The 72089-nt window shown below is 34.6% G+C and overlaps 3 protein-coding genes across 6 annotated transcripts in view; all 3 read left to right on the plus strand.

The window, feature by feature from the left end:
* The first annotated feature begins 845 nt into the window (after positions 1–845).
* Positions 846–18916, plus strand: LOC106068815 (jmjC domain-containing protein 8-like). 3 transcript variants are annotated; one of them, XM_013228295.2, is made up of 10 exons: positions 846–976; positions 7463–7558; positions 7775–7823; positions 10400–10496; positions 11784–11852; positions 12655–12774; positions 12904–12971; positions 13117–13251; positions 13552–13666; positions 13989–14122. In XM_013228295.2, the coding sequence occupies exons 1-10, from the start codon at positions 864–866 to the stop codon at positions 13991–13993; spliced, it is 867 nt and encodes a 288-aa protein (XP_013083749.2). In that variant the 5' UTR covers positions 846–863; the 3' UTR covers positions 13994–14122. The 3 variants fall into 3 exon arrangements, with proteins under 3 accessions (XP_013083749.2, XP_013083750.2, XP_055876660.1); XM_013228296.2 differs by lacking the exons at positions 13552–13666; positions 13989–14122 and adding an exon at positions 17665–18916; XM_056020685.1 differs by lacking the exon at positions 13989–14122 and having other exon boundaries at positions 13552–13674.
* Positions 18917–22963: 4047 nt separating this feature from the next.
* On the plus strand, positions 22964–37301 carry LOC106068811 (extracellular serine/threonine protein kinase FAM20C-like). The gene is made up of 11 exons (XM_056020686.1): positions 22964–23185; positions 23374–23553; positions 24599–24825; positions 25712–25833; positions 25952–26030; positions 27457–27546; positions 30812–30924; positions 31924–32090; positions 32485–32605; positions 35476–35557; positions 36574–37301. The coding sequence occupies exons 1-11, from the start codon at positions 23171–23173 to the stop codon at positions 36866–36868; spliced, it is 1491 nt and encodes a 496-aa protein (XP_055876661.1). The 5' UTR covers positions 22964–23170; the 3' UTR covers positions 36869–37301.
* Positions 37302–46409: 9108 nt separating this feature from the next.
* The window catches only part of LOC106068814 (extracellular serine/threonine protein CG31145-like), a 27453-nt gene continuing 1773 nt past the window's right edge, over positions 46410–72089 (plus strand). The window contains exons 1-10 of one of the 2 annotated variants that reach the window (XM_056020687.1): positions 46410–46513; positions 55762–56009; positions 56522–56730; positions 56980–57101; positions 59665–59743; positions 60747–60839; positions 67095–67207; positions 68164–68342; positions 70231–70345; positions 71122–71203. In XM_056020687.1, the coding sequence (XP_055876662.1) occupies positions 55827–56009; positions 56522–56730; positions 56980–57101; positions 59665–59743; positions 60747–60839; positions 67095–67207; positions 68164–68342; positions 70231–70345; positions 71122–71203 (1175 nt within the window). In that variant the 5' untranslated portion in view covers positions 46410–46513; positions 55762–55826. Of the gene's footprint in view, positions 46514–51306; positions 51409–55761; positions 56010–56521; positions 56731–56979; positions 57102–59664; positions 59744–60746; positions 60840–67094; positions 67208–68163; positions 68343–70230; positions 70346–71121; positions 71204–72089 lie in introns of those variants that run through there. The other variant, XM_056020688.1, reaches the window with a different exon arrangement.

Genomic DNA, 72089 nt, shown 5'->3' on the forward strand with positions numbered 1-72089 from the left:
ATGGGAGCGTTCCAATATTACATAATGCCAAAAAATGATAACTTTTATACATTAATATTTTTGTGAAAACCCGCTGTAAGCCCTTCCAATAAAAGTCAGACCCGCGAAAGTCAAGGAACAACTGTACCTGTTATTTCATTTGAATATTTTTTTTTTACGTAATAAACTCACCCCCCCCCCTTTTGTTCTGTTCGATACGTAGGTCTAATTGTCTTACGTTCCCTATAGGTTATGTAGTCAGTCTGAAGAAATTCGAACTTTCTGATTCGAGAAAGACGAGAAAAATCGCGTCTGCAGAGACGCATTAAAATTTCTTTTGAGTCGGTCGAGATCTTGTTTCAGACGTACGCCTTTCGCGAAAATACCCCCATACCGTACGTGTTTTCAGGTTGAAAACCTCTTTCTTTAATTTTATTCTAAAGCAAACTACAGTCACCAAATTCTATGAGCTTATAGCTTAGGTAGTTGCACCAAAAAATTAAATTGATCCTATACCAACAAATGTGTAATAGAATGAAAGAGGATGAAAAATGCTTTCCAACAACATCAAATTTATTATGCTAGCATTATTGGTTCAAGAGTTATTGTGATTTTAAGTTTGCCCGAAGCGTCCTGACATCCTATGGACTTTATATACAGAAATATAATAAAAAGTGAAGCAAATTTTTTTTAATGTGAATATTTCAAAAACTATCATAAGTTGTTAGACACAGAATCTAGATCTACATACAGATATATCAAAATGTAGAATATATAGAGATCTTAGATTAGATAAAGAACGAAATCTCCGAAAGCATATTTGTATAATATCGGAAGGTACTTTTCAATATAATAAAAATAAGGCATTGAATTTACGAAACAAAATGCCGGTTTATTTTGTGTTGGTTTCTCTGCTCACATTTTTATCTGTGGAAATCACACTGAGTTCTTTGCAAAATTTAGATGTAGATCTAGATCTAATTGATGATGGCGGCTGGTAATTTTACGTTTTTGATAATAAATCGAGCTTTAAACTATATTTATTCTAATTTATAATTTAGATTTAGGTCTAGACTATTCTAGACTGTCACTATTTATTTAATTTATTATCATGATCATCCTACTATTACTGTTATTACTAATAGTGAATCCTACTATGATATCCTACTAGCTAGTTACTAGCAGACCTGCCTACCAAAAAAAGTCCAAATGCGTAACGCTGATGGTCAAAATGCGTATTTTGGCACCAGAATGCGTAACACTTACGCGAACCACTATTTTGTCATATATATATATATATTATTATATATATAATATTAGATCTAAATGTCATGATTAGATCTACAATCTAAATCAATACGACAATAGAGTAATAGAGATGATATCTAGACTAGATTTGGATCTATGTCTATATAATGAATTATAATCTACTCTAGATCTGGGCTCAAGAGTGTTACCGATGCCGTGGATCCGCTACAAACGTAGGTCTACTCCAAACTTTCGTAAGCCTACCTTCATCCTTGATCTATTCTATACTAAGACTAAGAATTTAATCTAGTCTAGATCTAGACTAGATGGTAGTAGATGTTATCGATCTAGATCTAGTCAATCTAAATCATACTACAACTAAATTGGATCTAGATTGTAGAGTAATGTAGAGACTCATGACTTAACGTAATCATCAGTCGTAATGTCTAGCTAGATCTATTCCTGTATAACAAGTTATCTAGATTCTAGATCTAGAATCCAGATCTAGATCTAGACTAGATATCTACATCTACAATGTCACTCAATGTGTTTTGAATCGATAGCACTTCGATATTTTTTTTCTATACAAATGAATACAAATACGGGAATCAGGGATTCAACATAATTATTTTCTACTAATGAACTTACAAAAAAAAAGTCACGTTGGTGTATCAGCTAACTGACGGTACCAACCCGCCACTCCCTCACTCTCGCGTTCTTCATTTCTAGACTAAATCTATGCTTTTAAGAACCAATCAACGTATAGATCTGAACACAATGTGTTCCCCCACCTTTTCTGTCCCCCCCCCCCCCCCCTCAACAGGACGGCTTAGCGTGACCTCCGTGACCGAAGGTAAGCTAGGCAAGAGAGGGGGGGGGAGGGGAAGGATACGAAATGCGTAACGCGACGGGTTGAAAGCGTATTTGCGTACTGACGGTCATTTTTGGGAGATTTTGCGTAACGAATACGCATTTTGCGTAACGGTAGGCAGGTCTGTACTAGTACTAGCTAGATTACTAGACCAGTCACGACCAGTGGTCTTCAATGGGGGGCGTTTTCGAGATTTTGGGGGGCGCTGAGAGCCAAAGGGGCGGTAGGGGGGCGCTGGGCACAAAATAGGGCGGTAAGGGGGCGCTGGGCATAAAGGCGGAAAGAATAAACAGAACAAATTTAAAAATTCTTCAACATTAATTTAAAGCTGGGAAACAAAATATAAACAAATTATAGTTAACTTGCTTCTAATTTAAGAACAGAAACAGCGTTAGAAAATGAGTTCGTGAATCCCATTTTCTATTTTTAAATTCTTACTTTTACTGTGATCGGAGGGTATTAATTGTCCTTGGATCTTGCGCATATAAACGTTTAAGATTTGATCAACAAACTAGGTAATACGCCTTTTAGATTATATCTAGATATGTTAATATATTGATATTAAAATATTAATTGCAAAAAACATTAAAGCTTAGGTAACATTTAATAGAATAATTTAACTTTTTAAAAACAAAAAAACATTCATAAAATGTTACATTGATAAAATGTTTTTACGAAAACTCACTGGCAGGGGATGTCATGTAATTGAGATTTAGTGAATGGCCACTAGAAAAAAAGTAAGTTCTACTTTGATGGCATTTTCAGATGATAATAAATGAGAATTATTAAACATCTGTTACTGACGTTCAAATTGAGTTGCATGAAAAAATAGATTTACAAAACTATGTCTTCAGTAAAAAGAATGTAAACATAGGAGGCACACAGTGGCGTAGCTAGAGTGGGGGGGGGGGGAATTGAAAATCCCCTGGGGCCCCATTTAAGGTGGGCCCAAATTAGTGCTTTTTAATTAATTTAATTAAATATTATGCAAAATGCAGCGGCCCCCAAAGATGTCAAGCCCCCTGGACCCCAAACGATGGAAATTCCTAGCTACGCCCCTGGAGGCACAACAGAATGTGTCTGCATTTTAGCTTTTCAACATACATGGGTAACCTAGATTTAGTGCGTAACAAAGTTAATGAATAAGCAAAGAAAGAGTGGATGTACCCACTAGAGGAGACCTTCGCCTTGCTTTGGTTAACTTAAAGCTTGAAATTTCTAATATTATCAGACTGCAGGAGGCACAAGGTTACCAATAGCTTAATTTCATTTTGTAGTGAATTCAGCAATAATAATATTTATATTAAAAAGTAAAACTAAATTTACAATTTGACCTAACACAATTTATGGAAAAAAAGATACTTGCGTGTGTAGGCCTACTGTAATAGTCCTGCCTTGTATTTGTTGATGGCTGTCGGACACTCTGGAGGCATGGGCAGATGCGGCCTAAGCAGTGTGCGGGGCCCTGGGCGAGTGTCATATGCGGGACCCTAAGTGGTAAGTGTAGGCTATATATCCATACCACATCACATCACGCTAATGTCTCGTCCGCCTCCAATTAATGCTGCAGGTCTTATTTTTGCTACAAAACATAGTACCTTACGTATGTACTGTACTATTGGCCATTTGACTACATTACATAATGTACTTTATGAAAGATTTTGCCTTAAAGTTTAATCAACGTAACTAATGAATAAGACATTTGTTCATGAACAATCAACAAACTACATAATAATATATTTCTGCTAAACACTCCGAAGGTTAAGATTATGGCCGCCGCAAGAAGAGCGCAAAAGGTCGATTGTTGATGCGAATAATGTGTGCTTGGACTCCTTGGTGCTTTACCCTCTAGTTTACACCATTTTATTTGTATCCCTGGTCACGACAATCGGCGATGTCCTGACCAACGTTCACCAGCGCAGCAAGAAGCGCCATGACAAACCCTTTCCTGTTAAGTTGTCAACATTAGGATACGTCCAAAAAACTCAATATAAGGGACATCAGCTCTTTGTGGCTAACATCAGGTGTGTAGTCAAGAATGACGGGAAATATTTTGCAAGTTTGATTTTATCAATAATGTTCCCTTTTACTTCTGATGCCATAATGTTCATATGCTCGTTTTGAATCCTATGCCCGATGTAATGGCCGTGAGCCTCGGCGTTCTTAATTCTTCGAAGATGTACTTGCATGGTTGGGTCGATTTCGGCTATCACCGTTGTTCGTTTGTTTCTCTGTTCTCCCATTATATGCAGTGTTGTTTTCTTAAAGGTACTGTACAAGCGCTAGAATTTTTGTTAAGACTGCGCGCTACAGCAGTTTTACCTTTCTAATTTTTCTTGCATCACGTTATTCGTTGTGCTACCATTTGACATTCTCGGAGCTAAATCCAACCAGAAAGTCACACACTTAACAGAAACCTCGTGCTGCTGAAGTTTATGTCATGTTAAGAGCTTACATAGAAATAGTATTTGGTATTATAAAGATTTCCAAAGATATTGAGTATATATGAGAACTGTTCTGGTTTTCGAAGCTGACAGTGTCAAGGGAATCTCCAATCGCGGGGCCTGGGGAGGTTGTCCCACTTGCCACCCCCTAATGCCGCTACTGGGCATAGGCGTAGCCAGGGGGGTTGGGGTTCAATAATGTTCCCTTTTTCTTCTGATTACATCAGGTCCATAAGCTGTTTCGAAACTGTCTTATCTTTGACATATGCTGATAACGCGGATGTTTATTTGTATAGCATTAGGGCCTCTTCTGGCCTTGTTAGAATGTTCTTTGTGCAAACATTAAATAACTTTATCCTGATCAATTTTGTTGTTGCATAGTGCCACTATGTTCACTGAGTAATTTGATCACAACACATATACTTAGAAGCAAGCATCGTCTCAACAGACAAAACGTTTAATAATCATAATAAAATAGTGCATAACTTGGCAACTCCAGCCATGGAAATACATCACTTAGAACCCATTTATATTACATCTCGTATCTCTTACACAATCCTAAACAATACTGATACAGTTATATATATAAACATGTATAGATAGATCCAAAAGCATTAGGATAACCAACTCGAGAAAAAAAAGTAACATTTTCATCTAAGCCTCTCCCTATCCCAAGAAGTAAAAAGATCGTGTGTCTGAATGATTCGAACAAGCTGGTCAGTGTAAGGCTAGTCGAGACTATGTGTAGTCAGTCATAACAAGAAAACCAAGCGATAGTGTTTGTTGTGTGTTGAGTGGTCTGGCAAGAAAATACACACTACAAGCATGACATGTAAATCTACTTTTAATACACATTTTTTCTTTGCTTACAAGATCCTAGATCAAACTGCATAGACAAAGATATATTTCTTTTACGAGAATGTAAACTTTGCTGTATGGTCTCCTGTTATACAATAAGTCAATAGATTAAAACACCTTTGTGACATCACATAGAAACCCGGTGAAAGTCTGACTGTTTTGGATGCGCATTCTGACTATTTTGAGTATTTACCCAAAAAATTATTATATTTTATATATATATAAATAATATAATATCTATAGCTTATTTAGAAATCTAGATTCTAGTACATTTAGATCTAGTAGATCTACCCGAATCTACCGTTTTTGTAAGACTAAGAGGTCATACCTCATGAACTCATCATGAATGTGTCATGAATTATGATTTATGATGAACTGTCATCATCATGTCACATTCAACTTTGATTAACTTGATAATGATTTCATTTTCATTTCAAGCTTACATTACAATGATTACAATTTACATATAAACATTGTTCCTTTGGGAGTACCTTGGCTTTTTTTTTTGGCTTGGTCCTATGTTTTTCCCTAAGGCTAAGGCCTTAATAAAGGCCTAAATAAAAAATGGTAATGTTGTCATGTTCAATGTAAGTTAAAAAAAAATCGATGCATGTTCAATATGACAACAGGGACCTATTAGCCTATTATACATTTCTTGTTTATAAACAAGGCAAGTTGAATAAAAAAGAACAGAGTAGTGCGAAATATTATATATGATTATGAGTAATGACAAATGTGGATCACATTTTTCTGTCATGCAAAGTTGATGCATCTGAAATGGATTCAGGATTTTCTGATAGGGAGAGAATAAACTGTAGTAATAATAATTATTATTAAATCAACACCAATAACAGTGAGTAAACTCAGGTGTACCTCAAGGAACAGTCTTAGGTCCACTACTATTTATAATTGACAATTTATAAAATTGCATTATTTCAGGGACAAAAGTGAGATTATTAGCAGTCAATTGCATTATATATAGAGCAATAAAAACAACTCAAGATACAGAAATTTTACACAAAGAGAATTAGATCTAGATGAATTTCAGAAATGGGAATCAAATTGGAGCAGGTCTTTCCAGACTTTCCCCCCAGAAAAAATGTCATTTATTAAGAGTAACAAAAAAAATAAAACAAATTAATTTCACTTATAAATCTTATTCATGGTAAACCAGTAACACAGACTAAAAACGTAAAATACCTCTAGTGTTATAATAAATGAAAAACTGTCACGGAATCCCCATATTGATGAAACTATCAAAAATTCAAAGCATTAGGGTTTATTAAAAGAAATTTCTATAAATCAAATAAGAATATAAGACTAAAATGTTATTGAACCTTGGTTTTTATTCCAATAATAGAATATATGTTATATATATACATCTTCTGTTTGGGACACCCTCAACTCAAGAAAACATTAAGAAACTAGAACAGACACAAAATAGAGCAGTGAGACTAGTAAAGGGATATTCAGATTTTATTAGAGTAACCCCTTTAGTAAAATCACTAAATTTAGAAACCCTTCTGGATAGAAGACTTAAAAGAAAAGTAGCAATTATACATAAAACATTAAACCATAATCTTCAAAAATGTCATTCATTAACATACATGATTTGATTGACCTAGGAACACACGTAGAACGTAATCATCTTTTTTGAAGTAACGTCTGTTTTTCATAAATAAACCAAACATGACTACAACTAGTTCTAGTAAGTTACAACTTCAGAAGTGCTTCAGATGTACAATGGTGCCTCAAGTAGTCAATTAGAATTGATTTACAAATCTAAATCTTATATTGCACACAATAGATCCCACATTCCAACTTTTAAGGGTGCCATTTACTTGCAGATTTAGTTGATATAATTTTTTCTCCTAATGTCAGAGTTTGTATAATCCTATATCGCAGTAAAAAGGGTCAGCAGATGAACAGTTATATTGTACATAATCTTACATAGTAGTAAAAAAACTGATATTTTAGTATGATCAACCTACCTTAGCTATTATATATGCTTTGTAAACAGTCATAAAGTTCTTCAAGTACTTTTGCTTTTACTCTTCAACAGGGAAACATCAGCATCCAATTTACTTGCATTTCCTGGTCCATGTGATATTGAAGTTAGGAATGCAGCAAGTTTGTCACAGCAAGAGTTTTTAAGCAGGTACAATTCATCATATCAATAAATATTAATATATATTAAATTCTTTTAGCATTAAACATCAAATAATTTACCAAATAACTAACATGATAATGTGGCATTTGAGGGAATGAAAAGATTTAAATAAGGTGAGATACAAACCAACTTTTTAAAACCACCTGCATTTTTAAAAAATTATCTTTTTATAAATAGATTTAATAAATGGATACAAATTTTCAGATATGCTTACAGTAAGCCTGTTGTGATAAGAGGAGCTACTGACAACAAAGTGAGTTTTTTTTTATCTATTAGTTTTCCTTTATTGAAAGAGAAACATTTATAAAATACTAGCCTGACATTACCCGCGGCCTGCGTGTCTAAGTTTGTGTTTACTAATCTAGTGGATTGGATTTAGATGTATGTTAAAGTTAGCTAATGATCCTTTCAAGTTTATTCTCTTTCGCTATGAAAAATCAAAATTAGGTTTGCAAAAATGGGTTTACCAGAAGCCGATACATACATATCTATTAAAAACGGAAAGTGCGATAGATTAATAGTACTATTAAAACGGGGTTACCCGATTTGTTAAATGAATGGGATTATAAAGTATACAATTAAACGAAATAATTTTTAGTACGCGATTCATGAATGAATATAGATCTAGGCCTATCTCAACATGGCTTCGCAGCTTTCGTAAACTAATGTATTTAAAATGCTTTAGAAAAACAAATTTGAATATTAATTTGATCAAAATAGGAAATGAATGGACTATAATTAGTATATTCATGTGTTTAAGTATAAAACTATCTGTGGAAAGAGAAGATATATCATATTAGAGTTTTAGACCTAGGTTTGGAAAGATGTGTAACTCACTGTAACATTACGGTATTGCCTAATGAAAGAAAGTTCATCAGGAAATCTATAGTCACAGATATAAGGAATTAATTTATGTAAAAAATTGTTTTGAAGCACAAATTTGAAGGTTAATTTTATAATAGAATGAAATTAATGGACCTTCATTTGTATTTTCGTGTGTCAAAGTAAAAAACTATCTGCGCAAAGTGTATTTCTTAAAATTAGATCTAGATCTAAATCCTTTCGATCTTTTCTCATGTCAGCATAGTAAACATGGCCTAGATCCATAAAATACTATAGCTTTAATAGAGTCGGACAACTTTATTTTTTGTGTAGGGTCTTAAGTTTGTTTTAGGGCTACAATACATACACTACGGTCTAAGTTGGTACCCAAGAAACATTCCTGCCAAGTCTTATCAAGATTGGTCAAGTGGTTTTGATGTCTATAAGTCACATACATACACCTCACATTCTACTTTATAGTATAGATTTAAAATTACTTTTTACTGAAGAACTGGGAAAACAATTTACACATTCATGAGTTGCAAACAAATTTATTTTAAGTTACAACTTTTACGTGTAAAAACACCCTAAAAAAAATATGCAATTTAACAAAGCTTATATATACTAGTTGGCGCAGAGACTGAGTGCTTGGCTTTCGAACCTGGGGTTCTGGGTTCAAATCTTGATGAAGACTAAGATTTTGAATTTTGGGATTTTTAAGGTGCCCATGAGTCCACCCAACTCTAATTGGTACCTGACTTCAGTTGGGGAAAGTAAAGGCGTTTGGTTGTTGTGCTGGACACCGTTGGCTAAAGAAACAGATGACCTTAGCATCATCCTTCCTATAAATCGCAAGGTCTGAAGAAGAAACTTTACTTTATTTTAATTTACTTTGTCAGGTAAAACGTTTTCCGTACACGTTTTTTCTCTGACACCTAATCTCGGATCAAGCTGAAATTTTGCACAATTATTTCTTTTACCTGACAACACAAGAATGAATAGAAAAAATTAACCAAATAGTTAACTGACTTTTGGTAATTAATTATTTTGTTTGGTATCTCTAAATTGAAAAAAAAAATGTATATATTGTTATAAACTTGGTGGTGGCACAGAGAGGGGTAGTGGTGTGTGTGTAGTCAGTCGATGCAAATCGCCCCAGGCCAGCGCTAGACGAGCGGTCATCCGTGACGAGCTACGTCGGTCAGCCGAGTCGAGTGTCAACAGGACAGTTCGGGAAAGATCGCCTTCGTGAACAAGAGCTCAGGAGCGTCACGAGAGTTGTAGTCATCTGACCACCTAGAAACGTCGAGCGGCGTTCTGTCCGGTTCGAGAAGGCCCTATATAAGAGCGGAGGCAACGCAGTCAAGAGGGTTCAGAAAGCGGGTTCACGACAGGAGTTCAGAACACGGTCGACTACAGCACAGTTCAACGGTGTGGTTCTGTACGGAGCATTACGACGGTTCAGTGCGGAGTACTGTCAAGTACAGTTGAGACAAACAGCGTCTTGATCTTGGTCTGTGATCGAGTCCGACACAACGAGCCCAAGTGTGTGAAGTCAGTCCCGAACTGTTGAACCCAGTGCAAGCCCGGAACGAGATGGAGAGGCCAGTGCAAGAGTTGATACGGCGGAACGGTGTTATCGGAGAGATATTTGTACAGTGTACGTGTTGCCATTTGTACAGTATTGGCTGTTATTTATTCAAGTATTAAAGTGTTACGTTACTTTGGAGCCCTGAGCTGTCAAGTTCTTTAAGTTGGTGGTGTATGGTGCAGTTTGCAGAGAGCCTGGATAGTGAGATTCGTAACAATATATATAATTATACAATCTTCTCTAGTCATAAGTACCTCACTAGCAGAGTGGTGTCAAGGTGAAAATAAATTTCTGAAGTGTTTTACAATCACATTCATATTCTTATGTAGTTATTAAATAGAATTTTTGTTTAGCTATATCAAAGGCATTCATTTTTAGTTCAAAATTTTTCAAGAATCATTTCATATTATCTCTAGGTTTTTCAAGATCAGTGCAGAAAGGATGCTATCTTGAAAGAGTATTCATCTAAACGTATTAGGCTAAGCTCTGCAAATACACATTCCTATGAAAAAGGTAAATTAGTCATTTAAATGTAACACATTTCTAGTTTCTTAATGAAAATCAATATAAAGTTGTACATTTTTTTTAGTTAGTTTATAGTTCAATCAATTTAATTGAATAAACAAACAAAAATATAAAAGAATTCAAATTTTACTTTATTTTAGATTTTAAAATGCCTGCAAAGCTACTATAAATCTTCATTTTTTAAATATATTCAGTGTAGTGTGATCTTTGTGAGTATTTATTTGCAATTTAATGTCCAATCTCTTCATTATACTATAGAAAGGTTTATGCTTTAAGAGATTTTTCTGTATTTGGAATATTTTTAATTTTTGTTGTTGTCCTTTTTTTTTTTTGGACATGTACAATACCAAAACAGAATAAATGGATGACATTTATACAGCTCAGTGCTGAAACAAATTAACAATAGATTAAAATGAAATTTACTATGACAGCACCAAAAGATAGTAGTTTTGGAAAGAAATAGGGAAGAAGATATAGAAAACTAAAACAGGCTTTGACTAATGCTTATTTATAGAAAACTAAAACAGGCTTTGACTAATGCTTATTTCTTCTTGAATTGCAGTTATGTTTCATGTCTGTAGTATCTTGTCCAACAAGCAGATGTGAATTTGTGAAATTGGATATGTCAGTCTTGTTGAAGCACAGTTTACCATTTTCATTCAAATGCAAAGTAGTACTACAGCTTACCATTTGTTTTATCTCACAACAGTTGAGATAAGACTCTTAGCTTACCATTTGTTTTATCTCACAACAGTTGAGATAAGACTCTTAGCTTACCATTTGTTTTATCTCACAACAGTTGAGATAAGACTCTTAGCTTACTATTTGTTTTATCTCACAACAGTTGAGATAAGACTCTTAGCTTACCATTTGTTTTATCTCACAACAGTTGATGTGACTCTTAGCTTACCATTTGTTTTATCTCACAACAGTTGATGTGACACTAAGCTTACCATTTGTTTTATCTCAACAGTTGAGATAAGACTCAGCTTACCATTTGTTTTATCTCACAACAGTTGATGTGACACTAAGCTTACCATTTGTTTATCTCACAACAGTTGAGATAAGACTCTTAGCTTACCATTTGTTTTATCTCAAAACAGTTGATGTGACTCTTAGCTTACCATTTGTTTTATCTCACAACAGTTGATGTGACACTAAGCTTACCATTTGTTTTATCTCACAACAGTTGATGTGACTCTTAGCTTACCATTTGTTTTATCTCACAACAGTTGATATGACACTAAGCTTACCATTTGTTTTGTCTCACAACAGTTGATGTGACCCTTGATTACTATGTGACTCATGTTCTTAAGCCACAAACATTATCTAAACTTGGCAATGGTAAGAACAACACATCCACTTAGTAGTTTATGTTATGATGTAATAATTTGTATGTTTCCATTTGAATGTGATACCTATTTGTAAATCTAGTTGAAAATTTCACAGGTAATGATAACACTTTAATAAGAAGGCACAGTAGTCTTTTTGAATGTAATATTTCAAATATTAAAGAATTGAAGTTAATGAAATAGTAATTTAAACATTTCACTAGAGCTACACTCATCAGACTGAACCTCCAACTTCTTCTTGTTTCCCCTGCTCTACTTTAAGTAACATCTATTCTTCCTGATAATTCAACTAACCTCCTGATAGTCATCTGGAAACTCCTGAACTATTCTTGTCATTCATTCAATATTCTTATGGAACTCTGTTGTAAATAAAGTGTTATAGGCCACACTTCCCACACTTGCTATCTTGACTTGTGATAGTTTATTTCAACAGTGTTGTTAAATACTTTTTATATTAGGCTGCTGTCTCAGGCTTAGTGAACACAAACAGAAAATAGAAACAATAGATAACTATACAATCTTCCATGTTAATAGACTCTTCAATAGCAGAGTGGTTACTGCATTGGCTTCAGAAGGCATTAGCCCACAAGTTAGAATTCAGATCATTCTTTTTTTTTTTTTAAATGTTTTTTTTTATTGTTAGTCTAGATCTATTACAAATTTAATTACATGACTAATCCAAACTAATTGATACAAGTATGCTTAATAAGCTTTGTTTTTTAAGAAAAGTATTTTTTATGTTTTTCTTGTTTTTTTTTTGTGATCACTAAAAAGTAACTTTCTTATTGCTACAGAAACCTTCTATTGGTTTGGGGATAATAACTTTACAGAATGGAAATCTTTGATCGATCTGTATAAGCCACCTCCTTACTTCTTACCTAAAATGACTGGGGCCTACAGTTTTGGCCTTGCAGGTATTTTTTGTTGAGATGCATTTGATTTATTAGAAACAATTTTTTTTCCATTGTATTCTTATTTAAAGTAATTTATTATAGATATACAAAGCAATCCTTAAATTTTCTGTAATTTATTTACTTTTGCAGGGGCAGGTACAGGAGTGCCATTTCATTTTCATGGACCTGGTTTTGGTGAAGTAGTCTTTGGAAGAAAAGTATGTCATAATAGACAAAAAAAAAACCATCATTATCCTAAAGTAACAACACAGTAGTTTTGTTTTTAACTCACTATAGTAAATTCAAAATTGTTAAATTTTGTTTTTCTTTTTTTTTTTTTATTACTGTTTTTCTTTCTGTCAGAGATGGTTCATGTATGCACCAGAAAAAACACCCCATTTCCATCCAAATAGAACAACTCTGCAATGGCTATATGAAGATTATCCAGAACTGCATTCTTCTGACAGGCCTTTAGAATGTACTATTGGACAAGGAGAAGTAAGTTTACATTTTAGTTTTGTGAAGAGTTACTCAAATGTGATGGGTTATTAAACTGGATGCTGATTTCTTGCTAGAGGCTATATAATGTACAATGTTACTTCTGACTCCATAACATTAAATTTTTAAAAATTTTAGGTTTCTAAACAAGTTACACTTGCTGGATTTTAATAACAATGAAATTCCTTAGTTAACCAGAAAATTTACATTTACTTACTAGAGTATTTATGCATTTGTAAACACACACGATTTGTAAACACCCATCATATTTTTTAAATCACTGTGCTTTTATTGTAAAAGGAAATGGAAAACTACTACATTGGTAATGCACATGCATCATTTCTGTTTACTTCCTGCACGTCTGCTATTCATTGCTATCCAGACGATAGAGGTTACACGGGGTCAAAGACTACAGGTACGTGAACTTTTTTTTCTCCTACTGAGGGAAAATGAAACCAGGGTGATTGCTATATTTAGGCATCCTGACGTATTAGCTATAGCAGACTTGTGTTTTAGGGTTTAAATATGGTTGGAAAACACGCACTAAACAGCCAACATTATTCAATGAACATCATTAGAAATAAAAAGGGGGGTGTTTACAATTATTGACAAATGTCATTGAGAAGAAAATGGAAACAGTAGTAAAATATAAGAGTAGAGCTAACTATGACTAAGTTAGATCTTATTGCTTTATTAATTTAATTTGTTTATAATACTTTTTTTTTTCTCTGTGACAGTCTAGATACCCGTATCCAATACTTGATCATCTATTAATGTCAACATGGCTTCAGAAAAGAAAAGAAAATATATTCACCACAAGCCTGAAATTGTAAAAGCTGCCATAGAGGCAATTGATAAAAATGAAATGTCTATAAGAAAAGCAGCCAAGATGTTTAATTTACCACTTAGTACACTGTACAATAAAAGGATTGGAAAGCGACCATTGGTTGACTTCTCACTGATGAAGAAGAAGAAAAGTTGACTGAATATCTCATCAACATGGGCAAGTGTGGATTTGGGAGATCAAATAAAGAAGATTTTAAAGACAGTCACTGCTATGATAGCTGCCAGGGATGAAGATCAAAGTAATGAAGAATCCAGTGCAGAATCTCAACAACTTACAAGGCAGTGGTTAAGTGGATTTTTGAAAAGGCACGGAAAGAGCTGCTATTTCCCCACTGAAGGTGGAAAATTGGTTTGAAAAATACATTGAATGTATTAACAGCATAGATTCTTCCCTGTTCAGTAGCCCAAGTAGAATATTTAATGCTGATGAGTCTGGCTTCTCGTTTGACCCACATAGTAGAAAAGTGGTGGCAGGCAAGGGGTCCAAGTTTGTCTATGAGGTTACTTCGAACACGAAGCAAGTGACAGTCTACCCATACAAGAAGATCCCCAGGAAAAATCTATTAGCAGAATTTCCCGAAGCCCTGCTGCAAGTGTCCAACACTGGTTGGATAAAAGCTGCTATATTTTACACCTGGATTAAAGAGGTATTTATTCCATCCACTAATCATCTCCACAAACCCGTCCATACATCCCTTTTAGAGACATCCCTAATTTGCTTGGAGAATAAAATCATACTGTACTGTCTGTTACCACATTCCAGTCACCTCATGCAGCCACTGGATCAAGCCTTCTTTGGATCCATAAAGCCTCCCTGGTCTGATGCCATCAAACAATATGTTGCTACTTATGGTGAGGGTGTGAACTTGGAATCCTTTGCAGGATTACTCAAGCCTGTTTGGGACAGATTAGCCACTCCAGAGCTAGCTATTAGTAGTTTCAATGCTGCAGGTCTGTACCCTCTTAATCCTGAAAAAAATCATTATGTCAGACAAACTATATCCAAGCAGCACTTATATCCAATCATCTCAAGTAAATGCCACACAATCAAGATCTGATGCCCATCCTGAGAATTTAAATAATCAAGAGTCAGCTCTTCCTTTAATATCCACATCACCATACAGATTATCTCCTCAGCCATCTTTATCCCCTTCCCCACATGATTATTTGATGTCCCCCAAATCACCTGAGACATCCGCATCTGCAGTTTTTTCCAATACATCCACATCAGAGGGGCACTCTGCTGCAACATCTCTGATCCCACCTGCCCCCACATCCGTCTTTGCATCATTACAAATTCAACCAGAAGCCTCCACATCAAACCATGCAGTCATGTCAACAATCCTTACTGAACCCCCTACATTTCAAGTCATTTGTGAAACCCCTGCTTCAGCATCACCTCAAGCTTCACCTGAGACTCAAAGAACCACCTCTATGAATATAAATAGCCAGCAATTTAAAAATTTGAAAGAACATTCTCTGTATATACTTGACCAAGTTTCCAGAAATGAAGTCAATGTTTACTCAAGACTAGCCACACTCGAAGACCAGACATTTCCAGATCAACATCTTGAAAACAAATTTCGACAATTTAAAAACACAATACAATCACGTATAGATGTGTTCCAAATTAATGAAAAGCCAACACCTCAAGCTACACTAACACAGGCGGATATATTGAAAACTTTACCTAGTCTTCTTAGCGGAAAAGAATTTCAACAGGCATTGAAAAAGAAAATAGATAGAATAGAAGAAACTGATAGGAAGAAGATTGTCACTAAACTACAAGGATGAGTTAAAAAGAAAAAAAGAAGAGAAAGGCAACTAACAAAGTTGTGAAGGACAAGGAAAAAGTAGAAAAATAAATGCACAAGCAAGTAATAGAAAGGAAGAAACTAGAAGCTAAGGAAATGAACAAACCGAGTACTTCAAAAGACATAGATGAAGACAGTGATGACAATCCATTATTAAGAAAGGATATGGACAAAGAGCTGGCTGCAGGTGTTGATGGTGCTGACCAAGTAATAAATCAAACCACAAAAGATACTTGCTCAGGTTGTGGCAAAAAAGGTGGAAATATTTAGATCCTGTGTGAAATATGTGATCAGTGGCTTTATGTGGAATGCACTCACATGCCAAAAAATTTGACAAGTGAAGAACCTGAAGATCTTTCTTTTGTGTGTCAATCATGTTGCCCAGATCAATGATCTTGACATTGGGATTAAGGTTTTCATGCCTTTATGTAAATTTGCAAACTATAATTGTATAAAATGAGTTAACATCTGCTGTATGTCTGTATTAGTGTATGTAGTATGTGTATAAAAATGTATATATGTAAATATCTAAATGTAAATATGTTAAAGACAAACATTTCCTTTGCAGCTAAATAAATACTAAAAGGCTAAATATGTATATAAATATGTAGACGTTTTTTGTAAAATTGTAAAGATCAATTGTAAATATTGGCTTTATATTTGTATATATAAATGTAAATATGTTTAAAAAAAATTGTGTTGTTATTGTTTTATTTCTTTGAAATCAAATTAATAAAAATACCAAAATATTTAAAACAGAATCTAAATATAAAACAACTGCAGCATCAAGCAAAAAAAAAAAAAAAGAACATGTATTTTTATAAAGGGGGGTGGGCATTGATATCACCTAAAATACTACAAGTCTAGGCAACCATATTTATACTCCAGACTAAAAAAAAAAGAAAGAATAGATACTGGAATAAATGTTAAAAATAATTTAAGATAGGAATCTTAAATTAAAATTATTTTTAAAAGCATTTTAATTAATGTGTTTACAAATTCTTCTCAGTGTATACATTTGTTGCACCTCAGGAATAGTGTTATCAAATGGTGACAACCCTACCGTAGGTTTACATGAATTTTAATATGAAAAATGCAATGCAGAGACTAGCAACAGACCTATGAATATAGATTAAAAGTTGAAGATTTTCTAGGTATTGCCATTACTGAACTATAAAAAAAAAAAGATCGCGCCAAAGTGTTTACAAACGCATAAATACTATATATCTGTCGCATTTTTTGTGTCGTGATCTGTTCAGTGCTTCTTTCTTCCAACAATTGGTGTTGATTCTGAAGAGCTTCATGTCACACTTGCATGTTATATCAGTCTGCTAAAACTTTTGATTAGTTTTACAGGATGGAGCTGGAAGTTAATTAAGATTGTATTTACATGGGGGTGATCTAATTGCAGTTGGGTGGACTCAGGGGTGCCTAAAAATCCTGAAATTCTTAAACCACAGTCTTCACCAGTATTTGAACTCGAGACTCTCAGTTCGGCACTTGGCCACCAATTTCTAATAATGAAATGTATTGCTTTTTTCTTAAAATTAATCCTTTTAGATCTATGCACTTCTCCCAGTGATGCTCTCACCTCTTGAACCTATCCAAATAGTAATTAGCATCTTTGTTCATAAAATAATTGTTTACAAAGGTGTGATGTCAACATTATTAGATGTAAATATCAGCTAAGTACCACTTTTTATTTTTTTCTACTAAAAAGCTTTTAACATGATAATTGTGTTGTCTATTACAGATAATTTACTTTCCAGACAGATGGTGGCATAGCACACTGAATATAGACACCAGTGTTTTTATATCAACATTCCTGAGTTAATGTCTGTCTTATCTGTTTACATTTTGCTTATTTTCTCTGTGATTTTCTTTTATATTGTTTGAATGTTTTATTGATTGAACTGCTGATCCAGGAAATTATTTTGTTTTAATTGCTGATTTTCGTTGTTTTAATTTATTTAATTATTTTTTTGTCTCAATGATCTGAATTCATCCCATTACTTGAGAGAAGGGTCTATCTGGCACCACTTGTTCCTATCCCTTCCCCCGTTGTATTCCTCTCATTGAATCAGCCAATGATCACCAAACATCAGAGTGTCATCCAACCATGTCTTTGTTCCCCTTGACTTCTTTCAGCTTGCACTGTTCCATCATGAATTGTTTGTCAGGGTTTGTACTAGTCACTTAAAGTCAGTTAAATTGTGCTCAATTTTCAAAATAGATGAAAAGTGTGCCTCATTAATTTATACTATAATTGTTAAACATTCTCTACGATTTTAGTGTTAATATTTGTGCTATTTAGTTAAAGTAATATCTCTTTTTGTTTGTCCTGTTTGTATTTTTTAATTATTTTCATTTGCAGGAGTTTCAAGTAAAACATTTTTTGGGGGTCTGAAAAAAATTCATTTCATTTGTTTTGCTTTAAAAATAGCATTTCCTGTCATTACCAGCTTACAGTGATTTCATGTCATTACCAGCCCACACAGTGATTTCATTCTATTTCATTCCTATCAATGAAGCCCAAGTAAAATCATAAGTTTATTGTCATGATTAAAATGTGTGGTAATAGGTAGGCGTGGGCCTAGGAGGTTGTTTAGGTTCTTAAATATCTATGGAGTATTAAGTTTCTATTATAGAACCTTTAAGTATTTGTTATATGTGCAACTTTTAAATTGCCATGGAAAAATGTTGTAAAGAGATTTTAAAATTACCCAATTAATGGAACACATTCTTTTCCAGAATTTCAGGTCTTTTAAAGAATAGATCCTTTGTGAAATAAAAAGGCTTAAAAGAGTAAAAAATAACCAGAAAAAGGTTTTGAATGTGTGCAAACTAACTAGGTATTTTTTTTTTTAAAGAAAACCAAACTTCTATTTTATAGAACAAATATGTATTTATATATTTTGTCACTAGATAGTTGTCTTTTTTTTTAAATGACAAAATGAATCAAATGTTAGTGAATCTTTTGAAAATAAATTTTGCAGCACCACCTGCTTGCTTGTTTTTCATCTACATGGTTTTATAATGTACACGCTTCTAAATATTCATCAAAGATAAGAAATCAATGAACTATGAGGGCATTTTGAAATACAATAAAGTTATTTTGATTGAAATTGAACAGAGTGCTGATAGATCAATATGAACACGGCCATGTGGCTGTAGCGAATTGAAGAGAACATTGATTTCAGAAACATCTGGCTTGATCATTTTTCAGCACTAACTACACGAGCTGACTGCTAACACTGTTTTCATTGCACTCAACTCTTTTTGATCACAGCTTTGACCCTGTGTACTTGTTAGTTTGCAGTGTTCTTGTCATTAAGGACAGACGCAAAGGACCAATGTCTAGAGGCCTTTGGTTTAAGAGGCTATGAGTTTCGCTAATTCATGCAACAAAACTAATGGAAGTCCTTTCAAAATCAGTGACTGCAATAGCCGCCTCCCTCATCTACTATAGGCACGAAAAATGACTTAAAGATTGATTTAATGCACTCTTTTAAAAGTTATCCCATTCTGTCAAGCCAATAAATGCGTCAGGTCACACAAAAGATACAAGTTTTCTTTGGGATCATACCCAAACGTTGACGGAAGATGATTATTGTAGCCTATGTATGTATGTAATGAATTCACAGAAGCGCTTATATATTCGTTTAAAGTTAAGAGAATTGATTCTACTCTGTCTTCGTCCAGTTAAAAAAAAAAAGGATAGACGGAGATATGGTTGTAGTTGTTGATAGTTTGTAGTTCATAGTTTCTGATATTATTTCTAAAAATATTGAAACCTGCCTGAGCGGACCACTTCTGGGGCTGATTTTGAGTTTGTGTTTCCACACAAACTGTCTTTGTAACCTTGTTTTGTATTTGATTTAACATTTTGTCAATGTGATGCTTGGTTGTAGGACTTCAAGAAGTGGGACACAAAGATGGACAGACCTGATTTAAAATGTTCATCAGGCCACGATAGTAATCCCAGTGTGGCCAGACGAGAAGTTGATCCAATCCTGAGATGAGAGCGACAAAGCACGTAACATTAGACAGCATATGCCCTGTCCAGAACAAGACTCCCTGTGGCGGAGACTAAATCGGTCGGAGCAATCGATAATAGCGCAGTATAGAATCGGTTACTGCACAGTAGGCGCTTATTTAGTTCGGTTCCGATCAAATTCCCCCATAGATCGCAGAGAAGCGTGTTTGCTCAGACATAACTCTGTAAGAGAACTAAAAAGCATCACGCCGTACTCCTGAATATCTTACAAGAATTTGTCGAGTTATCAAACTTCAATTCAACTATGTCTTACCATTTCTCAGAGCATTCTTTAAAAAGTGATGAACATGTTAGGTCTACATTTGATTCTAAATGTTTTCAATTCCCATTTCCCCGTCGGAAATTATCTTTTTTTTTTTTAAATCCACTGCCGTATTGAAGAAACAGCTAATGGCGTAATAAGGAAGATGCTGGTCGCACTAGGCATCAGCTGGTGATTTTCCCCCAATATTAAATTTCTGATTAATGAATCAGTCCTGAATATCATCCTCTTTATTCTACATATTCATATTTTTTTGTGTTTTTTTTTAGCAGAAAGTTTGGCAACACTTGTCACTAGAGCAAAGTTTTCCCAAACTAAAAAATATTTATTATCACAATGAAAAATCTACGGCTCCCTAGTTTGGGAACTTAGTCCATTAAACCAGAGCAGCGGGAAACATTTCGATACACATTTTCGGCCAGCAAGAACGCACAAGAAAGTCACTTCTACTATATTTTGTAAAATTGATTTCTAGTACCTTCACATTGAATAGGCCTACACGTTAAAAATTATTTGAAGTTTTATTTCTATATTTATTAATTGTGAATGCACCAAAGAGGAGCTGCCGCACCAGGTAGGCTCCCATCTTATAGACCACCCTTGTTACACCATTAGGAAACACAGACACACGTAAGACGCAAAGTAGATCAGCGTCAAGAAAAACAAAAGTGAATACACGGATACAACGTGAACAAAACAATCTCATCTGTTTCTCTCCCCAGCTTCATGGGTACGTTCAATGAAAGCCTATACATACATTGTCATCCAAACAGCCCCGGGCCATTCTAGCTATATGTAAAAAATATATATATATAAAGATCACTAGCGGTTTCTGTATGAGCTACATAAAAACGTCATTTCTTAATCTTTCAGCGCGACCAACTATAGGGGGCTATAAGCAGTTACCAAGTACCCTACACGATTTTTCACGCAAACTTTTTGGAGGCCCCCTATTGGTCCGCTTTTTGGTAGGCTGTTACTAAGTAATTCAGGTTAAAATGCGGGCTTTTTGATATATAATAATAATAATAATCTTTATTATCCGTAAGGAAATTTGTCTTACAATTTGTGCATTACACCAAACAAAAAACATTATAACTATAAGAAACCAAAGTGTACATTCACACCAGACGCACTCATAATTTACATGTGACAAAGTTTATACCAGATTGTTCTTATTTAATGATTTGATTGCCAGGGGAACAAAAGAGTGTTTGTGTCTGTTTGTCTTTGCTATCGGTGTCTTGTATCTCTTTTGTGATGGTAAAATCACAAAATCCTGACACAAAGGGTGATTCTTTATTTCGAGGACCTTGTTAGCTTTTTTATAGATGTTTGTCTCAAACAACTGCCCAAATATATGCACAATGAACATAATGGCGAAATAAGATTTCAATAGTACACCTACTTTCGTGTTTTTTTTTACGGATAAATTTATCACTAGTATTATAGGCATATTAGTAATTGTTCATCCCTGTTAATGTTTATATTATTAATTGTTTATATGATAAATTATATATATTAGTAATTGTTTATATTAAGAACAAAGCCTAGTTTGGTTTGACAAAAATCAGAGGACATCTTCATGTGTGGATATCAAAATCTACAAACTATTAATAACCACAATCCTAAATACAAAATTTAGCCTACATTTGAAAAAATCTTTGACAACGATCACATCTGAATACGATCTGCTTGAACTAACAGTACCCTACATGCCAACAGAAAGACGGACGTTAGTAATCGTAGTCACCAATGATATGCCTATGTTACATATTACGAATAGCCCAATTAATCTTGTTTGAAATATGTGTTATAGATATGTGCATACAATGTACATACTCAATTTTTTTAAAATAAACGAGACAGACGAAGGAAGAACGGACGGACAAGAACTACAGAGAACAGAGGTATTTCTCCTTTCAGGGGCCTATAAAAAACGTATTCACATCCTATGAGTTGCAGAGGCATAGTGAGCATAGTCGGCGCCCTGTGCATGACCCTTTATCGGCGACCCCCTTTTTTTTCCAGAAACATCACATACTGTCTTTGAGAGAGGTCAGCATGTCGTCCAATGGACGTGGTTATCCTGTTCCGAATCTCCTAATTGTTTTTGCGCCCCTCTGAGTGCAGCGCACGGAACATGATGCACTCACTCGGCTACCCCAGTCCTCACTACACCTCTGTCGATGGGGATACAAAGCTCTTGGAAACAGCTGAGAACTGTCGTCGATACCACTGATTTTCTTCATGGTTCATAAGTTTTAATATAAAAATGTAATTTGGCCAGATTTTCATGCATCGGATTGTAAAATTTCACAATTACTGTAGGAGCATTCATAGCATTACTATATTATTGTAAGTTTCTTCCACACCTGAATCGTGTTATTTATTGGGTACCGCACGAATTAAGATTTTATGTAAGCATTCTTTGTTCGTTAGTTAGTTATGGACGGGTGATGCAGACAATGTAAGAATTAAAAAAAAATGTCTGTTCGTTGAGCTATTTTTGCATTGCAAGCTTTAGTTTGTAATTTTTATTGTCGTCATAACAAGAACAGAACAATAGGAAAGGGAGAGAATGTCTACTACTTAAAGCTAATCTGGTTGTAGTGGTGAATCAATAAAATTCAATTCTCTTAATCCCCTTTTCATTTTTATAAGCACAGATTATCACGCGTACTTGATTCGATGGCTCTAGGTCCATACATATTTTATATTCATACTGTTAACATGTTTTTTTTGTCGCATTTAATTTATTTTTTTTATAAATACAACGGTATATGTAGTTGTGTATAGAATATAATTCTCTTCATCTACGGCTTCACCGGTTAGTAGAAAGGTCTACGTGTGATACAGAGATCTGATGAAGCCTGACAATGACAACTGCTGGTTTGATCGGCCACGAATGACGAATAGGAAACGTATTTAACGTTTTGGATGTGGACTTTTCAGGTTAGAGGCCCATTTGTAGTACTTGCATTGATGGGAACCAAGTAGTGTCTTAATGCCATTTTGTTTTTCTTGGCACACTATTTTACACTATTTTTTATTATGTGTGCGAATCTCATAATGATAGATTCATAAGAACAAGAAGAAGAAAAGAATGATTCTTAGTTGACACATTGTTTATTTCTCATAAGATGTGGCTGGCCCGGAAAGCGAAAAAGATCCATTTGCTGTGTTCTGTACTTTTGATCGCCATCATTCTGTTAGCGCTCTCTATTCTACAACTGGCAGACTTATTAAGTCTACAACGTCAGAATTTCAAACTTCAAGGGTTACCAATAGATAAAGTACACCAAATTCAGGAGTTACAGACGGTATGTTAGATAGATATTCTATTCTTCCGATTTCTAGCAGCAATGGAATTTATTTTGCCAAGTTAATTTTTATTTTGAGATAATCATAATCACGAGTCAATGCTGGTTTAATATTATCCCATGCTTTGCTGTTGTTATGTCTGTGACAAATATAACACATATTAACCATGTGTTAAAGAAAAGAAATAAAAAGTGTGTTGGGTGGGGGGCTGGGAGGAAAGGTACTGGGATAAGACTTATTTGTGTTTTCATTGCCTACAAGACACAAACTCGATTCATGCCAGGGGAAGTAACACACTGTAATTAGTTTTTGTCTCCTCTTGGTGATGATAAATGTAAGACTGCGAACCAGTTGATTGGATGGATAGGTTTCGCTCTAGAAAAATAAAATACTAAGAGCGACAGGAGTAACTAATGTAGATCAGACATCGCTCACCTATGGGACCAAGCTTCTTTAAGAAAGAACATTTGCATGTTCTCAAGTCTAAATCTTTATTGTGGTTTCAGTAGATCGGAATTGGTTTTCTGATTACCGTAATGCGGATATTTACATCTGTAAGCTATTTTCTTACATTTTTTTTATATCGCCAACTTTTTTTTGTTCTTGGGGAATAAGAGCGCTCGTTATTTTTTTGTTAATAACTTAATAATATTGATTTTTTGAAAAAAAAAAATTCTCATGCAGAAAATGTCCAATCATTCTGGTCATTCTCTATCATTCTACAACAACTTTAACATCGGCCTAGTCTAAAGTATGCTGACATTTGGACTTATACTATAACGTAGGCCTACATCTTATTGTGCGAATGACTTTTGTATTGGTATGTTATAAAACTAAGCTATCGAATGACTTTTGTATTGGTATGTTATAAAACTAAGCTATCGAATGACTTTTGTATTGGTATGTTATAAAACTAAGCTATCGAATGACTTTTGTATTGGTATGTTATAGAACTAAGCTATCGAAAGACTTTTGTATTGGTATGTTATAAAACTAATCTATCGCTATCAGTCCAAGTGATACATTTGTATGTTGTTTTGGTAGGAAAAACCTGAGTTTTTCAAGCGAGACATGGGAGGAAGCAGAGCGAATTATAGCTCGGTGGAAGCAGACGAGCTGATCAAAATGTTGAAAAGATTCTTCAACCAAACAGACCTACAACTTGGCCACGTATTTAACGAATCACAAGACTATTTTCTATTTTTACGACAATTAAACAAACATGCTCCTAAAAAAGGTTCTCATTTGAAAAAATATTTGAGAACCAACAGGTGAGACTACATTAAAATACAATACGGTAATTGAAGCAGTTATTTGTTTATAAGTTATTTTACCTTAACTTTTACCTATCCCTTAGTCTGATGGACCGTTGGGGCACCATGCAAGATTAGTCGACCTTTTTTCTCCATTCCTCTCTGTCTTTTGCCTTAGAACCTCTTGCAATGGCAGGCCGGCTATTGCTGCCTTTTCACTCTGGCCAGGCTTTCTTTATAATAATGTTTAGCTTATTTACTTCCACGCTTAATGGTTTCTATTATTTTTCCCCCCAAAATTTTACTTAGTGGCAGCCCTAATAAAAGTAAAGTTCCTCTTTCAAACCTTACAATCATTGCGGCAGATCATGTTTCTTTGGCCAACGGTTAATGAAAAGGGTGTCATGTGGCTAGCATAACAACCAACCTCCTTTACTTTCTCCAGTTAAGGTCAGGTACCCATCAGAGTAGGATGGACTCAGGGGCGACTTAAAAATCCCGAAATTCCAAAATCTCAGTCCTCACCGATATTCGAATCCAGGACTCCAGGTTCGGAAGCCAAGCGCTTAACCACTCAGCCACCGCGCCCCTGCAATCACTAATGGGTGTCTGAAAAAGATGTTCATCTTACCAAGTTGAGAAATGCAACTTGTAATCAAACTATATTTCAATTTAGTGCAAATCTTATCATTACTTAGAACAAACTTGAAAATTATCTTTTCATAGGCCTACATATTAGGCTATACATTTACATGTATCCTTGGAAAGAAAATGTCACAAATATGATCATGTGCAATTTAAAAGTATATTTGTTTTAAAAGTTATATAAATTTAGCCTATTTTTATGCTTGCGTGTATGTGATTAAAAATATAAAATGTCTATAAAATGAAACATTTTTTTTAGTTCGACGTCCTTTGTGAGATTTTACAAGGAAATTAATCAACATTTTCTATATAGACCAGAAGACAACAGTTCCTTATATGATTTGTTAAAAGACTTGAACAATGTACCCATCAAATCAACAGGTAGATTCTTCTTTCCTAATGGACGTTTTTTTTTTAAAAAATGTAGCGTATAATCTCACTAGAATGTCAACATTGTATTTCTATTCGAACTCATAATAACAATGTTTATTTTACACAGAAGAGTTGTCAGGTGAGAACAATTTAAAACTAATACTTAATTTTCACAATGGAGGAACAGGAATATTTACGCCTAAAAGGTTAGTTTACTTTTTAACATATTAGGTCAACATTTTATGTAGGCCTATACTTCTCTTGATACGTATCTAGATCTAAGACGTCGTAACAGATGATTAGCTTTGAGGAAGATGGAGTTGAAGTTGAAGAACTTGATCTAGAGTATAGTACATTTTAGTCGAGAAATTATTGTTAGTTTATATTAATATTTTAAATTCTAAAAAAAATAAAAACCAAAATTTTGCTAGAATCTTATTGTAATAGAGGCGTCCATTTTTTAAAACGTAATTTTATTCTATATGGTTCGAAAAAAAGTGTTCCTTCTTCATAGGTAACTTCACCGTAAGAAACGGCATGGATCAGCAAAAAAACAACAACAGATAATTAGCAGTGTTAAACATGTACTATTAGTTTAATACATGGATACGTGTTGGACGTAATTGTTTAATCATTTGAACTAACGTTTGTAATTGATATAAGATGTTTCCTAGGCTTAATTGGCCTAATAGGCCTATACTTTATTCGACTTCACTTAGAACGTGAGAAAATCAAAAGCGTCGATAAGACACGCAGTTATAAATCTAACGGTGTTAGATAAGAGGGAGGACAGAGAGTAAAATTAAGAGAGATTTTAAATATATATAAATTAAATTTAAACTGCCAACTTCAAAACTGAGTGCAGTTTTAAAATGTGCAATAATTGTTTGTTCTACTCGCCTTTGATAGCAAATTTTAATAAATCGAATCGATAGTCCCCCTTGCTGTAAGGCTGCTGTTACACTACTGAAAGATTAAACTTGGTCGATACGCTCTAAATACAATAATATAAAATATAAACCTTGTATTTTTTAAGCAACGGGTAAAGCAAAAAAAAAAATTCTTTATATTTACGATGACAATTCAAAAGTATGCTCATTTATAAAACTTTCGTATATATAAATAATAGTGTAGTGTATGTAATGTAGTAGAGTTGATAAAAGCTTTGTAAAAATTGCATTAGTCTCATTGTTTTTGTTGTATTAACGAAAGTCACATTCACGTTCTGCTTTCAAGATCTAGTCGCCACTGCACTCTTTTCAGTTCATCCATTTGATCGAATCATTGAATGTCAGTACTTCATTCTTCTGTCACAGTCTGGTTGTCAACTTGACCAACTTTCATAGCGTATCTATTCTCACACAATGATGCACGACATCCAACTCTTTTTTTCTTATGATCATGTCATTTTTTGTTAAGGTCACCAGACATTTCTTGACTTCATAGCTTTTGTAAAGCGGAACTTGAACACCCACAAGTTCAAATGCATGTTAATAATGAAATGTAGACTTTGAACGTAAAAGTATTTAGTGAATGAAGAGTTCACCTTTCATTATTAGACATATCATAGATAACAATATGAACAAACTAGTCTGAATAAAATCTCCTTGTATTGTATAATTTATTCACTAGATGGGTTGACAGAGAGCTCAATCCAGACCATTTTTTTAAAATGGACATTATCAGTCACAGAGCAGAGATTGCGGCATTTCATCTTGACAGGTAATTTGTAATACCGCCAAAATGCTGTTAACAAACAAATTGAAACAATGTATGCATTGACGTTATGAAAACTATACTCATAAATAGGCCTACACATAATAATATCATTCATGTTTTATTTTTAGTACCTAAAACCAACACCTCTAGTCTGGTTTTATAGAAGTCAAAAAAAGAAATAAAAAGACGATTAGTGCAAACCATTTTACTTGTACATGTGCTGACGAACTAGATGAAGAGAACAAAATTGAATTTAAAATCATAATAACATATTTAAACGTCGGACTTTTTTTTTTAGGTTGTTTTTTTTTAGGGGGGGGGGGAGTAGAAAAATAAAGTTACTTTTACTACACCTGCACAATTGAAAGAAAATTAAAGAAAACAATCCTATTGAAAATTGGAACATACATTAAAAATTGGAACATACATTAAAAATTGGAATATAAATTAAAAATTGGAAGATAAATTAAAATTATGAATAAACGAACCAAGACAGTACCAGATTGCACATGCTATTTTTCAGGCTCAGTACTCAATATTGTAATATCAAAGCTTGTTAGTTTTGTAGTTTGTAAGCGTTTGATTAGTTATAACGACTGCAAACAATTGTGTGCGATAACTAGAGTGCAATAAATATTTGTGTGCGATAACTAGAGTGCAATAAATATTTGTGTGCGATAACTAGAGTGCAATAAATATTTGTGTGCGATAACTAGAGTGCAATAAATATTTGTGTGCGATAACTAGAGTGCAATAAATATTTGTGTGCGATAACTAGAGTGCAATAAATATTTGTGTGCGATAACTAGAGTGCAATAAATATTTGTGTGCGATAACTAGAGTGCAATAAATATTTGTGTGCGATAACTAGAGTGCAATAAATATTTGTGTGCGATAACTAGAGTGCAATAAATATTTGTGTGCGATAACTAGAGTGCAATAAATATTTGTGTGCGATAACTAGAGTGCAATAAATATTTGTGTGCGATAACTAGAGTGCAATAAATATTTGTGTGCGATAACTAGAGTGCAATAAATATTTGTGTGCGATAACTAGAGTGCAATAAATATTTGTGTGCGATAACTAGAGTGCAATAAATATTTGTGTGCGATAACTAGAGTGCAATAAATATTTGTGTGCGATAACTAGAGTGCAATAAATATTTGTGTGCGATAACTAGAGTGCAATAAATATTTGTGTGCGATAACTAGAGTGCAATAAATATTTGTGTGCGATAACTAGAGTGCAATAAATATTTGTGTGCGATAACTAGAGTGCAATAAATATTTGTGTGCGATAACTAGAGTGCAATAAATATTTGTGTGCGATAACTAGAGTGCAATAAATATTTGTGTGCGATAACTAGAGTGCAATAAATATTTGTGTGCGATAACTAGAGTGCAATAAATATTTGTGTGCGATAACTAGAGTGCAATAAATATTTGTGTGCGATAACTAGAGTGCAATAAATATTTGTGTGCGATAACTAGAGTGCAATAAATATTTGTGTGCGATAACTAGAGTGCAATAAATATTTGTGTGCGATAACTAGAGTGCAATAAATATTTGTGTGCGATAACTAGAGTGCAATAAATATTTGTGTGCGATAACTAGAGTGCAATAAATATTTGTGTGCGATAACTAGAGTGCAATAAATATTTGTGTGCGATAACTAGAGTGCAATAAATATTTGTGTGCGATAACTAGAGTACAGTTTAATTATTTTTAGTTGTGTGATATTCATTCAGATCCTACAGTACCTCAAAATTAATATATAACTTTGGCAATAGAAAACACTGAAATAATCATTTCAATTGCACAAAAGCACAGTCTGTTAACCTTGTGTCAAAGTTGTGGGAGACCAAAGAATTAAGAATTCAACAATTTACACATTTTTTTTATAATTGAACCAGGTGTTTTGTTATAGTAAGTTTGTTTATTGGACTAGTTTCAAAGGTTGTCATGACCAGGGGTGTCAATGGGGTTAAGCTCCCATTGTCTATAAAATACTCCTAATGGCATGCGTCTCAAATAGCCTCTGACAACTAAGTCCAGCACCTGGCCTGCTCGTGTGGCTTAGATATTAAGCCCGGCGAAACTGCTCTTACTAACAGGTGAAGGGGTGAAGGCGGATACCTGGCGCCACAAAACCGGGAGCTTCGGGCAGATGGAGCTCGTCAGCCTAGTAAGGCAGTTCATCTAGGAGAGGGGTACTCTGACTTCAAACCCCCGCTGCCTTGGGGTTCTGAGGCTTCAGGAGACAACCTCGAGGAGAAATCAGGAGTGAAGCTCCTTAGGCGTTGGGAGTATCAGCTATGAAATTCCCTCCGGCAGCTTCTGCAACTGAGTTGGTGCCAAAGTGATGCGATGCGTTCCTTTGGATCACATCAGCAAGGTCGAGAGAGGGATTATGACGCATGGGCCACCCATGACCCCTTTATCCAAGGCCCAGAAATGCGCCTTGGAGAGGAGACTCTGGTGCTGCTGCAAAGCGGCTAAAACAACACGGGAGACAACAGTTACGGTTTGCATTATTGGACTGATCAGTATTTTGTGTTGAATATGTGTGTACTGACAAATCTAAATGTTGTTAATAAATGAACTAATTCATTGAGCACATTGGAATTTTAAGTTCTAGCTAGAGGGGAGTTAATGGGAGTACGGAAATTAATTAAGAGACGGTTTCAGGAATAAAGATGCTGGTTACATGCGTGTTGTCGTGTATTGTATCTAACTATATCAGGGTTTCCTTAAGGCTAAATGAAAATTACACACACAAAAAGAGAAAATATAAATCCTTGAATCTATAAAATAATACAATCTTAAAAGAAGTGTTCTAATTATTCAAATGCATTCAAACAGACACAATATGTATGCGTATGTCTATTTATATCCATTTCTAAAGACGATGACAGAATAAAATAGATTCTCTCTCTCTCGCATTTACACATGAATGTTGCACACACAACCACTCAACAAATAGAAATAGCTATATTTGGCTGCTTGATATGAAAGGCAAAAAAAAAAATTTCTCACAAATACAGCCTACCTCCACAACAGAGATTGGACCATAGTGCACTGAGCATGCTACAAGCATGAAAGAAATGCGGTACAATAGTATATACAGTGTTACTATTCAGGCATGGCTAGAAAAGACAAGATCATTACATCACATTTGCCTTTTTTTCACAGCCTATCATAGTTTTAATTAGGCTAAATTTATTTTTAAATTTATAGGCTTACAAATTTCTTCTTTTTATCTTGCAGAGTACTGGGCTTTCACAAAGTCCCGCCAACAGTAGGACGAATCCTTAACATTACATCAGATGTTATGTTACTAGCAAAAGGGCGATTGAAGGAACATTTTTTTCAGTCAGAAGGTCTTTAAAACATTTTATACAACCATCAAATCAACTAAATTGTTATAATTTATTAAAAACAATTTTTAATCTTTTATAGATACAATGTACACTAAATAAGGTGAAAGTCTTCAAGTCTAAACATTGAAACGGATTGTAGAGCTTTAGCTCAACCTGGATTTTTATTAACACCCATCTGTAATCCAAACACATTACCAGGATTATTTATTAACACCCAGCTGTAATCCAAACACATAACCAGGATTATTTATTAACACCCAGCTGTAATCCAAACAGATAACCAGGATTATTTTTCGGGGAAGGGGTTTGGGAAGATTTTTTTTTTGTTTTTTCGCCCACACACACACTATCCATTTTTAGTTTGCGTTTTTTGACAGCAGTCAGCAGCTGATGGTGGGGTCTGATCGCTGAACTGACCCTGTCTCTAAGCTTTTTGTTTGGAATGTGGTCCTTGTGATATCCTGGATCTTTCGGTAGCTTCTCAAGTCCATTGCAAGGATCCTCCTCTCTAGCTCTGCAGTCAGAGTCCAAGATGCGCAAAAATATAAGAATGTAGCCATGTACTGAAAATGCATTAGTCTGATTTTAGTGTCGAGGGCTAAGCCTTTGTCTTTCCAAATTGGTTTGAATTTTGCAAGTGCTGCTGTGGACTGCAATTCTGGCCGGTACTCCGGGTTTGGTTCCTTCATCAAAATGTTCCATTTTTAATTCATTAGTAATTAAGAGCAAAAGAGTCGCTCTTACTAAATATCAGGAATTATCTTACAAAAAACAACACTTTTTTTCATGTTACTTGCTTTTGTTAAGCACAACTTGCATGCGTATAGATCTGACTTTGGTACAATCTCTTTTGTTGAACATTGTGGAAGGGAGTGTTTGGGAATAGATTTTCGCGCTAGATTAAGGCGCTCAGCAAACACAGGTAAACTTGAGATCCCTTGATAGGTGGCTACTCATGTCACCGTCGAAGCGTTTCACAAACTTTTTTCATCTCTTTAGAAGGAAGTATTTGCATTCAAGGAGACTGCAGCCCTCATTGTGCAGACACGTGTGGCGCCCCGGAGTTATTGGAGGGTTCCACGTCAGTAGCTTTACCTGATATCAACACTTGTCCCAGGAAGAGGGACAGACATCCCATAAAACTGTTACTAGCTAAAATCAAAAAGGTAAATGACGTCGACATTCAAGACCAGCATCCTACATAATTTCTTTCTTTCTGTTTTACTTGCCCATTTTCTTTTTCCTCCATTTTTCCCATTCTCTCAATACATTATTTAAATTATTGCAGCATTTCACATCTCATTTTGATACACTATTGTAACGAAATAAACAAATACTAGAAAACCACTATCTTAGCTTCATTCAACAAGATTAGGCTACAATAAACAGTGAACGAATATAGGTGGATTTCAAATTGTCAAAGGACTATAAACACACACACACACTGGACATGACCTTCTGACACGATGGACACACGCAGAAAATAAACAACTCAGTTACATTACAGTTATTAAAAATATTGCATCATTTCACACAGAAAATTGTCGTTTCTTTTCTCAGATGAAATTTGACAAAACGTATAGATATTGCCGAGATAATGTCAAGACTAGAAGATTACAGCAGGCAGCACCAACACATCTTCTTGAAGTCGTGGAAATGTCTATCTTCGATTTTCTTATAGGTAATTCATTTCACCAGAAAGTCTGTAGATTTAACTGCTCATCTAAGTGTGAAATCTAATAAGACTTTGTTAGAAAATAAAAATAGATTGCCGAACTTTTAATTGACATCATTTTCTCTGTTTTTTTTTCTAATGTCTTTATATCTATGCATTTACATTTTAAAAAAATCATGGATTACCTCCCTTATACATTTTTCCTCTGTTGTTGTTTTGGTGGAATTCTTGTAACTAACTAGATCTAGTTAGTCTATAATTAATTAAATTAAAATCCAAAATCATAAATGTAGTATATTTTTGTTTCGTTGATTTCTTTTTACGACTAATTAAAGGTACCAGGTTTTTAAAGGACAAACATTTTTGGCAGCCTGGTCGTGCGGTTTGCACGCTGGACTGTCGTACAGATTTATCGATGGTCCCGGGTTCAAACCCTGCCCGCTCCCATCCCCCGTCGTCCTGCGGGAGGTTTGGACTAGGAAGTAATTATCTTCAACTCTGAAGGAACATCCGAAACATGTAAAACATTTTACAAACAAACATTTAATAGTCCTTTCTAACAATTTCTGAGAAATAATAGCAATAGGGTTTGTTGGACTAGTCCGTTTCGTTTCTTTGATTAAAAAGTATTGGGCCGGAAGTCGCTTTTTTTATTTATTTATTTTATGAGTATTTTACCCAAGATCTGTGTTGTTTTTTTAGGACTAGCTTATTTCATCATAATTTCATGTACCCGGCATTTTCCGATACACAATTTAATACACAAAGTAATTGTTGAAAAAAATTGTAGTGATTTTAAACTTTAAATGATTACTTAAAAAGGTGTTACTCTAATCAATTTGAATATTATTTTGTTATGAATATCACTGTTTATTTTGTGTCTGTTCTAGTTTCTTAAATTTTTCTTGAGTAAAGGGGTCGTTTTTCTCCTAATGGGTATACCTGATTTCTCCAAGCAGCCTTTGTAAAATATTGGTCCTAAATAATGCTATGTTTATAAACGAAAAATCGCATGGCTGCATTATGATGAATGTACGTGTTAGTTCAATATATTTTATATTACTAGGTAACTATAAATAACCGCATAAATAGATGTAAGTTTAATTCTTTTTTTCTGTTAGATAAAGTCATATGGCAAATTTTTGTTTATATCCTAATTCTAAAAAGGAATAATAATAGAATTATACAGTAAAAATAATCACTAAATTTTTCTTTTAATAGTTTTGAAAGTCTAACTGAGTTTGTGTTTTTGCAGATGTACACAAGCTACACTATGAGTCAGTCCATCTCTTGTAATTGTTTAGAAATGAGTGTAAAAATGTAGGCTTCGATATTTTTAGCCTGAATTTACGAAGTTACAAACTTCAAACAACTAATATATTGCCTCTTCCATAAAACTTTGTACTTAAAAAATAAATTTATCCAATGCTCGAAATCCTGCTTGTATACTTAGGCCCTATTTAAATCGATCCGGTATCAATGTATTAAGTAGCAATAACCCCGCAAAAAAATTAAATGAAAGAAGATTGAGATATACATATATTTTTGTGACGGTACACACCGGTACGGGGTACCGGCACTTTTTTTCAATGTCGGGAAAAATGATTACTTTTCTTGTAATTCAACGTTAATTGTTAATTTATTATTAGTTGAAAGTTAGGCAATCTATCACTGAGTACAGGAGCCTCTTTTTTATTTTTACAAATTAAAAAGAACTTTATATACTTTCAGCCGACATGCCTTATTATTAAAAACACCTCTATGTGAACTTCTCAATCATCTAGAGTCTTAGACAGTCATTATTTTAGACTAGATTTAAGTAGAGTCTAGACCTAGATTTAATAGGCCTATTATTATAAAAAAAAATAAAAAAAATCAGTCATTATAGACATCATTCGCAATTTTATTTTTAGGTCTAGGCATTGAAAAGTAAATCTATTAATAAACTAAAATCGATCTAAGTCTAAGTACTAACTTATTAAATAAGTCATTATAAGTAGAAGTATTATAATGAATATTGTATAGATCTAGATTGACTATATTATAGATAGATCTATAGATAGATCTCTAGTTTAGTAGATTAAGTATAGAGTATAGTAAACGTATTACAGTATTATTAGATCTATGTCTTATGTCTATATCTAATTAATTCTAATAATCTAATAATTAAACAACTTTAGTCTTTATTAATATCTAGACTTTTTTCTTATAAAAACTGACTATAGGCATAGCATAGGCTAGACTCGGCAATCTAGTCTCAAGATAAAATCTATACTATTACTAGATCTATTCGATTTTTATATATAGATCTAGGCTAGAATAAGATTATAGATCTAAATATACAAATGGAGAGATGATATGAGGTGTTAGCTAATAGCGTTGCTCAAGAAACAAACCTGGGTTTTTCTAAACTCTAATACTTGGTATGTAATAGTAAAACAGCACCTACCTAAATAAATCGTTACTAGTAATCAAAAACCTATATTTATTGTAGTATATATAGGTCTGTGGTTGTATTTTATATAGCCTTCGTAACTTCTTGTATAGAGAAATGACTTTTTGTAATTTCTTTTACTGAAAATTGGGCTATTCGCGTCTGACACATATATAAATTTTATGTTCAGCAACAAACCCTATTAAGAATCCCATTGGATTCAACATTCGTCAAACAAAGCAATGTTTACGAAATGAAAAAAACGTGCACAGAGCTACAATGACAGAATTTCAATACTGTATAAAAAAACAATAAGTCTAAGTGTTTAATGCGGATTAATAAAAAAACAACATAAGTAGGTCATTATTAAATGACATTTAAAATGTTTTATGGCATGCCACAGATTTTAATGCAAGAGTTACTGTTGCCCTTTTATTTCTAGATAACATGGATCGGCGACTTATAGAACGATTTAAACAGTTTGGTGAGAATGGCTTCCTTCTTCACGATGATAACGGCAGAGGGTAATTTTTGTTTTCCCCATATATTCTATTATCATTTATTGCTGCAAATTAGTAACTATGTGAACAAAGGTGGGTCCATAACAGGCACTTCCTGTGGATGATCTTGAACCTTGTATGGTAGGGTACCGCTTTCAGATCTATATTCTAGAGGGGACAGACCATGTAAAGGTCATCTGTTTCTATGGCCACCAGTAAACGAGGGTGACATATGATCAGCACAACGACCAACGTATGCCAGGTACCGTTAGTGGGGTGGATTCTAGTCAAATCCAGCAGTTAAAAATTCCAGTTTCATGGGGATTCAAACTCGGTACCCTCGGTTCAGAAGCTAGGCGTTTCATCACACACCACGGGTGACCACGCCCCATTCGAACCTTGTGCTTTGGAAATAATTGCTTAAGAAATCCAATACCAAATACCAACATATGACTCCCCAGTCATATCAACTCAAAATTTGTGGAGCGGTTCTTCCAATTGGAGACGAAATTTGAAAGTCTATTTCACTTTAGATACGTTCAATTGCGTACAGATTGGTGATTTTCAGTTACTTTTATAGATTTTTACGGAACAAATAAACAGAAGCTATCTTTGTTTTCTAGATGATATCACTTGCCCTTCAAATCCTCGACAGAAAGAGAGAGAGAGAGAAAAAGAAAAGATCTCCTAACAGTAGAGATTGCATATGAAATGTTTTAAGCCATTGCTCTTGCTATGGTCTATGATAAGAAAAAAAATTCAACAAATACCTCCAGTATAGAACTTTGCAAAGTAAATGGATTTAAACTGTTTGTTCGTATGAATCACTATAGAACTTTGCAAAGTAAATGGATTTAAACTGTTTGTTCGTATGAATCACTGTTCTAATTCTAAGTGCTCTCCTATTAACCCCATTAGTTGTTTGACAATCGCATGAATGTATAATGCATGTTTAACTAAGCTTCTGTAATCTTACCTGTTGAAAAAAATGCTTTGTCTAATACAAATGTATAAGCCTACTATTCATGCTCTTGTCACAGGTTTGCTAAGGCAAAACGAGACTGCTCCACATGCCTGACTCCACTGCAGCAGTGCTGCATGATTCGTTTGTCCACTCTTTTGAAGCTGGTGAAGCTGTACCTAGGGCCCAGTAGTCTTAGCCAGGTGATGAGGAACTCATTGAAAGATGACCCATTGGCCCCAGTTCTTTTAGACACGCACTTGAATTCACTAGACAGAAGGTTAGGAAAGATCCTGAAGGTGGTCAAACGATGCCTGAATGGAGTCAAGTTCTGGAAAAATGTTTTAATTGATGATTTCATACCATTAAAATAGAATCAATTTTTGTGAAGTTCTCATATGAAGCTAAAGCTATACACATGTTAAACCGTACGATGTAGAATCAAATTTATAGTAGATATTGAAGAGCGATGAAAGAGATTCAGCTAAGACAAAGAATCAGAGAATGTTGTTGAAGAAGTGAATCCTTCCAATGCTATTGGACACAATGAATCCTTCGCAGTCCCTACCATGCACGTGGAGTGATATCACTCGATTTATACATTATGACACCACGATACTATAACTAGATATACCAATGGCATTTTATTATTGGTTTAAGAGTTTCACCATATCTTTGTTCACTATTATTACTTAGACTATTTTGGCATCAAATGAGATATTTAGAACTTTATGACCAGGCCGCCGCGAGGGCTGTGGCCGCCTGTGTGCGAAATTTTAAAATGCCGCCCCCCCCCCCCTTTTTTTTTTCTAGAAAAAAAAATCATTAAGGCTGAGCTGGACACTGTTCCAAAAGTGGCATTGGATTAAAATCCATTTTTATAGGCCATTCTATTTTTCACTTTTATATTCGCACAGTTGTTGTACCCCTCTGTACAACTATGAATCATGAATCATGCACTAGGGACAATTTCGGACATACGTGCTTACAGAAATCTAACATCTTGGTGTTTGTTTGTTTTTTGTGTGATAAACTTAAAAAACTTATCTCGATCATGTTTCTAGCTTATGCTCCTGTATTTGCGATGATGAATTTATAATTGATGAGCTGCGGCAGGTATAGTACAATGAATAGCGGAAATGATCATGATCTATATACCATTTCTCAATAACATTTACTACTCAACAGTGTTATATGGTCTGGACTCTTGCTATGTTAACTTGTTTGTTATTGTAAAATAAAGCATAATCCGAAAAAAAAAAGCTCGAAACACAAAAGCCATTAACAGTGGAACTTTTTCAACGTTTTGTACACTTTCATGATAATCATCACGATTGTATTTTGGAGAGATGTGCATTGTATCCACAATCATCTGACATACACTGATTCAGAGGTGCCTACAAATGTATCCAACAAATGTAGCAACTAAGCGCTGAATATCTTTCTTGAGTTTAAAGAAAGTAAATAATCCTAAGTACAAGTCACTTAAACAATGACTTGTAAAAAAACATACTAAGGCAGTGTTTCTCACATTCCCGGGTGGCGACTCCCTAGATAACATTACGTTTAAGCCCACAATAGAAGTTAGAGCCCAGAGGAGCGATGTAGGCCTCGACAGTGAGGCCTGTTGAGTTTTTAAAGAATGTAATAAAAAAGAAAAGAAACTTAGTCATAATTTTGTAGATTTTATTTTTCATTCATATTAATTGAACACTGTGTATAGACTCCAAAGTTAGGCCACGAAAGTTCACTAGAACGTTGTTGTTGTTGTTGTTGTTGTTTTTTTTTTTTTTTTTTCGGAAATTTTGTTGCCTACATAATTTTTAAGTGTTGTAATTGTAATTGCTGCAGGTTTCAGCTCAAGTCAACAACGGGTCTGAACCTTATATTTGCCGCACCCCCCCTCCTTGTTGTTGATCGGTTGTTGGCTTGTGGCTCCAATAGCTAGTACAAATGAACCGATGAAGGCGTTTTATATTTTTTTATAAATAAACTTTGAATAACTTCAACAAACTTCTTTGTGAACAAAAACTCAATATTACTGTTATTATTCACGATTTAACTTGAGATGAGATATAGATCTAATAGTAATGAAATAAACTGATGTTTAAACAAAATCTAGCTCTCAAAAAAAGATGAAGTCTTTACTGTTTCATGTCTTAAGATCGTCTCACATTTGCACTAGGTACGTTAATTTCATCGTCACTGTGTAACCACCAACCAACCAATCACTTCACCTCTTCTCACCGCCGCTTGGGAACACACACACTCCATAGCATCCCTTTTTGTCAGGACGTTGCGCTCTCCCCCATCCATGTGAGAGGAACTAACGCCCCACCCCCCACTAATGAAAATGTTTTTTAAAATTACCAGTAATAGATATACTTACAGGGCGGGCCATTGGACTCAAAACAAAAATTACAAACAAACACACCCTCGAAAATGTAATGCCAGAAAGGAGTAGGTGCTTTAGGAAAAACCCGTGGGAATCCCTCGGCCGCTGCTATATTTTATTTGTTCTAGTCTTCGGTATAATTTCTTATGTACGAATATCGTTTATATTTTCAAAGAATAATGGAATAATTAGAATGTATTTAAAATGTTTAATTTTTTTTATTTAATAATTTTAAAAAAGTAACCTTGGAATAATGATTTGGCTGTTTATGACTATCCATAAAGTTGTAGTTTGCAAATATATTACAGATATTATTTAGATCCCTTTATAAACTGAACCATAAACGCACTTTATTGGCGAGCTCTTGTTATGTATCAAGCTGGTTTGAACTGAGATAATTTCGACGCAAACACGTTTGATATCGACTAATATAAAGTCAACACTCTACTTTCGCTTTCACCAAAATAAATAAATCAATTCCCAGTTATTTTTATCGACAGAGAGATAACAAAAGACATACGCTCTACTATAATAAATAACATCTACTCCTGGCATACATTTAAAATGTAACTATCTGACATATTGTAAAAAAGTTAAAATTTATATTTATTTACAGTTTGATGTATTTGTGAAATATATATGTGTATATATGTATTGATATTATATTGACTATGCTTAACGTTAAAAATCGCAAACTATGCTTGTGAAAAATAATAGTTCTTGGACCTCAGTCTGGACGACAGAGTTTTATGTGTCATTATCTTTACAAATTCTAGTTTGACCTTATAATTTTTCAAAGTAAAAAAATTATAATTTGGCTATAGAACTAGATCTATATCTAGATCCAAATCGGTTTTGAAATGATTATCGCGTTCTTGAAAACACTATCGCGTTCGTGAATTTCTGAACCTAGAGCTTTATTGATTCAAGAGTTTAATAAATTAATGTTCATGAAAATTTTTCGCATCGTCTTTTAAGTCTAGATCTAAAGCCTACCGTTGCAATATTATAAAGTTTAGTAGATCTATACATTCGCTTAAACCAGGATCTTTTCTTGGGGGAGGGTGCATGATAGAAGATGTTTTTAAATCTAACATTCATTAGTTATAAAGAGAAAAACGATCGCTTTATGAGTTGTAAAAAGGAGTATAGTCTTTAAAAAAAAGTATTTGTTAAGCCCTTTATTAAAACTTTACTTTTTTGTTAGTTGGATTTCAGATTGAATGGTAAAAATCCTATTTATTTTTGAAGACGCTAGTACATGAATGGGATTTTGTAAGGGAAATAATAAAGAAATAAACTTAGTACAATTTTGTAATTTGATAACTCTAAAGCTGGATTATCTATCTTTTAATATTTTTGTTCGTGGAAAAAAACAACACGTTATTACCTAAGTTTAATACTATAGGGAATTTTCATATTAAGTTAATCACTGTTGTCTTCTGTTGTTTGCATTTCAATTTGTATATATCGGTTTAATTTTCAAAATATATAGGCATACCTTCAAACAATAACATCTAGTAAGAGAGATAAATAGGAAACGGCAAAATGGAAAGTCAGATTACCATATAAGAAACCGAAAGAAAATGGAAAGAAAATAGAAATATTTAAATTTTGAGATGACTAGAAGAAGCGAAAGAACTTCGAAATTTCCTTCTGTAATTCTAGAATGTACAAAAATATTATGTTTTTTTTTTATAGCTTATAAATATTTCTGCAGCCTACAGAGGATATATCAAAAGAAATTTTTAAAAAAAGCTATTCATAAATCTGTAATGTTTTTTTTTTAAATATATATGAAACGGCTAAATTTAGATGTTTCAAAATTTAATATATGCAGTTTTATGATTGTCATACAAGACACATAGCGACGCACTCTGTCTGGTAAAAAGTTTTTCACGTTATTTCTCCGACACCCAATTTCGGATCAAGCTGAACTTTAGCACAATTATTTCTTTTACCTGACACCACAAGAATCAATGTGAAATTATTAACCAATAAATTAATTAAATTAATAATAATAATACAAATAATTTAGACACTGATGTGCATTAAGGAGTTAAAATGAGACACTTTCACTAACACAGTTTATGAGTATGCAGTCACGAAAAGGGAGAAGGGGCGGGCCCACATTTCAAAAAATATAATTGTAAACAAGCAAAATAAAACAGTTTAGATCTAAAGATCGAGCATTGGATTATTATAAAGTTTAGTAACATATACATTCCAGGATTCTTCCTGGGGAGAAAAGAAGTGGGGTGGAATGGATGGGGTAAAAATGTTTCATTGTTGTTGTTTTATCTAACATTCATGAGTTATTAAGAGAAAAACAATAAGTTGTATAAAGGAGGTATTGTCTTTTTCAAAAGGTATTTTTAATGTTTTTTCTTGTTTTCTTTCTAAAAGTTGTCTGCTGTTCATATGATAGACCTAAACTTTAGACAGTTTCAAAAGGAGAACACAACTTGAATATAAAGGGCGATTACAAAAGAATGCTCAATAACTCTTTGCGCTATAATTAAAAAACAACAATAAATAATTAATATCTTTCTGGACACAAGTCTTGCATATAACTTCGAGTTTTTATTTCATGCTTTACTAGCGCTCCAAGTGACCACCACCGCCCACACGGACAACATCAGACCGATGTGAAATTTCCTCCCAAACGCTGTAGATTGGTAGAAGAGGTGCCAAAGACCTTGCTCGTTGCGCTCACTGTGTGCGACTTTCATTTTCCTTGTGGTGGTATATTAAAGGTTTTGTTCCACTGTTGCCAGGAAATATCAATGAAAGATCGAAATGAAATCTTTACATCAAACGACGTTCTATGGAATCAGGGGAAATAATTTTTAGTGCACACGAAAATGCTTTATTTTATTTAAAGTACTAACAAGTAAAAAGAGAGACCCGAGGAAAGCAGGTCTATATCATTGTCTCAGGACACACAAGCCGGTCCTCACCAAAATGTCAAATTTTCATAGCTAATTTTTAAGACATCGCTGGTAGTCTCTTGACAATAGTTTCTATTTATTCACAGATTTTAAAAATGTATATAAACGTTATGGGAAATTACAAAACGTTTCGCCAATTTCTAACAGTCATTTCTCTCTCTCTCTCTGTTGTCTCTCTCTGTCTCTCTCTCTGTCTCTGTCTCTCTCTCTCTCTCTTTGTCTCTCTCTGTCTCTGTCTCTGTCTCTCTCTGTCTCTGTCTCTCTCTTCTCTCTCTCTCTGTCTCTCTCTCTGTGTCTCTCTCTCCCTGTCTTTCTCTCTCTCTCTCTGTCTCTATCTCTGTCTCTCTCTCTCTGTCTGTCTCTCCGTGTCTCTCTGTGTCTCTCTGTCTCCCTGTCTCTGTCTCTCTCTCTAAGTCTCTCTGTCTGTCTCTGTCTCTCTGTCTCTATCTCTGTCTCTCTCTCTCTGTCTGTCTCTCTGTGTCTCTCTGTCTCTCTCTTTCTGTCTCTCTCTGTCTCTCTCTCTGTCTCTGTGTCTCTCTCTGTCTCTGTCTCTCTCTCTCTCTGTCTCTCTCTCTCTCTCTCTCTCTCTCTGTTAACGATGATAGTGCTCCTAGTGCTTGAGGAGCATGGGATGGGTTGCCTGAATCAGCCAGAAAAACCAACGACTTGGCAGAGTTTAAGTCATGGATGAACATACATGACTAGCTTGTCACATGGATACGCGTAGGACGAAGTTGTTTTTTCTATTGAAGTCAAGACTGTAGTTTATAAGATTTATTCATTAGAAATAATGCTTGTCGATTGTGATGAAAAACTCCAGGCAAATCTGAGCAAGCCTCAAGTTATGAAACAAACAAACAAGGTTCTATGTTTTCCAAGCAGCAATAATTAAATTAAAATCATTGCATCTCAACTAAACTAGCAACGAGGTTGTCATGTGGCCAGCACAACGACCAACCACCTTTACTTTTCTCCAACTAATGTCAGGTACCCATTAGAGGCACCCAAATATCCCGATATTCAAAAGCCTAGTCTTCACCAGGATTCGAACCTGGGACTCCCGGTTCGGAAGTCAAGCGCTTTACCGCGCCTAATAATAGACTAAAGCTAAAACATAGACATTTCATTTTTTCACTAACATGCTTTAACCCCTTCCCCTTCCTTTATTAAGTTCGTGTCTAGTGACTAGGGCACTGACATAGTACTGATATGAAAAGGTAGCCCCACTCCCTTTTTTTTTAAATCTTAGGTTAAAAGTCAAGGTTTACTATTTAAATCTACGTCAGCTGCCAACGTATCCGCTCCAGCCGTAATCCACGTACAGCCTGTGGCTATGAACAGTCAAACACTCATTGATTTAGTCGACGGGCTCGTTTTTTTTTTTCTTTGAGACTTGAGAATGAATGACGTAGAACAAGGAGTCTCAACGGAAAGAAAAGGGAAGTATTAAACATCTGAGAGTGATTGCCTCACAAACTTTTTGGATTTTGTTTAAAAAATATTAACCCCTTTTTTTTTGTCATTGAACGAATAAAAAATTTAAGTTTTAGTTTTCAGACATTCAGGAAAAAAATCAGAGGACATTTTATTTTCAAGTCTAATAAGCTTTTTAAGACATTTTATTTTGTAGACAAATAAGCTAATGTATATATGTACAGGATATCTACCGATTTATTCATCATAATATAAATCTATGATCGTTGCTTTATAGAAGAGGCTTGTCAGTACTTCCCAACCAAACGGCACCATTTTCACGGTAGTTTATTATAGAAATCCAGAACAGTACCTCCTAGTATAATCAAATTTCATGAATATTGAATGCGAACTCCCGAATATTATATTGACTGTCTGTAGTGTATGTATCAGACGATCAACTAGTTAACTTAGTATATCAAGTATTTCTCATATTTGGGATTCTACCCCGCCCCCAACCTATTGTCTTTATGTAGATCTGGATGTATTCATACCTTTAGTGACTGTATCTCTTTCTTTCTTTCTTTCTTTCTTTCTGTCTGTCTGTCTGTCTGTCTCTTTCTCTCTCTCTCTCCCTCTCTCTTTCTCTCCATATACACATGTGTATTTGAAGACCAACGTATAATATTCCATTTCAGTTTTCACCTTAGTGTACTACAAACTAGCAATCACAAATACACAATAAAACAGAAACCAGTCCAGGTTTTAGCATTAGCTTCCAGGACGACGCTAAGGTTAAGAAGCAATGATATGAGAGAAAACATACGAGAAGTTGCTCAGTACTTCTGGGGAAATGTTTATTTGCAAACAGATTTATACGCTATATAATGAATCTGGATTTCATCTGACGCCAAAAATGAAATACTTTGAGGTTCGTAGCGGTACGACTTAATATTAACATTAATAAATCATTAAGTTTTTCGCAATGATCAATCAATGTACATTTAAGCCTGCACTAGCTCTACGCTAGTAGGTAACAGATGTATTGACAGAACTAAATGATATACTACTCAATTACTTACATGGCATACTTACACTTCTTTATAATTTATTGCTTGTTTGAAGTAAAGATGTTAAGTTCTCTTCAAGAGGTGAGGGAGGTCACCGAGGTAAAGACCTAATTTAACTTGTACTAAAGGTTGAAAAGGTTCTCATAAAATCAGGGTTGGCTGCCCTTGCTTTCCTCAATAATTTTTCAAGTAACTCAATACGGAGGAATAAACAGATTTCCCTGAAAACAATCTCTCTGTCTCTTTGTTACTCTCTCTGTCTCTCTCTATGTCTGCCTGTCTGTCTGTCTCTCTCTCTACACATACAAACACACACAGACACACACACACAGACAGACAGACAGACAGATAGATAGATAGATAGATAGATAGATAGATAGATAGATAGATAGATAGATAGATAGATAGATAGATAGAGTGGACCTACTGTAATAAACGCGTAACATTGTTAAAAGCTAACCTTGTTAAAATGAATCGCGGGGTTAGAGATGGCTATGTCTTTGGAATGCTACATTTATACAAAGATCCCTGAGTTACTTTCTACTATTAACTCACAAAGCACAAAGAAAGTCATAGACCACCCAAAATCACAAAGGGAGGGAGGGGGGGGGGATGAACGTACAAGAAAGAAATGCAAACTTCTGACCTAAGGTAAAACTGTCTGCCAGATGAGACGTAGCCTACGTATGTACTAAATAACTCCTTTTACTGGAGGTTTTCGTTTAAGGCGAAAAATACTCTAAATAGCTTCACTTTTGTTGGTGTCTATGTTGTACTCAATGTTGTTAAAAGGTCTCTGATCATTGTTTATGTACTTTTTTTTAGCACTACAAAAACACAGTGTACAAGCTCTTCAAAAGCTCTTCCGTTTGTAGCACAAAATCACTAGGACTGAAAACATAGTTGAAAACAAAAGGGCAACGAATTTGCCGAAATCAATGATTGTCACGCAACCAGGCATTGTTCAAATTAGAGCTCAATCATTTTTAGCGGCCCCCGAAAGGGGAAAAGACGCTATTAGTTTTGTGCAAAATGTCTGTCCGTCTGTCCGTCCGTCCCGTTTAGATCTCGTAAACTAGAAAAGATATTGAAAATCCGACATCACAATATTTTAGACCATTCAAAGTTCTAATGCAACGGCTACTTTTTTTTTCTGAAAGCGGAAGATCTTATTTTTAAAATCAGTTATACAAGCAGTTTTTTAAAGAGAAAAAGCTAATTAGTATGCATTATAAGTTAAACCTAATTTAAAACAAATAATAATCTTGTAAACTTCATTTTCGTAAACCTTTTTTAAATGCGAAAATTTTTTTTTTTTTTTTTTTTTTTTTTTTTTTTTTTTTGAGCATTCGAATAAGAGATTGAACCTTTTCAAAACAATTATATCAATTATAAGACTTCAATTAGGCTAGGAGAGGCGCGATAGCTGAGCGGTAAAGCGCTTGGCTTCCGAACCGGTGTCCCCGGGTTCGAATCCTGGTGAAGACTGGGATTTTCAACTTCGGAATCCTTAGGCGCCTTAGTCCACCCAGCTCCAATGGGTACCTGATATTAGTTGGGGAAAAGTAAAGGCGGTTGGTCGTTGTGCTGGCTACATGACACCCTCGTTAACCGTAGGCCACAAAAAACAGATGAACTTTACATCATCTGCCCTATAGACCACAAGGTCTGAAAGGGGAACTAGTTAGGCCAGGTTCACATCTAACTTTGCATTCACTTGCACCTATCCTTTGATCTGTTGTACCGTTGGGGCACTACACAAGATATGTCAACCTTCTTTCTCCATTCTTATCTCTCATTTGTCTTTGATATAATTTCATTTGGATGTTTTTTCTGAAAATCTTGAAGCCTGCCTGGGTGGACCAATTCGGGGGCCGATTTTGAGTTTGTTTCCACACAAACTGTCTTTGTAACCTTGTTTTTCCTCAAACAGTTTCTTTTGATCTTGTGCCGCAATGTGCTCTGATACTTTGATTGACCGATATATATTTATATCCTCATATTGATAAACTGATAAAGCAAAGCACGCTGGCGCTCTCTATTACTACACTTTCACCTTTAAACTTTCTTTTTGGTTATTCTCAGAACAGAATATCTAATGAGACTCGCAAAGTTTGCATTTACTATTTATCCAAGAAATACATTACCTGGACATTTTTTTGGCGTAATTTTCTGAATATTTCATTACAGGTAACTAACTAATCAACCAATCAGTAGGCGAATAACAGAGCATTAGTTTTGTTCAATCATCATTAAAATTACAAATAATATTGTCACGTTGAAAAGCTATTTCAAACCTTCATCTCTAATTTAAAATTTGTATAATTAACTTTTAAATAAATGAATAACTTCAATAATGTAAACCATTGTTTATTACAGTCATGTTGTCGTATAAAATTCTAAAAGATACAATGTTGTCGGACCAGTATACCGGTGTATAGATGCAGGAACTTATTATTAATGCTTGTTTTAGTAGTAAGTAAAGTTCCCCTTTCAGACCTTGTGGTCTATAGGGCAGATGATGTAAAGGTCATATATTTATGTGGCCTACGGTTAACAAGGGTGTCATGTGGCCAGCACAACGACCAACCGCATTTACTTTTCCCTAGACAGGTACCCATTAGAGCTGGGTGGATTCAGAGGCGCCCGAAGATCCCGGAATTAAAAATCCCAGTCTTCACCAGGATTCGAACCCCGGTCCCCTGTTCGGAAGCCAAGCGCTTTACCGCTCAGCCACCACGCCTCTCAATGCTTGTTTTAGTATTGACATTGAACATGTGAATTAATGTAAACTGCTTCATTCGTAATGTTGTAAGAGAAATTAGCTGGCCTCTAGTTCCTAAGAAAATTTGTTTTGTAGTACAGAGGTTCTAAAACTTTTTTGACCTGGGGACCCTTTACGTAATCAAAACTTGCCCACGGACCCCTAGGTGAAAAAGTAACTTTAATGAATAGTATATAAATTATTTCGTCAAAGAAGAGTACATAATGGTATGCAAAACAGCAGTGAGGGGCGATTTGATTATTGTTAAAATTCTCCTATCGGATAAACTGGTTTTTAGCGAAGAAGTTATTTTAATTTGTATACAATTTTCATTTTTCTGCGGACCCCTAACGGTCGTCTCACGGACCCCTGGAAGTACGCGGACCAAAGTTTGAGATCACTGACGTAGTACATTGTTTGAATTGAATTGAATTGAACACGCATATGTAAGGTGCTGAAAATTTCATAGCCCTTTGTCGAAATAATTGTGTTAATCTTAATTAAGCGTTACATATCACTTCACTCCTAAACAATAGTTCAAAATTCTCAGATATTATAATGAAATTTGGAAAGTGTCAAGGAATTATAAATATTTAAATTCAAACTAGCCGCAATGATTCATTCATTTCATCAAAATGTTAACAAATCTAATAATGTTTCAAACCTTATTTAACCGTAACTTAGCGTTACCATAAACAAGCTCACACAGAGGAGGACAAAAAAGAGGACAAAGCCTTACAAAGGATGACACACACTAAAAACAAGACAAAGTTTAAAACCTAGATCTGGGATTACATTGTAGTTAAAGAAACATTTCAGCCAATCAAAGGCTGTAGACCGTGATTATATTTAGTTTCGTATTTCTCAGACACACCATCTTTGCCCAGTAGTACATCATTGGTGCTAGTGGAACTCACTACACGATACATTTGTTTTCAGAAAGTACATTGTGAGAAACGTGCCTCTCACTGTAGGATGTATTTTCCTCTTTTGCCCACTGCACGCTGATTGGAGTGAGGAGTGAGTTTGTGACAGTGTTTCCTATGAGTGAGTTTGTGACAGTGCTGTCTATGAGTGAGTTTGTGACAGTGCTCTCTAGGAGTGAGTTTGTGACAATTTTGTCTAGGAGTGAGTTTGTCACAGTTCTGTCTAGGAGTGAGTTTGTGACAGAGCTGTCTATGAGTGAGTTTGTGACAGTGCCTCTATGAGTGAGTTTGTGACAGTGCTGTCTAGGAGTGAGTTTGTGACAGTGCTGTCTAGGAGTGAGTTTGTGACAATTCTGTCTAGGAGGGAGTTTGTGACAGTTCTGTCTATGAGTGAGTTTGTGACAGTTCTGTCTAGGAGTGAGTTTGTGACAGTGCTGTCTAGGAGTGAGTTTGTGACAGTGTTGTCTAGGAGTGAGTTTATGACAGTTTTGTTTATAATTGAGTTTGTGACAGTGCTGTCTAGGAGTGAGTTTGTGCTATTAATTCAAAAGACATGAAGGAATAAAACCGAATATTCGTTTTTGTGAAAAAGCCGGACATTTTTACACTTTAGTCTAATGCCTTCCGGACGGAGGATAGGACCCCAAAAAGGAAGATATGGCCTCCCTTTGCCGGACGTCTGGTAACACTATACTAACTACGCTACAAAATGCATCTTCTATTTTAGATTCTCAACTCATAAAGATACTCTAGAAATAAAAGAATAAAAGAACTTCAATTTCTTCCACACGTCCAGCAGGTCTTAAACAAATGTGATTTACTTTCACCTGATGAATTGAAGAGCCAAATGAATGGAGAAATAGAACAAAGCTAAACAGAAATAACCTTTTCTAAACAAAATTGTATAAGTGTTATGGAGTGTGTGCGTCTAATGTGATGGTGAGAAGAAGTTAGCGATTGTTTTTTGGCAATGCAGTAGGAATGCTAAAGTCTGAACTGATCTGTCGTACTGCCGATATTGAGAACGAGAGACGGTCCAGAGATTGAAAACAGTAAAGACGTGTGAGTTAGATTATGTTTAAAATACCTTTTCATAGTATTACTACTAGATCTATTGTATTTTATCTCAAGTTAAATTTGCCTTTATTGTAATACAAAGATATGTTTTTTGTTTTGTTCAAGTTATTTCAAAAGCTACAATTATACATGTAATACGCCTACATCGGTTTAGAAGGTGACAAGATAGCGGAACCAGGAGAGTGGGGGATTTACTCTCTCCTCCTATGCTGCTGTTTTATGATCCAACCGAAGATATGTCTATTAAAATAATGAATTAAAAAAACAACAGCATCTAATTAAATTGGTTTCACCTTAACTCCTGTTATGCCGATGATAGTTAGCACCTTCATCATTTTATGACGCTGACGCTGTCAACATTGTACTTCTCTTACTCATGAATGTCATACTAAAGTCTTTGTTCTCGCTAGAAAATGATCTTCACAACACGATTGAAAGTTCTGTTAGTACTTTCACCTTTAACTCTGTAGTCTCGCTGGTCCACATTTACTGCGGAGAAAACTCTTTCGGCGTTAAACAACTTTTTCTGTTACTCCGTAGGCCACAGACTACTTCTGAAAGTAAACAACTTTTTCTGTTACTCCGTAGGCCACAGACTACTTCTGAAAGTAAACAACTTTTTCTGTTACTCCGTAGGCCACAGACTACTTCTGAAAGTAAACAACTTTTTCTGTTACTCCGTAGGCCACAGACTACTTCTGAAAGTAAACAACTTTTTCTGTTACTCCGTAGGCCACAGACTACTTCTGAAAGTAAACAACTTTTTCTGTTACTCGGTAGGCCACAGACTACTTCTGAAAGTAAACAACTTTTTCTGTTACTCCGTAGGCCACAGACTACTTCTGAAAGTAAACAACTTTTTCTGTTACTCCGTAGGCCACAGACTACTTCTGAAAGTAAACAATTTTTAACAAACAATCTTGTGGGAATGGCAATCATAAATTTTGTCCAAACTTTGCAGTTCAATTCGTCAAATAAATCTCCGCATTGAACGAAGAGCTTTCTTTAGGATGGACGCTTCATCGTTTCTTTTAACTCTTGTGTCTTTCAAGGTAGAAAGTTCTGTGTATTTGAAAGTTCTGTGTATTTGAACGTTCTGTGTATTTGAAAGTTCTGTGTATTTGAAAGTTCTGTGTATTTGAAAGTTCTGTGTATTTGAAAGTTCTGTGTATTTGAAAGTTCTGTGTATTTCTGAAACAATTTGTCGATTGCATGAAGATATTTCAAGAGATTCTGTCCATCAATATGCAAAACCTTTGACAGATTATTGCTGCAATTTAGTGTAAAAAAAGGGACTATATAACATACGGGTGTTCAAAGAAGCTTTTGATTAAGTTGGAGCACTTCTTTTGAGAAAATAAAAAATGATTTCAAACCAGGAAAACACTCCACCGCAGGCATCAAAGATATTAATATGCATAGTTTAAAAAAGTCTGTATAATTCATTTAAAGATTCCCACACAAACTGTATAGGATTAGTAATAATTTATTTTCACACAAATTGTTTCCTTTAATTTAAAATAGACAGTCTGCAGCAGTTTTTTTTTATGTTATTGTGCTACATTGACATCATTGAGAAGTAATGCCTAATGTCGGTATCTTGGTAATTATTAAACGATATTCTAAATTATATTTTTAATAGCGGGGCATTAAGAAAGTGGTACATTGGGCGTCCTGTACGGACATTTTATGAAAAGCAGGGCAGGTGGTCTAAAGTGGGACGTTTGGTCACCTAAGTCTACCAGTCTGTTGCTAGAAGACAACGATCGATCAACAACAATAAGTTTGCTCATTCACTAGATCTTTGTTGAAGACATACTTGATGAAATTCATTGGAATAGAAAATAGTTTTAACAAACTGACGATTCTAAGAGGGAAACAAATGGGGGGGGGGGAGAGATACAAAATGAAAGGAGTATTTTGTTATTATTTTGAACTGATCAATTTATGTTAATCCAGATAGGATTATTACTAATGTTTTAAATACCACCGGATTATCCAGTATGTTTGTCATTTTTGTTACGACATATTGGACAAAGATAGGCTCAGGTAATGTATTATTAAAAAAATAGTCACAGAATGTTTCAATATTAAATAAGTCTATAAATAGTCCAAGTTGGTTAGTTTTCTCGTTTCTTTAGAGTTCAGTATTGTCTGCATGGCAATGTATTTCAAATAATAAATAGCGCTTAACAAGGTGGTTGTTATCGCTATGATCGATCAATGTTTGCTAGAATAGATCGATCGTCCGTATTGTAAATTTGTCTAAAACTGGCCAATGCGAATGTCATTTCTTATTCAAAGGCTTTCACTTGCAGGTATGTAAAACATTAGGAACATCGTGATAGAGATATTTTCCAAAAGTTAGTCGCGAGTTTTAATGTTGAAAATTTTTTAATGTTATTTTTTTTTGTTATCTGTCAAACAATTGTAAACTTTCTCTAAGAAAAAGGAAATCAACTTCCGGTTCAAAACCGTTGGACCCTGTATTAGGTTCAGCACATATTGAAATTTGATATTTTGACATTCTAACACGTTTTAAATTTTAAAAGAAATATCACACGGTAAAACAAGTAGTAAACTAAACATTTCCTTTTAGCCTCCATCATTTTAAAACTATTTTAATTGATATAATAATTGCAATGATATAGATATGATGATATAAACATCACAATCCATTCCATGCAATTCAAATTAAAATAAATGTTTTCATTAAAACTATACACTTTCATTCAATAAAAAATTAAGATAAATATTAATTATAGAAAGATTGTCTTAACTTTGCAAAAAAAAAAAAGGGGGGGGGGTTGACCCTATATTACTGATACTCAGTAATCAGTTAAAAGATAATACAATGCAATTGTTAATTTCCCAAAGCTCCATAACATGAACACTTAGTTTTAACGGTAAATAGATATTTTAAATTAATTTATTAATTTAGTCATCTTTCTGAAATTTTAATAAAATATGTTGTCAAGCAACGAAAGTTTACTTGCGAAGTTTCAGTTTGATAGAATAATGAAAAATTGTCAAAATAAATTGTTCAGTTTTGTACAATGACGTATGTGACGAATATATTACAATTTAAAGAAAAAAAAAGAATGTCTATGAACGTCTATTTAGTTAATTAACTCTTAAATGAATCGGGTCGACATGCGGAAATACGTATCTGGTTAAGTTAAGGATTTTCAAGACCAAATAAAATTCTAAAAGATAATATTTCAAAAACATTATAACGGTCCAGCCAGAGTTTTTCCAGTGTGGCCAATTAGCTCATAAATTCTTTTCCCATTAACTGTTTAAATTTCTGGGAAAATCGTAAGAGCCGTTTTCGAGAATTTGCAAGCTCAATAGAGCAATCGTCAAAATACTTTAAAAAAAAAAAGAACTGGCATATGTTAGTAAAATCAATCATTTTGAATCAATCCAAACTGTGTTTGAAACGTTCACAAGTGTTCAGTGGTGATATAGGCCCTATATATATATATAAGTATGTATATATGTGTGTGTGTTTTGTGTTGTTTACACCAAGCTAAGCTTTTTTTAAAATCTTACAAGAACGTTTATAAAAACATCTTCTGTATGTGAATGTATCATCGGCAATGTGTTGACGCTTGTTGTGGACTATAAAAGAAATATCACTGTTAATTTAAACCCATCCTTATAACAGTTCTTGGCCCTTTATGAAAACATTCGTATAGTTATTTGAACATTCAGGAAGTTCGTTGATGTACTCTGTATATTTTAAAATGTTTGTAAATGTAAAATTTCGTAAAAATAGAGGAGCAACAGCAATGGAAATATAGCAAGACAAGGCCATTCTTCTCTTTGTTGTCCTACAATCACGTGACTTTGGTTAAAGTAGGTCAGAAATATGGAACTACCTCATTTGGGTATCACTGTCGATATGGTCACCGAGAGTGTTTTGGAAACATTTAAACGAAATAATAATGCTATGAAAAAGCGAATGCGTGAATTAAAAAAAATTGTATGAATGGAGCTATCAAAATAGCTAATTGACCTAAATCCATTTTTTAAATAAAAACATTTGCTTGTAGGTCTACATATATTTAGATCTAGATCAATTATAATAGATATAGACCTACTATTATAAGAGGGAATTCAATGGCTCAAGAAGCTTATTAATGTTTGTACGTTAGTATATTTAATATCCCCCATATAGTGTCTCAAGTAGCCTGTCCAATCATAGTGTGTTTACAAAGCGGTGTGAATTAGATCTAGAAATAGAATTAGATCTAGACTGTCTATAATCTAGACTTAGATGTCGGCTTCGATAGATGAATGGGATTATAAAGTAGCCTACGTCAGTACCTCTAAATTCGCAGAAATAAGGAACGAATTTAGGTAAAAATTATTTGGAAAGACAAATTTGAAGCTTAATTTTATTAAATAATGAAATCAATAGACTATATTGTCACATTATTGTGTAATTTTCATGTGTCAAATTAAAAAAACTATCTGTGCAAAGTGTAGTTTTAAAAATTAGTTCTAGATCTAGATCCTTTCGATCTTCTCTCGAGAAAACATGATAAACATGGCCTAGGTCCATAAAATAGGAATACTTTCATAGAGTTGGGCAATTTTATTTTTGAGGGTCTTAAGTTTGTTTTAGGGCTACTATACATACGTCACGGTTCCAGTTAGTACCCAAGGAACATTTATGACAAGTTTTATCACGATTGGTCAAACAGTTTTGATTTCTAATGATCTAATGATAAACAAACTGAGTAACTTAAATGTAAGCCCTTACTTGCAAGCATGGGTTCTAAACTTTTTAACCCAACGGCCCCAGTATGTTAAAGTCAACAACACCAAATCGTCAACTCGAGTACTATGTACGGGTGCTCCACAAGGTTGTGTACTTTCTCCTGTACTATACACTCTTTACACCAATGACATAAGAAGCATCTATGACTCAGTTAAACTCATTAAATTCTCTGATGATACTGCCATAGTCGGTCTTATTTCAGGAGACGAAACTCAGTATCGAAGCTCGATAGAAGAGTTTACAAACTGGTGCACCGACAACTTTCTAGAACTGAATGTAACAAAAACTAAAGAACTTATAATAGATTTTAGAAAGAAAAAACAAACTATACGTGAACTGCAAATAAACACTACATCTATAGAACAAGTAAAGGCATATAAATATCTAGGCGTTATCATCAACAACAAGCTTTCATGGGAAGACCACCTTGGAACTCTGACAAAGAAAACAGCCCAGCGACTCTTTTTTCTATACAAACTCAACAGTTTTAAATTAAACAAGAAGATCCTTGAGACATTTTACGGCGCGACTGTACAAAATCTGCTAACATACGGAATAAGTTGTTGGCAAGGCAACGCCTCATCTAAACTGTTGCAAAGTCTAGAAAACATCATTAAAAAAGCATCAAAAATTACACTCACAACATTACCACATTTAAAGGAACTTTTTGAACAAACGTGCCTAAGAAAAATCGAAAAAATCTTGGAAGACAACGGCCACCCGCTCCATCAGAACTACGCCAGGTCGTCGCGAAGTGGGCGACTGCTGTCAATCAAAACAAGAACGGAGCGGTACAAAAACTCGTTCGTACCTCACTCGGTCAGACTCTATCACCGCCACTCATTGATCAGGGAACATGAAATGTACCAAGATACCTGTGTGTAGTCGCTGAATGAACTCTTTATGTTGTCTGTTGTATTTATGTGTATTTTTCTGTTGTGTTGTCTTTATATGAGAAAGGAGTCCTTGTAATCACAACAAATTTCCGTAAGGATCATTAAAGCAGTCTTAGTCTTAGTCTTATTTCTATTCGTAACATGCATACATATACATACATACATACATACATACGCCTTACTTTCTACTTTATAGTAAAAGAAGTCTAGCCATATGTTACCCGCGGCCCGCGGGTCCTAATTTGCGTATCACTTTTGATATAGTCACTGAGAGTGCTTTGTAAACAATTAAACGAAATATTAATTTTATAATTAAAGCAAATGCGGAATGCGTGAATGTAAAAATAGTATGAATGGAGCATAGACATAAATAAATATATATGTCTATGGAATGGAGCTATCAAAATAGCTAATCGATTTAAATCCATTTTTTTCAAATAAAAACATTTTGCTTGTAGGCCTACATCTATTTGATTAAAATTTGAATGAATAGACGTAATTTTGTATGTACATGTGTTAAAGTATAAAGTAGATCTATCGTCTTTGAATTAGATCTAGATCTTGATTTAGAGATGGCTAGATGAAAGTCGTAAACTAGGGATAGTAATTCATCTAGGAGAGACGCCTCCGAAATTAAACAATTGCTGCCTTGCAGATGATCTCGGCTGATCAAAGGCTATGGGAGCACACACAGAAAGAAAAGCAGGCTGAAGCCGGAGTCAATGGGCCTCCTGGCGCATAAAACATTGACACGCAATCTCATCTATGTTGGAGCTCAGTAATGATTCGTAAAGAAAAGAAGTAATGGGAACGAAGAAGAAGAAGATGAACAGTTAGCAGATAAAATTAATATTACGTTTCTGATATTGTGGTGATAGGATTGTTTCTTGCCATTAACTTTTAAAGAATTATTAGGTCTATGTAATTCTGGACAACAAATAATAAATTTTAATTTTAATGATTAACAATAAGTATTTTCATTGCAGGCTGACAGATCCATGACTGAACTGTACAACGTCAAACTTGCGGTTTTAAAGTAACGTATCAAGCGATGGTCCAGAAATTTTTCTTTTTGCCAAAGTTGAACTCATTCAAACTGGTCTGGTCAAGAAGATATATCTGGAAACTACTCTTACTGACATTTTGTCTATTAGCACTGATAGCGGTCAACTTTCAGCCTACTGTACAGTATGCAGTTAGGATGGCTATACATAGATCTGAACTATACAACAAGGTGAAAAGGAAACATTAGATGACTGTGTGTAATGACTGACCCAGTGGCATCACTAGGTTCCTTGGGGCGTCCCGCTTCCCCACTGCAGTGACGCCACTGCATTGTACTGCCTAGACTTCGACTACGCCTTTTAAATTATTTAGATCTTATGTTTGTACAGTCATTTAAAAAACAATTTGGTTGAAAGTTGTATTATATATAGTTAAGCAGGCCCGAATTTAGACTATGATAAAGCACTAAGCTATAGGAGATAAGGGGCTTATTAAACGCTCACATATTGTGAAGAGAATTGTGCGTTTTGAAATGCAGCATTGAACAAAGTAATGTTGTAGTAGGTCCGATATTTAAGTATATATGTCAGTTCACTCGGAAACTTTTTTTTTTCTGGTCCAAGAAAGCGGGGGGAGGGGGGAGGGAGGGGAGAGATGCTAAACTTTAGCTCGCATAGCTCATAGTTAAATTCTACACTAAATGTATGACTTGATTGATAGTTTTTGTGTATGTCCCAATAGCTATTTGCTCCCTCAGACGCAGGAGGCTGTAGAGTGAACTACAGCATACCGGAAGTAGATACATTTATACGAGAGTATCAGGGAAAATCAAATCTGTTGGACTCTGTGTTTAAAGTTGATGAACAGGAGCCTTATTTGAGTTTCTTGGCCAAACTAAACAAATGGAAAAGAAAAGGAAAATTAATGAAAGAGTTTGTAAAGAATAACAAGTAAGCATTGTATATTGTGGTACTCTCTCTCTCTCTCTCTATCTCGCTCTATCGATCTATTTATCTTTCTTTCTATTTATTTCTCTATCCATCAGTTATTATGTCTGTATTATTATCGGTTAACGTTCTTTGGCCTAAATTGAGGAAAAAAAGATATTGTCATATTCCATATGCTTACATATTTTATATCAAAATGAAGGTAAATAAACAATAATTATGGATTTTTTTTTGTTACATATTCAATTTCAGCACGTGGGCCTGGGAAATATTTCACCAGCAGATCAATCAGTACTTCCTGTATGACCCAGAAGATACCAGCTACTATCAGCAAATGTTAAAAGATCTAAATCAAAGAAAAATAATTTTTACAGGTTTATAATTGACATAAATGAATACAATATTGTGAAACTTTATAAATACATGTATAAATTGAAGATGGGTGTATGGTAGTGCGCTAAGCACTTTGGACTCTCGTCCTAGTTTGAGCACTGAAAGCAGTCAAAACCTTCCCTAATGCAGAACGAATGAGATAGGACAAAGCCCTAATAATTTACATTTTAAAAGTAGCGTCCGATTCTTGTAAACAAACAAAATATCAAAATATACGTACGAAGTTTATAAAGTCTATTTGATTACAAATTACTCTTTGTAAGTTGTCCACAATATACATCTAAATCAAGTGATGTCAACACAGGGGCGTCGTAAGGGCCTGTAACATCGCCATTGCTTTTGCTCCTTGACAAAATTCGCTAATGTAAAGGCTCTCCTAGAACTGCTCTTGGAGAGCTGAGACCTAAATGACTACCTTAGAGATACAAAAACACTAAAGAATACTCCAAGGTTAATTTGTTAATATTAAGGCTGTTGGAAGAAGTCAGTGCAGCTGTTGTACATACGAACATATATATATATATATATATATACATATGTATGTATACATATGTGTGTGTGTGTGCCTAATTAATCTTTATTACATTCTGACCATTCTTTCGGAAGGCGTTTATTGTACCCCAGAATAGGTTCTTCCTGGAGTTAGTGGAAAAATTGTAGACTCCCCGCCCTTGCCAGCAAGGGGATTTGGGGAAGCACTGGGAGCTCCCCAAGCGCGGGGTAGAGCCCCGCTGTCAAGCACTATTTCCCCCTGGTAGGGTGTTTTAAACTCAAAACCCCCTTGGCTGTGCTGGGGCAAGTGATGGTTTAGCATTAAAATCTCACCTAAAATAAACAAAATCAAAACAAAAAAACAGTCACTAAATTCCGACCTCGCCAGGGGGAGATGTCATTTCGGGTGGGGGATTGAACCCCCCCCCCCCCGGTTTACATTGCCCCCATGGCTTCGCAATGAACATTCTCATCCATTTTTTTTCCCCAATTGTCAACTATTTCTGGTAATGCTGTCCACGACCTAGCTATAGATCACTGTTTTTCGTTTGGCTCAGAGCGGTAAGAAGAAGAGATGGGGGAGAAGGACCTCGCCGTGACCAATCACGGACATTCACAACAAAGAAGTAGTTTGCTAAAGAACAATCTGAACACATTGATAAAAACAATTTAGATCTAATTATGAAGTCAGCAAGGAGAGGAATCCAATTAAATATGGATGCATGTGGGGACCGGACATATGGGGAGAATAAATACAATAATAAATGTGTGTATCATCTATATACAAAATTCTCTTCGTCGCCCAACCATGCGGGACACCACGCACGCACGCCGACTCTCTAACCCTCGATGAAAAAGTCATGGAAAGATAACTTTTTTATTTCTGCAAGTCGGACTAGAGTTACCCCACTTAACTCCCGCCCGAACCCGTGCCTTCCTCGCTCTCCAGACATGCGCACATAGTCGTTTGCTCAAACCCATCCCATTTGGACAACTGCGTCTTTCAGGAAGTGTTCACCCGTCACTAAATAGCGGCGTATGCTACGCCGCGGGTCGACTAGTTTAGAATAAACTCAAAGCAAATTATTGCTTAATATATGTACAATACTCAAGAAAACTTGAAATGCAAGAGAACAATTGAGCATGTTTTTAAAAGTTGTATTCAGATTGTATTGCCTAATGCTGATCCAATCCACATGTGATCCTTTATTTTACCTCTCAGTAGAAATAGAAGGAAGAGGGACATTGTGATGAACAGCTAATAGATTTGTTCAAAACTTTGAGCACAGAATATATAGACACACTTGATTCTCAACTAGGACTAACAATAAAATCTTAAATTTTGAATTATGCATTCTGTTAAGTTATAGCTTTGCTTACTTATTTAAAATTATGTTCAGCTAAAACTTAAACAAATTATAAACAATTAGTGAAAGAAATTGGAGACAATATCAAGATCTCAATTATCTTCCCTTACACACCGATCTATAGTGTAGATGATATAAAGTTCCCTCTTTCAGACCTTCGATCTATATCGAAGATGATGTAAAGGTCATTTGTTTATGTGGCCCATAGTTAACGAGGTTGTCATGTGGCCAGCACAACGACCAACCGCTTTTACTTTGCCCCAGCTAATTAGAACTGCGTGGACTAGGAGGCGGCCAAAAATCCAGAAGTTTGTAAGAAAAAGAGCAAGTGTATGTAAGAAGAAAGAAGCGAGGGAGAGAGAGACAGAAAGAGAGAGAGAGAGAGAAAGTGTGTGAAAAGAGAGTAAGGAGTGTCTTTAGAAGAGAGAGAGAGAAAGAGAGAGAGCAAGAAAGAGAGAGGCAGCATGAGAGAGAGAGACAGAGAGAGAGAGAGTGAAAGTGTGTGAAAAGAGATTAATGTGTCTGTGAAAGAGAGAGATGAAAACAAGTCTGGATGAGAGAAAAAAAATTGAGATTGCGATTAAAAAAGAGAAGGAGAGAGAGAGAGAGAACAAGTTTATTTGAAATACAGACGGAGAAACAAATAAGCCAACACTCTATCATCTACATTTATTTCCGCGAACAGATGTCAACAACCGCAGCTCTCATCTTGTGCTTATAGTGACATTTGACAACGGAATGAAAGGTCTTTACAAGTTCATGAGGTAATCAATAATTAACTCTCCTCCTAGTTGTACCCTAGAAACAAAAACTGCTAAAGACAAGTAGTCAACCCTGCGTGTTTCTTACACTGGATAGCGATCAAGTTTTGTTTAGGAAGACGTTTAGTCTGTATAGTGTCCTATCATTATTATATGCTACGTTTAGTCTGTATAGTGTCCTATCATTATTATATGCTACGTTTAGTCTGTATAGTGTCCTATCATTATTATATGCTACGTTTAGTCTGTATAGTGTCCTATCATTATTATATGCTACGTTTAGTCTGTATAGTGTCCTATCATTATTATATGCTACGTTTAGTCTGTATAGTGTCCTATCATTATTATATGCTACGTTTAGTCTGTATAGTGTCCTATCATTATTATATGCTACGTTTAGTCTGTATAGTGTCCTATCATTATTATATGCTACGTTTAGTCTGTATAGTGTCCTATCATTATTATATGCATCTGGCCTAAGCAAGTAGCCGACATAGAGACGTGTACCAGTACATGGTCAACATTTATCCATTTATTCCATATTTCACTTTGATGCCATGCAATCTTCAATGAGGAACACTCTGTTTTCGCCCATTTCTTGTTTTTTTATTTTCACAAATAAGTAAATGGGAATATATTATACTAGCATTACACACCGTCTAGACCCGTTGATTTGTTTCTAGGCTATATACTGTTTAATATGTCCGGAACATTCCCACCTTTTTCTCTTTTTTTTTTCTTTCTTTCCCTATTGTATTCTCGATATAGCACCTTTGGTTAGTTTTTATCTTTTTTTTTTCATCTGTTAATCAGAAGGCAATCGATGTACGATATTAGACACCTCACACATGTCGTTGAAGTAGCTTTAAACCATCAGTTTCAGGCCTAGAGAACAAGTTTGATTGATTAAAAAAAAAAACGTTCTCAATAATTTTATGACGATTTATCAAGGAAGTCTAGTGAGTATCATTTATTTAAAGTTTAATTAGCCATGTATTATTTCCAGAACCCCAAGGGACCATGAAGTATTGCCGAATCATTTTTTCTTCAGTGACATAGAACGAGCCCATGCAGAGATAGCTTCATTTCACCTGGACAAGTAAGCCTTAGATCTAAATATAAACAAAACGTTATATGCTTTAGATATAGGCTCTTCGTTTTCGTATATAGCTCACTAATGTAACAGTGTTACAATACAACATGCAAGAGGTCTCATGATGTTGTGAAGGCTAGCACTATACAATACAACATGCAAGAGGTCTCATGATGTTGTGAAGGCTAGCACTATACAATGTTATCTTTGAAAACTCAGATACCATTAATAAAAGAATTTTTCGATACAAGAGTAAAATTAAAAAAAAACAACAAAATACATTCGTGACGCTTTATGTCAACTAAAGAAAAGACAGTCTGGTTACAAGAACGCGGTGTTAGTAATAAGCTGCTACTCTGGCTTAATAAAAAATACAGAAAGTAAAGTATAATTTCAAATGATAGTAAACGTATACTATGACACTGATGGTATAGTAAGAATAATGAACATAACACTGATGGTATAGTAAGAATAATGAACATAAAACTGATGGTATAGTAAGAATAATGAACATAACACTGATGGTATAGTAATAATAATGAACAGTACCAGGTGACCGAGCCTCGTTCGGATTAATAATTTAAGGAAGGATATATACCCGAAGACATTTTGGGAATATTTTTGTAATTACGAAAATGAACGATCGGGTAAAGACTATCAATCTGAAGAGTTGCTTTTTCGTTCTGTCAGTTCTCAATGTAATTGTACATGGCGATTAGAATAGAAAGTCTCTTCAGTTCCCCCAACACACTCTCGCTGGGAGGCGTCACGACTATCCCTGATCACATATCAACCTCTCTTTAAAGCAATGCGTCATTTGATACTATGCTATCCAGATATGTGAAGTTATCTACCACTTTAAAGAATGTCTATGTGCGGTGATCTTTGGGCTGAGTAGGTTTTATTGGGTGACTTCTGGAACATGACTTCCCTTATACCGAGGTTTATAGGTTTACCAAAAGAGGCGGCAGCGTAATGCCCCCGAACTTCCATAAGCACCGCGCTAATTCTATGTGAAAATTATTAAATTAAATCATTAGAACTTATAATAGGGTTCCCGTGGTCTCACTGTTTTCAAGGAGCTCCTGGAAATCTCCTGAAACTCATAAAAATGTCCTTAAAATAGACAAAATTGTCATTTTGGGGTGTCAATCTATATGGTTAACACCAATCCTACGCGTGATAACAAAAAACAACATTATTATCAGCTTTCATTTCATAAAAATGTAATGCAAAGACTTTTTTTTTTCTAATACAAAATCTTAATTTTCCCATATTTTATCCTTATCCCTACCCTGACTGGGCCGCCCGCAATCCATTTTACATTGGGCCCCGCAAATGTTAGGACCGGCCCTAGATATCATGTTCAGTGTGAGCAAGTAAGGCGTAAAGAAGTTGTGTTATGAACATTTCCTTGGGTTTGGTATGGTACAGTAGACTTCGAGGCTTGAACACTTACAATTATTCACCAGCAAAAAAAAAACAAAGTAAAAGCTACCTATGTGTGTACGCAATTAAAGTGTAAACAATTTATAAAGCCTTTAAAACACAATAACTAATCATACATCTACAAATTTAATTTCATTATTTTTCTTCCATAGATTCATAATAGATCAATCTACAATAACATGGTGCGCGAATGTTTAATTAGGCCAATTGATTCATTAAAACTTGTTCTTGTTTGCGTAAGAAATGTCTTAGTGTACTGCTGTGAGCCTAGTGACGTAAGCGGTGTCAAGTTTTTTCCCTTTGACGTCACGTAAAAAATTTCTTTCATAAAACATTCAAGACAAAATTAATTTTTCGTTAATGAGACATTTTCAAACCGATATAAAGGTCGACCTCGAGTTTTCCCGATGTGGCCAATGAGTTGAGAATTTTTTTCTCATTAATATACACAGACCTTGAAATTTTAAAGAAAATCTTTATTGCCTTTTTCGAAATAAAATTTATATATGTATAAATATGTATATATATATATACACAAGAATTGCTCGCTTCAGAGTATAGGATATACTACTTTAAAATAATAAAGCTTTTCTTCGAGTCCAAAGATTAATGAGGTGTAGAGTACTTGCCATGTACTACGAAAAATGAACATATACACCGATACCCAAAAAATGAACATATACACCGATACCAAAAATGAACATATACACCGATACCAAAAAATGAACATATACACCGATACCAAAAAATGAACATATACATCGATACCAAAAAAATGAATATATACACCGATACCAAAAAATGAACATATACATCGATACCAAAAAAATGAATATATACACCGATACCAAAAAATGAACATATACACCGATACCAAAAATGAACATATACACCGATACAAAAAAAATGAACATATACACCGATACAAAAAATGAATATATACACCGATACCAAAAAATGAACATATACACCGATACCAAAAAATGAACATATACACCGATACCAAAAAATGAACATATACACTGATACCAAAAAATGAACATATACACCGATACAAAAAATGAATATATACACCGATACAAAAAAATGAACATATACACTGATACCAAAAAATGAACATATACACCGATACCAAAAATGAACATATACACCGATACAAAAAAAAAATGAACATATACACCGATACCTAAAAATGAACTTATACATCGATACAGAAAACAAAAAGTCATTTGTTCCAAAGGCAATCAAATCATTGAAAAGAATTGATCTATCTGATGTAAACGATTCACGTTACTTTTAAGTGAAACTAGTGTGAATATAAATATTGTTTCTAAAGCTACATCATGTTTTTTTTCTCATGATGGATAATAACGATTATTATTAACCATCAGCTTAGCCAGTTGATTTGTTTACACTGATTGATTGTTGATTTGTGTGTGTATATATGTATATAACAGTGCTTTTTTGTAAAAAAAAAAATAAGTGCCGATACTCAGTGATTAGGTGCCGGTCATAGACATATATATATATAGACTGGACGATAAAGTAAAAATTATTATGGGAAACATTTGGGAAAAGATAAGTTTGTATGAGTTATACAGCAGTTTTGAGCAGTGTAAAATTAAAAGTATTTATAGTTTGTTTGTTTTTCAGCCATAACCTATATAATTGATAGAACCCCTTTTGTATTATTATATCTCTAATCGTGCCTAATTATAAATAGTTTTAAATGCTAGATTTAGATCTAGTCTATATAAATACTATAGTAAAAAAATACTACTTACTACTAGTACTATACTACTATACTATACTATAAACTATAATTGTAATCTGTATAGTCTAGTCTATAGTCTATAGTTAGTATATAGGCCTAAATAGTCTAGGACTAGATTCAAGATTGTCACTAGATCTATAATCTATATTTATACTAGATCTAGTCTATAGGCCGCATGCATAGATGATAGACTGGCTAGTTTAATAGTTAGTAGTAAAAAGTATGAAAAGTATTAGACCTAGTTATTACAAAAATTAGTCATATTTATTAGATTTAGATCTATCAATATTAAACTAGTGACAGTCACAGTGTCAGTGATACTGAATTATTCTGACTTACTGAAACTGAAAGTTAATGTGTATAATATTCAATTTTTTTTCAACCTTTACAATTTATCCCTTGGCCTATCGTACTACGAACATTAGAGCACGTTCTGCTCATTTTTTTTTATACTAAAAACTAATTCTAACAATTTGAATCGATAAGACGACCGCCATACATTAATAAAGAAGCCATGTCAACAAACATAGATCCACATCACAAACCTATATATATTTGCCTATGTCTATGATTATGAAACAAAGGCAAAATATTGGGAATATGGCAGTTTTGTACTTTTCAAAACTAAAGATCATAATTATATATTGGCTGAAATGTTAGTCATAGAATTTATAGCTCGATTGCCGCCATTTTTTTTTTCACATAGAGTACATAAAACATATTTGATTTCCCCCAAATAAAAATAACTTCCTACTTCCAGTCTATATTTATTTATGTCTATGGTGCCGGTACTCAGTGATGGATTGTCTAACTTTTAATCTATATTATAAAGTAGAATGTGAGGTGTATGTATGTATGTATGTTACTTATAGACATCACAACCGCTTGACCAATCTTGATAAAACTAGGCAGGAATGTTCCTTTGGTAGGCCTACTAACTTAGGCCGTAGTGTATGTATTGTAGCCCTAAAACAAACTTAAGACCCTCAAAAAAAATAAATTTGTCCGACTCTATTACAGTTATAGTATTTTAAGGATCTTGGCCATGTCTGCAATGTTGACATGAGAAAAGATAGAAAGGATTTAGACCTAGATCTAATTTTAAGAAATACACTTTGCGCAGATAGTTTTTTACTTTGACACATGAAAATACAAAAGAAGATCCATTGATTTCATTATATAATAAAATTAACCTTCAATTTTGAGTTTCTAAAGCATTTTTTACATACATTAGTTCCTTATATCTGTGACTACAGATTTTCCTGACGAACATTCTTTCATTAGACAATACCGTAATGAATCGCGTACTAAATATTAATTCGTTTAATTGTTTACTTTATAATCCCATCCCTAGATCTAAAACACTAATTCAACTCTAAGATGATAAAACTTCTCTTCGCAAAGATAGTTTTATACTTTAACACATTAACATATTAATTAAAGTCCATTCATTTCATATTTTGATCAAATAAACATTCAAATTTGGTTTTCTAAAGCTACATTCGTTTACGAAGGCTGCGAAGCCGAGTTGAGATAGGCCTAGATCTATATTCATTCATGAATCGCGTACTAAAAATTATTTCGTTTAATTGTTCACTTTATAATCCCATTCATTTAACAAAGCTATCGTTCTTTTCGTTTTTAATTGATAAGACTTCGGGTAAACCCATTTTCGCAAAACTAATTTTATTTTCGTAGCGAAAGAGAAATAACGTGAAAGGATCATTAGCTACGTTTAACATACATCTAAATCCAATCCACTAGACTATTCAAAAGCATTTTTTACATAAATTAGTTCCTGATATCTGTGACTATAGATTTCCTGGCGAACATTCTTTCATTAGACATTACTATTACCAAATGGTTACACATTAACACATCTCTCTACTGAGTCTATTCCTAGGCCTAGGTCTAAAACTCTTATTGAACTCTAAGATGATAAAACTTCTTTTCGGAAAGATAGTTTTATGCTTTAACACATAAACATACTAATTATTGTCCATTCATTTGATATTTTAATAAAATTAAAATTAAAATTTGTTTTTCTAAAGCATTTTTAATACATTCGTTCGCTGTTCGCTATAGCTGCGTAGCCGTGTTGAGATAGGCCTATATTCATTCATGAAAAAAAGTTCACGCATGCGCAGCACAGAATGAACTCTATAAAAGCCAATTTTTAACTCTAGATTAGTGTAGATTTAGATCTATGTCTACCTCAAGATCTACTTTATACTTTATACACATGAACATACAAAATTTAGTATATTCATCTCAAATTTTAATCAAATATATGTAGGCCTACAAGCAAATGTTTTAATTTGGAAGGCTGCCTGGTCGTGCGGTTTGCGCGCTGGATTGTCGTTCGGATTTATCGCCTGTCGAAGGTTCAAACCCTGCCCGCTTCCATCCCCCGTCGTCCTGTGGAAGGTTTGGACTAGGAAGTAAACTATCTTCAACTCTGAAGGAACATCCGAAAAATTTAAAACATTTTACAAAACATTTGAAAATAAAATGGATTTAAGCCTATTAGCTATTTTGATTTGATAGCTTTATTCACACTATTTTTACATTGACACATTCGCTTTACTTATTACATTATTATTTCGTTTAATTGTTTACAAAACACTCTCAGTGACTATATCGAAAGTAATGCGCAAATAAAGACCCGCGGGTCGCGGGTAACATATGTCTAGTTACTAATAAATTAATAATAAACGTTAAAATACAAGAAATTTCCCCCCCCCCCACATTGAAAAAGGTGCCGGTACGCCATACCGGTGCGTACCGTCACAAAAAGCAATATATATATATATGAGGGATGTAGTGTTTCAGCGCAAGCATAAAGATCTCTCTTGGCAGTCTAAGCCTGTACTAAGCAGAAGATTTACTTTTGGCCTCCCTGACCTTTGGTGTATGTATACGAATTCGTAGACAGATCTTAGACAGAAGATAGGGTTCATTATCTACTCTAGTTATTATTTCTTGTTCATGTTATTAGTGTTTCTAACGACCTTTCTACCAACAAATGTTCCTTGCAGAGTGCTAGGATTCTATAGAGTGCCTCCAACAGTTGGGAGAGTTTTAAACATAACGGAAGACATTGGAAATGTTGGAGTCGAACTGCTCACCAGTACTCTTCACAGGTCTCCAGGTGAGGAAGAAGAATAGACAACTTTGCAGCATTATAAACAGTGTGTCCATTTCATGGAACAGCTTTCACTAGTTTCAGGTCAACACCTTCACTACCCCATAGTTGACTGAGCACCACAGAGCACACTTTCTTTTCATTTTATTTCAGTTTTTTTTAGGGAGATGAGGGCAAAGAGGAGGTGGAGAGGGCAAAAAGGAAGATAAGGAATGTGAGGGCAAAGAGGAGGTGGAGAGGCCAAAAAGGAAGATAAGGAATGTGAGGGCAATGAGGAAGTGGAGAGGGCAAAAAGGAAGATAAGGAATGTGAGGACAAAGAGGAGGTGGAGAGGCCAAAAAGGAAGATAAGGAATGTAAGGGCAAAGAGGAGGTGGAGAGGCCAAAAAGGAAGATAAGGAATGTGAGGGCAAAGAGGAGGTGGAGAGGCCAAAAAGGAAGATAAGGAATGTGAGGGCAAAGAGGAGGTGGAGAGGCCAAAAAGGAAGATAAGGAATGTAAGGGCAAAGAGGAAGTGGAGAGGCCAAAAAAGGAAGATAGGGGCTGAGAGGAAGTGGAGAGGGCAAAAAGGAAGATAGGGGCTGAGAAGAAGTGGAGAGGGCAATGAGGAATTGGAAGGAGAAAAGGACAAAAGGAAGATAAAGAAGGTGAAGGTAAAGAGGATGAGATAGGAGGTGAGGGAGAGAAGGAAGATAAGGAAGATGAGGGTAAAGAGGAGTGAATGTTGAAGATAGAGGGAGCAGATATCATGAGCAATAAAAAGCAGGGATTATGAGGAAACATTTCTTTTTTGTATTACAAATGTTTTTGCAATTACAACTCTTTTCCTACACTCCAAACAAACCAAGCCAGAGAGAAACCATTAAAAACATTTTTTTGGACTGGTGATTCTTGTATATTAATTACTAATATATTCTTCTATTCTCTGCAAGAAAGAAAAAATTGTGTTTTATTCTCCATCAGTTGGAAATCTGTGTTTCTTTGGGAAGTGTAAAGACTACTGCAAAGTAGCTTTCTCTATTTGTGGGACTCCAGACACAATAGAGGGGGCCATGTCTGTGTTTCTTCCTCCAAGAGGCATCAATCAGTCGCATTACTCAGTGGCGTCTCCCTGGATGCGAGTGTACCACCATACAGGAAAGGTAATTGAAGTTTTATGGATGAAAAGTTTTGTACTGAGACTTTCACTCGGAAAGAGAAAGTTAATTTCATTTTATTTCATCATAGTTATAGATTAAACAGAAAAAAATATAAATATCACATTTTTGAAAAAATAACACTACCTCCCTTATACATCTTCAAATAAAAATATTTTTTTTTTAGCTCAAATTGAGTATCCGACTCGTGATGTTAACACCTTCAGCTTCTTGATCAAACTATTCTATCAAATTAGGCCAGCAGGCAATAAATCAGATATCTAGGTCTCTAGCCAAATTTACATTAATTTTTTACTTTTAAAAATTAGAACAGTCAAGCCAGAGTTTTCCCATGTGGCCAACGAGCTAGAAATTCATTTCTCAACGATATACATCCACTGTTAAATTTATAGGAAAATCGTTAGAGCAGTATTGGAGACCAGAGTGACTTGAATAGAGGTATTGTAAAAAAAAGTTACCTTTTTAGACATTGCAATCTATGAAACAAATGATGTTAAAGGAATCTATTTCTGTGGGCCACATGTAACAAGAATACCATGTGGCCAGCACAATGACCAACCACATTTACTTTTTTCCCAACTAAAGTCAGGTGCCATTAAAGTTGGGTGGACTCACCTAGAGATCCCGAAATTAAAATCCCATTCTTTACCAGGACTCAAACCTGGAACACCTCGATTCGGAAGCCAAGCGATTTACCACTCAGCCTTTAGTTCACACGATAAAAGGTGATACAAATATAATTAATTTTTCATAGAACGAGAATCATCAATTGAAAACATACGTTTGTTAGTTATACATGCTTCGGGTGTTCCTTAAGACTTGATTGACTGATGCATTCAGACATAATAATAGTAACAAAATAGACATAAAGTTTAAATTTGATAGTGACCTATTTAACCTTGGGCGACAAAAAGAAAAATCAGCATCAATTAGGGACCTGTTATTTCCTGACGACTGTGCCATAACCCTAAATGCCTGCTTCAAAACATTTCCAGAGCATTGTCAGTAACTTTTCATGTTCAGACTTTGGTCTAACTATAAAGACAAAAAAACAAACAAATTCGAGTCTTATACTTGCCAGCTCCAGGTAAAGTCTACTCGAATCTGGATAAAGTCTCAGTTGTGATTGGCAGGCCACATCTGCAGAATGGAAGACTACTGCATTCCTAAACGACTCCTTTGTGGTCAATTTAAAAAAGGGAAGCAATCACAGGGTGGACAAAGAAAACACTATACCCTCAAAGCGTCTTTGAAATCCTTCAACATAGAGCTGGTCACCTGGTAGATGGAAGCACACGACAAAGAATTTGAAAACTGGCGCGAAATTGCAGAAGTCAAGAGAAGAGCGCTGGCAGATGAAAAGCGTGGAGAAACAAAAATCAAGGCAACTGACAGCAAGTTCTAGCTGGTAATGTATAACCTTCCCAGCGTGCAACCGATCGCTTCGGGCAGGATGTCGGGTGGATGATGGCGAAAGATGTCGACGGGTAAGGTTTGAACCCGGGACCATCGAGGCGACAGTCCGGAGCGCATACCACCCGACCAGGCAGTTTATACTACTGTTTAGTATATATATATATATATTTTGTCGGATAGTTTTATCATAACGTTTTTCTCCACCCACTGACTCATCAATCGAAGGTAGATCTATATTTATATGTCAGTGAGAGATTGAGCTCGCTAACGTAAGAAACATTATATTTAAAAAAAAATCTATTTTTGTATTCGCACATCCCCTCTCGCCCCCAATATTCCAAGTGATTGAATTATAAATACTAGAAACATGTAGCATTTTTGTTTTATATATCTAGACTAATATTTGTAAAGAAGATTCATTGTACACTATATAGCCATGTAAATGATTGTTCTCTAGGCCACATGGGAGCTATCTGAAGATTATTGTGAAACGAACGTGAAAAAAAGAGAAGGCTTCCAAGGTCGTAAATTATTGGATTATAGTGATATTGGAGTTTTTGACTTCCTTATAGGTGAGTGCAATAAAACATTGACAAAAAAAATTCACTTTTAAAAACATAAGAAACCTGTCAGACGTGGGTATTCAATGTAACGTCTAATTATATGGATGGTTTCATTACAATTCCTCCATTCAGCTTACTCATTCAATGGCAAAAACAAAAAAAAAAAACAAAACAAATGGAACCTGAAACCTGGACGCTTTTCTCAAAAACGGCTTCAACAATTTCCCTAGAAATTTGACAGCTGATGTATATTTTTGGGAAAAGAATGACTAGCTCTGTGGCCCCACTGGGCGAACTCTAGTATGACCGTTATCAATTTTCAAAGTATAAGAAGAATAATTTAAATTTGTGTAGAGGACTAGACAATCTTTATCTTGAACAGACCACGTCTTCGGTCCTATTCATAAAATATTTGTATATATTAATGTTCAGGAACATTTTCTGCACCGTCCTCAGAGTCTGGATCTATAGGTCTAGCATTAGAAGCTTATAAACTCTACTAGATTTAGACATTCGCTTAACCAGGAGAAAGAACGGGGCGAAGTAAAAGATTATCTTTAAAAACAAAAAAACAACTAAAGTTCATTAGTACTTGAGAGTTAAAAAATCGCTCTATACGCTGTACAAAGGACACACTATTAATTTTTAAAAGTATTGTATTATTTTATTTCTTTCAAATGTTTTTTTAAACAGAACAATAACATTGTTTAACTTTATTCTTAAATTAGACTGAAGCAGCATGGCTAATTTATCAAAGTAATGGATTTCTTTTTATTATTGTCAAGGAAACTTAGACCGCCATCATGTCGAGTTGTTTCAACAGTTCAACAATGACACATTCATTTTACACTTGGATAATGGAAGAGGGTGAGTTGCAGTGAAACAAAACAACATCGTTCTCATATTTTCTTCTTCTTGATTGCTCTTTTTAGCAGCCACTGTAAGGAAAAAAAGCACTATTTGTTTTATGTAGTCAGTCTGTCCGTCCGTCACGATTAGATTAAAATAAAAAAACTGAAGAATTATTGAAAATCTGATTTCATCATCTTTTGTGTCAAAGTTATGATGCAAAAGCTACTTTTTGTTTTTGTCGCTTAGAAGCGAATCGCTTTATTTAATACATTGATTTGCAAGTCCTTCAAGTGTTTTTGTGCTCCGTTAAGTTTTGAATTTGAGTACATAGTTTTATAGCTAGCTTTTTAAAACAAGGTTCAAATGAGATTCAGCGACAATTTATTCGTTTCCTTTGAGTCTTAAAACTGTAGGGGCGGAGGCTGAATGGTAAAGCGCTTGGTTTTTAAACCTGAGGATCCCGGGTTCGAATCTTGATGAAGACTGGGATTTTTATTTCAGGATCATTAGGGCGCCTCTGAGTCACCCAGCATCATTGGGGAAAAGTCAAGGCGGTTGTTCCTTGTGCTGGCCACATGACCATCGTCGTTAACCGTGGGGCACAAAAAAAAACCCGAGATTACCTTTATATCATCGACCTTATAGACCGCATGGTCTGAGAGGGGAACTCTATTTTTTTTACTAGTTTTAAAAATTCATTCACAGAGAGACTAAGAGAGTGTCATGGATGGTCTTAGTTGTTAGGATTCATTTAGTCTTTTGTAATCATTGCGTCCCTGATAAAGACTGTGGTGAGAGTCAATTGGATGACTCAGCTTATTCTTAGAAGGAGTTAGGAGTAAGGTTTAACCAACAAGAGAATGTTCATTTTTAACTTCTCGAATGCTTTATTTAATACACA

Source organism: Biomphalaria glabrata, chromosome 2 (genome assembly GCF_947242115.1).
Source record: "Biomphalaria glabrata chromosome 2, xgBioGlab47.1, whole genome shotgun sequence".
NCBI lineage: Eukaryota > Metazoa > Mollusca > Gastropoda > Planorbidae > Biomphalaria > Biomphalaria glabrata.

Coding starts and splice junctions, on each gene's coding strand:
- LOC106068815 (XM_056020685.1), top strand. CDS start 864: ATGCCGGTTTATTTTGTGTTGGTTTCTCTGCTCACATTTTTATCTGTG. Junction 12,972..13,116: donor AAGTAGTCTTTGGAAGAAAA/GTATGTCATAAT, acceptor TCTTTCTGTCAG/AGATGGTTCATGTATGCACC. Junction 13,252..13,551: donor GTACTATTGGACAAGGAGAA/GTAAGTTTACAT, acceptor TTATTGTAAAAG/GAAATGGAAAACTACTACAT.
- LOC106068811 (XM_056020686.1), top strand. Junction 30,925..31,923: donor ACATTTTTTTCAGTCAGAAG/GTCTTTAAAACA, acceptor TCATCTCTTTAG/AAGGAAGTATTTGCATTCAA. Junction 32,091..32,484: donor TACTAGCTAAAATCAAAAAG/GTAAATGACGTC, acceptor TTCTTTTCTCAG/ATGAAATTTGACAAAACGTA.